The sequence below is a fragment of the Lithobates pipiens genome, unplaced genomic scaffold (genome assembly GCF_037356315.1).
Source record: "Lithobates pipiens isolate NorthernLeopardFrog02 unplaced genomic scaffold, aLitPip1_a1.2 Scaffold_1, whole genome shotgun sequence".
Lineage (NCBI taxonomy): Eukaryota > Metazoa > Chordata > Amphibia > Anura > Ranidae > Lithobates > Lithobates pipiens.
The window spans coordinates 96,286,609-96,358,697 of NW_027507685.1; the positions used below are offsets into that span (position 1 = coordinate 96,286,609).

The 72,089-nt window shown below is 47.0% G+C and overlaps 1 protein-coding gene across 1 annotated transcript; it reads left to right on the forward strand.

Moving 5' to 3' along the window:
• The first annotated feature begins 5,642 nt into the window (after window positions 1–5,642).
• On the forward strand, window positions 5,643–32,813 carry LOC143952317 (regulator of cell cycle RGCC-like). Its single transcript, XM_077465201.1, has 5 exons — window positions 5,643–5,811; window positions 15,541–15,684; window positions 23,491–23,583; window positions 23,672–23,734; window positions 32,304–32,813. Exons 1-5 carry the CDS (start codon window positions 5,799–5,801, stop codon window positions 32,309–32,311), a joined length of 321 nt encoding a protein of 106 aa, XP_077321327.1. The 5' UTR covers window positions 5,643–5,798; the 3' UTR covers window positions 32,312–32,813.
• The last annotated feature ends 39,276 nt before the right edge of the window (window positions 32,814–72,089 follow it).

Sequence of the window (72,089 nt, forward strand, 5' to 3'; positions counted from 1 at the left end):
CCTAGGACACCTTTGGGCGCTCCATGGAGAATAGTAATGTGGCTTGCATAGTGCCCGCTCACCCTCCTATCAGGCACTGTTCTGAGCTACATTACTGCCTGAATATTATGTCCAGGTTTCAAGTGGACTGAAACCTGGACACATGATTCAAAACCCAAACTGTCCGGGTGAATCCTGGACAGGTGGCAACCCTAGGACAGCGGTGACTTTGCTGGCTCCTGTGTCAAGTAAGTGACACATAATGGACTACTATGCGATGCATAGTAGTCCATTATGCTTTGCCTTGGCAGGGAATGAAAGAGGAAGTAAACTCATCAGGGTTTACTTCCTCTTTAATAGCCTTGTAATCTATTTCTCATGAAATAGTTTCTTACTGTGTTTTTCTGGCTCCTTGTATTGTCCTCCATGAGTTCCCGAACCTCTCCTTTTCACCCTTCACTTCTGTTTGTTTGGAATGAGTTGGGGTCATGTGCACTACAAATCCCATAGTCCATCCCATGGTCAATCCCATAGTCCATCCCATAATCCATCCCATAGTCCATCCCATAATCCATCCCATGGCCCATCCCATATTCCATCCCATAATCCATCCCATAGTCCATACCATAATCCATCCCATGGTCCATCCCATAGTCCATCCCATAATCCATACCATAGTCCATCTCATAATCCATCCCATAATCCATCCCATAGTCCATCCCATAATCCATCCCATGGTCCATCCCATAATCCATCCCATAGTCCATCCCATAATCCATCCCATGGTCCATCCCATAGTCCATCTAGGGAGCAAGCGAGAGAGAGAGAGCGTCTATGATCTTACTTCCATGGAACAATGAAGAATGAATGTAGTCATCTTCTAACAGGAAGTCACATCACAGCACCAAAAAAAGGGGATGTGGAGGACAATAGAAGGGACTTTTATGAGTTCGGAATACACACTTGGATAGAATTCTTTACTCAATGCAGAGATTGGTGTCACTTTCAAAATAAGAATATACAGTAGGGGTATTAACATTAAAATTGGTCTCTTCTGTTAAAAAAATGAAAACCTGTGATGGTCTACGGTCCCCTCTTCCATCACATTCCCGTCCCCCCTCCATTTACATCACAGGCCTGCCTTCACATCATGACCCCCCCCATTTACATCGCAGTTCCCCTTCACACCATGAACACCCCATTTACACCACAGTTCCCCCTTCACATCATGAACCCCCCCCCCATTTACATCACAGTTCCCCTTCACATCATGAACCCCCCCATTTATATCACAGTTCCTCCTTCACACCATGAACCCCACATTTACATCACAGTTTCCCCTTCACATCATGAACCCCCACCATTTACATCACAGTTCCCCTTTCACACCATGAACCCCACATTTATATCACAGTTCCCCCTTCACACCATAACCCCCCCCCCATTTACATAACAGTTCCCCCTTCACATCATGAACCCCCGCATTTACATCACAGTTCCCCCTTCACATCATGAACCCCCCCATTTACATCACAGTTCCTTTCACATCATGAACCCCCCATTTACATCCCAGTTCCCCTTCACATCACAACCCCCCATTACGTCACAGTCCTCCCTTCAGATCATTAACCCCCTTTTACATCACAGTTTCCCCTTCACATTATGAACCCCCTATTTACATCACAGTTCCCCCTTCGCACCATGAACCCCCACCCCCATTTATATCACAGTTTCCCCTTCACACCATGAACCCCCTCCCCCATTTACATCACAGTACCCCCTTCACATCACAACCCCCCCTCCATCATGTCACAGTCCTCCCTTCAGATCACAAACCCCCCATTTACATCACAGTCCCCCCTGCACAACATGAACCCCCCCATTTACACATTTACATCACAGCTCCCCCCTCACACCAAGAACCCCCCCCCCATTTATACCACAGTTCCCCTTCACATCATGAACCCCCCTATTTACGTCACAGTTCCCCCTTAACATCATAAACCAGCCCATTTACATCCCAGTTCCCCTTCACATCACAACCCCCCCCCCCCCATTACATCACAGTCCTCCCTTCAGATCATTAACCCCCCATTTAAATCACAGTTCCCCCTGCACATCATGAACGAACCCCCCCCATTTACATCACAGTTCCCCTTCGCATCAAGAACCCCTCGTTTACATCACAGTTCCCCCTTTTACCCCCCATTTACATCACAGTTCCCCCTTCACATCATGAACCCCTCCCCCCATTTACATCACAGTTCCCCCTTCACATCATAACCCCCCCCTATTTACATCCCAGTTCCCCTTCACATCCCAACCCCCCCCCCTATTACGTCACAGTCCTCCCTTCAGATCATTAACCCCCTTTTACATCACAGTTCCCCTTTGCATCAAGAACCCCCCATTTACATCACAGTTCCCCTTTCACATCATGAACCCCCCATTTTTCATTACAGTTCCCTCTTCACATAATGACCCCCCCCATTTACAACACAGTTCTCCCTTTTCATCATGAACCCCCCCCCCATTTACATCACAGTCCCCCTTCACATCATGAACCTCCCCATTTACATCACACTTCTCCCTTCCCATCATGAAACTCCCTCCCCCCATTTACGTCACAGTCCTCCTTTCACATCATAAACCCCCCATTTACATCACAGTTCCCCTTTCACTTCATGAACCCCCCCCCCACCCCCCATTTACATCACAGTTCCCCCTTCACTTCATGAACCCCCCCCCCATTTACACCACAGTTCCCCCTTCACAGCATGAACCCCCCATTTACATCACAGTTCCCCCTTCACATCATGAACCCCCTATTTACATCACAGTTCCCCCTTCACATCATAAACCCACACCCTTTTTACATCACAGTTTCCTCTTCACATGATCCCCCCCATTTACATCACAGTTCCTCCTTCATATCACAACCCCCCTTATTTACATCACAGTTCCCCGTTCACACCACGCCACCCCCCATTACATCTCAGTCCTCCCTGTGAAGTAAATGAAGCCTTTTACTATGATGCCTGAGGGCCAGGCCACAAGTTGGCAGTTCCCACAGAAGGAATCCTGTAAGCATAGATGACAACTGTCCTGGATTTGCTGGAACAGACCCACATCTTGAACCTCAGTCCCAATGATGCTGTGTCCCGGGCCATGTCCCCGGCTAACAGTGCCACCCCAATTTGAGTCACTGCCCATGCACAGTAACTCAATGAAACCCTTCACTATGGTGTCTGAGGGCCTCAAGTTGGCAGTTCCTATAGAAGGGGACCTGTAAGCATAAATGACAATTGTCCCGGATTTTTAAGGACATTCCTGCATCTTAGACCTCAGTCCTGATGATGCTGTGTTCTGGGCCATGGCCCCTGATCACAGTGCCACCCCAATTTGAGTCATTGCCCATGCACAGTATCTCAATAAAGCCATTCACTAGGGTGACTGAGGGACGCAAGTTGGTAGTTCCCACAGAAGAGGACCTGTAAGCATAGAAGACAACTGTCCTGGATTTGCTGGAAAAGACCCACATCTTGGACCTCAGTCCCAGTGATGCTGTGTCCTGGGCTACATCCCTGGTTTACAGTACCACCCCAATTTGAGTCACTGCCCATGCACAGTAATCAATTAAGCCCTTCACTATGGTGTCTGAGGGCCACAGGTTGGCAGTTTCCACAGAAGGGGACCCATAAGCATAGATGACAACTTTCCCAGATTTGCCAGAAAAGACCCACAACTTGGACCTCAGTCCCAATGATGCTGTGTCCTGGGCCATGGCCCCAGGTCTTAGCGCCATCCCTATTTGAGTTGCTGCTCATGCACAGTAACTAAAGTGTGTAAGGTATGGTGTCTTGGGGCACAAGTTGGTGGTCCCCACAGAAGGGATCCTGTAAGTAAAGATGACAACTGTCCCCGATTTGCTGGAACAATCCAGCATCTTGGACCTCAGTCCCTATGATGCTGGGTCTTGGGTCATGCCCAACAGATCACAGTGTCACCCTTATTCAAGTCACTGCCCATATGCGGTAACTCAATGAAGCATTTATTATGGTGTTTAGGGGCCACAAGTTGTTGGTCCCCACATAAACATAGATGACACCTGTCCCGAGTTTGCCAGAACAGTTCTGCATCTTGGCCCTCAGCCCCAATGATGCTATGTCCTGGTCCATGTCCTCAGATCAGTGTCACCCTTTTTTAAAATCAGTGTCTATGCACAGTAATTCAATGAGGCCTTCACTATGGTGTTTGGGGTTCACAAGTGGGCAGTCTCCACATAATCAGAGGTGGGGTTTGGGTAAGCTACTCCAGTAAATGACTGCCTGGTTACTGGATGTGCAAATAAAGGTGAAATTACTGCGCTAGACCACAATAATGTCAAATGAAAAAAACAATAAGCAGCTAACACTCAAAGTCCAAACAAAATCAAAAATATACAGTGTAGCGCTATAAGGAAGAAACATGTACAGTGATGTCCTATAGGTAGTGGTAGATAAACAAATGAAAAGTCCAATGTTCACTGAAGGGGATATGTCCATCCCATGCTTTGATAGCAAATCTTCAATTGGACACGGATAACACAAACAATGTGCAAATAACTGTGGCAGTTGTGAAGAAATCTTCTGTAAAAAAAAAAATAGGGTGGGTACTCTTACCAGATATGGTGGACCCGCTTACTGTTTGGTAGTGGGTCAATCGGGCTTATGTGGGCCAAGTGCCACAGGGTTACAGTTGGTTAGAAGAAGGTCACTCTATGAAGAATGGTTCCACTCCTCATCCATGGTGGTCCGGCTAGAGAATCCTGGTTTCTTATGGTTCTCCAACATGGTGAGGAACTTCCACCCGCAGGGGGGGGGGGGGGGGGGAGCCATCTGGAGGTTGTTATTGCACACAAAGGACTCAATTGGACCGGGATAAAAATAAAAGAAAATGGAGGGACTACATAATGGTAATAAGGTAAAAAAAAAACAGAAGGCAATTATTTTAAAAAGAACAGTACATCAAATCAATGAGTACAGGTACTGGTGATCACAAATATAAATAAAAACAGATAAAAAAACCAATGTGGGGAGCAAGCATAGCGAACCCAATGCGTTTCGTCCTCAAAGACTTCTACTGGGGCATGGTTACTGGATGGGCAGACTGTGGGCAAGATTAAATGTGCTCTGAAATGTTGGTAAATACCTGTAAGTGAAACTTCAAGTCATTCGTTTTGGTGTTTGGGGGGCCACAAGTTGGTGGCCCCCAAATAATTAAGATACTGAGTCAGCCTGGGCCACTCCAGTAGGTGGACGACTGCCTGGTTACTGGAAGGACTGTGGGCAGGCTAAGATCTGAAATGTTGGCAGACTGTATATGCTTGTAAGAGAAAGTGAAAATTCCTCAAAATAAGATCAAGACTCCTTCCCTAGTAGACAGGGCTGTGCTGTGTGATGGAGCTGTGTAAATCTCAGCACTGGATGGACTGCCTTAATAAGAGGGATTTGTTTTGTATTTATTAATTCTGTGTATTTGGCTGTTTGCCTGCAGTTCAAAAGAAAATGTTTGCCACATAAATAAATGTCTCATTGGATTTTCCTTGCATGCTTGTGTAACGTCTTCTTAGAACCTCGCTGTTCGTAGTAGGAAGTTCTATGATAAGCTCACTGCTGCGCGTTATTTCCATTCACAAACCACATCCAGCAGAAGACATCCTCGCACTGAGCTTCTCTGTAACTGGTCTACCAGGAATACAGGGCTGGGCTTGTATGCCAACAAGACTCTCTGTACTCGTATTGTCACAGTGATTCCCTGAGAGCGAGAAAGGAGCAACCATGGACAGGAAAGGTGAGACTAACATTCTAAAACTGATATATTTATAATTTATATATTCTATCAGAATGTGATGGAGGTCATCTTTACAACTGATGAACATGAACAATAATCTGTATGGTGCAACAAGTGGTCCAACAAGTCTTTTTTTATTCATATACAAAAAAATAAATATATATATATATATATATATATATATATATATATATATATATATATATATAAACGCAATTCGGACTGAAATTATTATCAAATTTTACATCGAACTTCAGTTTATATATATATATATATATATATATATATATATATATATTACATTTTTTTACTTCATATTGAGCTGTGTGTGCATATGTGGATATAGACATTTAATATTATTATTTTTTAATAATTTATTATTAATAATAATAATAATAATAATAATGTATTTTTATTTGTTTGTCTTTCAATTGTCTTCATCTTGTCTTCCACTTGACATTTGTTTATTCCAAGCATATTTATTTTGCAAGCAATATGCTGGGAATAAACAAATGTCAACTGGAAGACAGGATGAAGACAATTGAAAGACAAATAAAGAAATAAATAAAAATGCATTATTATTATTAATAAATAATTAATAATAATATTAAACATCTATATGCACATAGCTCAATATGAAGACAAAATGTAATTAATATATATATATATATATATATATATATATATATATATATATATATATATATATATATATATATATATTAGACGTGCGCTTCGTTTCCATATTTATTTTTGCAAGCAGATGAGTTGATTTGCTAAAAGTACATAGACTGCACACTTTTCAAAGTGCAGTTGCTCCAGGGCTCAGTAAATGAGGTGAAGCTTTACTTTGCAAAGAATGGCCAATCACACGCAAGAGAGAAAAAACAAAACAAAACAAAAAAACATTTTTGCTTGCAGATGATAAGATGGAAGCCAGCAGAGCTTCAGCTCATTTGCTAAGCTCTGGAGAAACTGCTCTTGCAGAGAGAAACTGCAATTCCAAAGTGCACAGTTTATTTGCTTTTAAAAAAATCAACCCCAGCATGTGTATGTTTGCTATGTACAGCAACAATATATTTAACCACTTCAATACTGGGCACTTATACCCCCCTCCTGCCCAGGCCAATTTTCAGTTTTTAGCACTGTCGCACTTTGAATGACAATTGGCCGGTCGTGCTACTCTGCACCCATATGACATTTTCTATCATTTTTTTCACACAAATGGAGCTCTCTTTTTTTGGTATTTAATCACCACTGGGGTTTTATTTTTTCCAAGAAAAAAAAAAAAGACTGAAAATAAATATAATTCTAAATAAGTAAGCTTTCTCCTTCACTAATGGGCCCTGATGAGGTGGCACTGATGAGGAGGCACTAATATGCCGCACTGATGGGTGGCACTGGGCACTGATAGGCAGCATTGATGGTCAGTAATAGGTGGCACTGATGGGCACTGATAGGTGGCACTGATTCTAAATAAGTAAGTTTTCTCTTTCACTGATGAGCGTTGATGAGGCGGCACTAATATGCGGCACTGATGAGCACTGATAGGTGGCACTGATAGGCAGCATTGATGGGCACAGAGAGGTGGCATGGCAAGGACACAGCGCACCTGCAACTGCCTCACCGCACGTCCGAGAAGTGACACTGTGCAACGTCATATGACGTTGTTCCAGAAAGAAAGGAGGTCCCACCCGCCGTCATTTTACTATATGGCGGGTGTGAGAAGGTTATTTAAGGTCTATCAGGTATGGCTTTTTTTTTTTTTTTTTTTTTACATTTTTGTTTTCCGTTTGAGCTTTAGTTAGCAGAGGGCATGTTGGACCTTTGTAAAGAGACTACTGCTTTTACATAGACATAAAAAGGCCTTCTCTGCAGCACCCTGGCAGGGCACAGGCTTTTCTACTTAGGCCCTGACTACTTTGGGAACACAATAAACTGCACGCTATCAAGATATTGAACGCCTTTTGTTTTGATTAACCTGGAATATATATAGCTTTTGGGTTCCTATATCTGAGACTCGATCAAAGCTAACCCCAAACTCGATCTTCAGCCAGCCAGGTGATGTTCCCTCCCACTGCTTGTAATGAAGTGGCTGCCCAGCTGCTCAGGTTGTTATTACAAGGGAGCCGACCATTGGCTTTAACCACTTGCCACATGCCATATAGCAATATGACGTCAGCAAAGTGGTTGCAATATCCTGACCAAACATCATATGACGTTGCCAGGATATCAAGCCGCTGCGCACCCCTGGGGGCGTGCATCGCAGTGATCATTGTTGCGGTGTGTCAGTCTGACAGAGACTCTTTACCACTCCGTGTCCAATCACGGCTGATCACAGTGTAAACAGGAAGAGCCGTTGATCGACTTTTCCTCACTCACGTCTGTCAGATGATTATCAGTGCAGCTGTCTGAGAATGCCCACACTGGACCACCAGGGACATCACCAGGACCACTAGGGATGTTACCACCGGGTATGCCACCCTAGACCACCAGGGATGCCAATCAGTGCCCACAATGGATGCCAATCAGTGCCCACAATGCGGATCACTGGCAGGCAATCCACGATCCACGCCTTTAACCGGAAGTGAAGCAAAGACGCGTTTCATCATCAAGACGTCATCTGGCGCGCAATGTGGCAATCTCAGCACACCCCAAACGCAATGCAATTACATAGTTACATAGTTACATAGTTACATAGTTACATAGTTAGCCAGGTTGAAAAAAGACACAAGTCCATCCAGTTCAACCTTAAAAACAAATAAATAAAATAAAAAATAATCGTACAATCCAGATACCCAATTTTATGCCCACAATTGATCCAGAGGAAGGCGAAAAAAAAACCCAGCAGAGCATGCTCCAATTTACTACAGCAGGGGAAAAAAATTCCTTCCTGATCCCCCAAGAGGCGATCGGATTTTCCCTGGATCAACTTTACCTATGTTAGTACCTAGTTATATTATGTACCATCAGGAAAGTATCCAAGCCTTTCTTAAAGCAATCTACTGAACTGGCCAGAACCACCTCTGGTGGGAGTCTATTCCACATTTTCACTGCTCTAACTGTGAAGAAACCTTTCCGTACTTGAAGCTGAAATCTCTTTTCCTCTAGACGTAAAGAGTGCCCCCGTGTCCTCTGGGTTGACCGTACAGAGAACAACTCAACACCAAGTTCACTATATGGACCCCTAATATATTTGAACATGTTAATCATATCCCCCCTTAATCTCCTCTTCTCAAGAGTGAATAAATTCAGTTCATCTCATCTTTCCTCATAGCTGAGTTCCTCCATGCCTCTTATCAGTTTGGTTGCCCTTCTCTGCACTTTCTCCAGTTCCCCGATATCCTTTTTGAGAACTGGTGCCCAAAACTGAACGGCATATTCCAGGTGAGGTCTTACTAATGATTTGAACAGGGGCAAAATTATATCTCTCTCTCTGGAGTCCATACCTCTCTTAATACAAGAAAGGACTTGGCTCGCTTTGCAAACAGCAGCTTGGCATTGCATGTTGTTATTGAGCTTATGGTCTACCAAAACCCCCAGATCCTTACCAAAACCCCCAGATCCTTGACCCCCAATTCTGTCGCAATGGATGCCTGACAGGTTCGCGCAACAAACTGTGCCTCTAAAAGACAAGTTGCCTGAAATCAGCTCCTGAAAACGCATATAGGGCAGTCCATTCAAGTGGAAAAAAATAAAAATCGCATAGCTGGAATGCTTGGAACACTTGTGGCATGCAATGAATGTAGTTGTGCACTAGTGTGGGGTTCAAAGGGTGAAGGCAGGTGGTAAGGGGGTGATGCAGCGCCTCTATTATCACCTGTCAGATGCTGTCTGAAGAGTGATCCCAACGTGGATCTCTCTTTAAGGACCAAAGTAAGTGTGAACAAGCCCATATAAAAAAAACTTGCACAACTGCATTTAGGTCTCATTTAGACATGCGGTTAAGGGGTGGTAAAAATCTGTGGTCGCACTGCGTTTTCTATGCCCCCACAACTGCCCTCCCTCCTTTTAAGCTGAAATGATAACAGATAGGGGTGTTCACATGCTACGGTCGTGATGCTTTGCTTCATGCCCACGGCAGAAAAACTATGCAATATGTCACAATCAGCAGGCTGCAGGTGTGACCCATTCAAGTGAAAACACCCTTGGAATCGCTTGCAAAGAACGAGGTAGTTCGGCAAAAATAGGGATTAAAAGGTTTGGATCACATTTTAGAGGCCATTGGCAGGTGGTTAGGAGGCAATGTGACCCCTTACTGCCCGTCAGTGGTCTCTGAAAGGTGATCCAAATGTGGATCGCTCTTCAGAGGACTGGCGGGTTTACACACAGGTCCAAACCTCGGTTAAAGGGGGGGGGGAAATTTACTCAACTTTGACATTTATATATTTATTTTTTTGTTACACTTTTGGGCTCATGCACATTGATGCATGCTGTTACACAACACCAGAATTCAGGGTATTTCTGCTGCCAAGAGTCACAGGTGTGGCATTGAACCACCTATGCAATTCAGCAGGCGGCAGCTGTATGCTCCTATCTGCACATGTTAAACGTGTACAGGGTTGGATGTGCACCCCTGGATGCTTCCCGGGGGTGCATCTCCATTCCTGTATTAATGTGACCGTTCATATGGGCAGATTCCAGCATACAGCCACAGCCTGTCACGGATTGGTTCAGGCAGCTGCATGCAAAAACTGTGACTCCCAGGTGTAGAAATACTCTGAATTCTGTCCATGTTCATCAGTGTGCGCTCACGTGCATGAGCCCCGAAATAATATTGTTTTTATTAGATTGGGTTTTTTTATGCTCTTTTTTGTATGAAGTCGCCCCCACCCCTGTCTTATATTGCCTTTCCTCTGCCTTTTGTTTGCTTTCATCTCCTTTCCTTCCTCTGCATCCTTTTGTTGTCATATGTCTAGAGCAGACCTCAAACCATATATGAGTGTTTATTATATACCGCTACATACAGATATGGATTGTACAGAAAGCAATTCAGCAAGCTGATTGAGCCCCACACTTACTAATCACTCCACAGCAACATTTGGCAAATAAAGGATTTGTTTTATGATTAATTCTAACAAAACTCTTTCTATAAAGTTATCTACATAAATAGAGCCTGCCCATTGAAATAGGGTTCCTATCAGAGCGCCCTACTTATATCAGGGTCCCTTCAGATCCCTCCCTTATATCAGGGTCCTCATCAGAGCAAACTCTTATATCAAGGTCCCAATCAGAGAACCCTTCTTATATCAGTGTCCTTTCCGATCCCTCCCTTATATCAAGGTCCCCATCAGAGCAACCTCTTATATCACTAAGCTCTAACGAGCAGGGCCCTCTGATCCCTCCTGTATTGATTTGTATTTTAAGTGTAATGTCTGCCCTCATCTTATAAAGCGCTGCGCAAACTGTTGGCGCTATATACATCCTGTATAATAATAATAATATCACGGTCCCAATCAAAGAACCCCCTTGCATTAGGTTCCTCATCAGAGTACCCCATTGCAACAGGTTCCCCATTAGAGTCCTTCCTTAAATCAGAATTCCCATCAAAGACCCCCTTAATATAAGGGTCCCAATCAGAGCCCCCTTACATATGGGTCCCCCCTTACATCAGGTTCCCCATCAGAGTGCCCCCTTTTATCAGGTTCCTCATCAGAGCACCCCCTTATATCAGGGTCCCCATCAGAGTACCCCCTTGCATCAGGTTCCTCATCAGAGTGCTCCCTTGCATCAGGTTCCTCATCAGAGAACCCCCTTATATCAGGGTCCCCATGGGAGCAACCTCTTATATCAAGTTCCCCATCAGAGAACCCTCTTGCATCAGGTTCCTCATCAGAGTGCCCCCTTACATCAGGTTCCTCATCAGAGTACCCCATTGCAACAGGTTTCCCATTAGAGTCCTTCCTTATATCAGAATTCCCATCAAAGACCCCCCCCTAATATCAGGGTCCCAATCAGAGCCCCCTTACATCAGGGTCTCCCCTTAAATCAGGTTCCCCATCAGAGTGCCCCCTTGCATCATGTTCCTCATCAGAGCACCCCCTTATATCAGGGTCCCCATCAGAGTACCCCCTTGCATCAAGTTCCTCATTAGAGTGCCCCCTTGCATCGGGTTGCTCATTAGAGTGCCCCCATGCATCGGTTTGCTCATTAGAGTGCCCCCTTGCATCAAGTTCCTCATTAGAGTGCCCCCTTGCATCGGGTTGCTCATTAGAGTGCCCCCATGCATCGGGTTGCTCATTAGAGTGCCCCCTTGCATCAAGTTCCTCAATAGAGTGCCCCCTTGCATCGGGTTGCTCATCAGAGTGCCCCCTTGCATCAGGTTCCCCATTGGTGTCCTCCTTACATCAAGGTCCCCATTAGAGTCCTCCCTTAGATCAGGATTCCCATCAAAGAGCCTCTAATATCAGGATCCCCATCAGAGTGCCCCCTTGCATCGGCTTCCTCATCAGAGTCCTCCTTACATCAGGGTCCCCATTAGAGTCCCCCCTTACATCATGTTCCCTATCAGAGTGCCCCCTTGCATCAGGTTTCCCATCAGAATGCATCCTTATATCAGGACCCCCCCCCCTTACTTTAGAGTACCCCATACATCAGAATCCCTGCTGCTTACATCAGGTTCCTCATCAGAATCCCACCTTAAATCAGGTTTCCCATCAGAGCCTCCCCTTAAATCAGGGTCCCCTCTTAAATCAGGATACTCATAAAAGACCCCCCCTTTACATCAGGGTCCCCATCAAAGTCCCTCTGTTACACCAGGGTCCCTATCAGAGTCACCAATTTAATCACATTCCCCATCAGAGTGTCCCCTTGAATTGGGGCCCCCTCTTAAACCAGGGTACCCATCAAAGCCCCCTTATATCAGGGCCCATATCAGAGTATCCTCTTACATCAGGGTCCCCATCAGAGCCCCTCCTTATATCAGAAGCAGAGACTCTAAGCAGCCTTTGCTGACCTTAATCCTCAATCAGCAAACACTGAGGATACACAGATGACCCTATCTGCAGGCCAGATAACGTCCTCAGTGGCGGCCCGCCCATAGGGGGCGCCCGGGCGCCGCCCCCCCCTCTCCCTAGGTGTAAAAAAAAAAAAAAAGTAAAAAAAAAAAAAAAGTAAAAAAAAAAAACGGGCCCTTTAAGACATTTAAAAAAAAAAAAAAAAAAATGTCATTTAACAATTTAACATAGTGTACTGTGGCGCCGGTCACAGTGCACTATGAGAAGCGCCACGTCCATGCAATCACAGGATTGCATTCATGGCGCTTCATTTGCGGGTTAAAAACCCGCCTTGTGGCGCACTGCAGAACGCCGACTAGCTTCCGCCCGTAAAATCACTGTGATTCTACGGGCGGGAGCATTGTCACTCTTAGACAGGCAGTCACTTCCGGCTTTCGGCTGCTTCACGAAACCCGGAAGTGACGTAGGCAGCTCCGTTCCTTAGCCCGAGCGGAGCTGCCAGACAGTGAGAGGTGAGTCACCGCATAAAGGCTTTCTAGCCTCTACTTTGTGGAGAATGTTCGTGCATTTAGCTGAATGAATGCAAAAAGCTTTCACAGCCAGAAAGGTTTCCCCAGGCCAGGCGACTTTTGCCGTGGCCAATCAGAGAATGAGCTCTGAAGGGGGAACTCCACGCCAAATTTCTGAAAAAAAATTTGACGTGGGTTCCCCCTCTGAGAGCATACCAGGCCCTTAGGTCTGGTATGGATTCCAAGGGAAACCCCCTACGCCGAAAAAACGGCGTGGGGGTCCCCCAGATCCACACCAGACCCTTATCCGAGCACGCTACCCGGCCGGCCAGGAAAGGGGGTGGGGACGAGCGGGCGGCCCCCCCCCTCCTGAGCCGTACCAGGCCGCGTGCCCTCAACATGGGGGGGTGCCTTGGGGGAGGGGGGGCGTGCAGCGGCGGCAGCAGAAGACCGGGCCACCGCCTGTAAAAGAGCTATAAGAAGGCGCGGTGGCCCGGCAGAAGAACCGAAGAGGGGGACAAGACCCCCGAAGTCGGGAGAAGAGGCCGGCGGCGAGGAAGAAAGCCGGGCTCCTCCGCTAGTAAAAGAGCTACAAGAAGATAGCGGAGGAGTCCGGCGAGAAGACCCCCGAAGACGGAAGACCCCCGGAGCTGTGCAATAAAATATTTTAACCCTGTGTTGTGTTTTTTTTTTTTACTTTTTTTCACAGGTGAATGGGTAGGGGTACATTGTACCCCATACTCATTCACATAGGGTGGGGGGCCGGTATCCGGGGGCCCCCTTATTAAAGGGGGCTCCCGGATTCCGATAAGCCCCCCGCCCGCAGACCCCGACAACCAACGGCCAGGGTTGTCGGGAAGAGGCCCTTGTCCTCATCAACATGGGGACAAGGTGCTTTGGGGTGGGGGGGCCGCACGCCCCCCTCCCCCAAGGCACCCCCCCCATGTTGAGGGCACGCGGCCTGGTACGGCTCAGGAGGGGGGGGCCGCCCGCTCGTCCCCACCCCCTTTCCTGGCTGGCCGGGTAGCGTGCTCGGATAAGGGTCTGGTGTGGATCTGGGGGGGAACCCCACGCCGTTTTTTCGGCGTAGGGGGTTCCCCTTGGAATCCATACCAGACCTAAGGGCCTGGTATGCTCTCGGAGGGGGAACCCACGTCAAATTTTTTTTCCGATTACATAAGGGGCGTGTTTTATGAGAAGTGGGAGGGGCCAAAATGGTGGGCGGGGTCATGATGGGCGGGGTCTGGCGCCCCACCATCCAAAAACTTCCCCAGCCGCCACTGCGTCCTATTGTGGGCCAAATGTGATCCCCTTGATGGACTATTCCAGCCTTTCTCAACTTTTGTACCTTGTAGTACAGAGGAACCCTTGAAATATTTTTATGTTGTGGGCAGTCCCTGCTAAAGTATTACTCCTCTAGCTCGTGGCACATTTGTATGGTCAATACATTGTAAATATAACAATACATAAAAAAAGAATGTAGTGCACCTGACACATTTCACATCCAGTGCAGATGTTTTTTTTTAACACTGCCTTCCTCTATAAGAAAATAATATTTCAGTAACAATCACGAAATGGAACAAATAATAGCCGCCAGAAAAGAAACACCAACAATGAAAATTGTAATGGTCAATGGAAAAGAGTCTTCTTATATTGCTAGTCGACTTACCAGTGGCCAATAGCAGAAGGGCCCCTTATATTAAGGCTCAGTGAGAGAAGGACACTCTTCATTGTTGACCAGTGGGAAAACTGCCCCCTTACACACAGCTAAAAATATAATTGTAGTTAATTATAAATGTAGTTAATAATGGGATTTTAAAACTCTTCATTGCTCAAGGAACCCCTAGTAACCTCTAGGGTACCTCAGGGTTCCATAAAAACCAGGTTGAAAAACCCTGGGACTGTCCTCTTCCCCTTATTTATTTGATGAACCTTTTGGAATATTTGTATATGTCCCCGACCTTTAATGCTATAGCTAGTTCATGAGTATCCTTGATGCCCATTGCATTTCCTGGGCCCTTTCATATGGGCTCCTTCTATAACACATGTAATGTCAATTGTCCTTCTCAGTATCATATCTTGGAGTCCACCAAAACCTTATTTTGCCTTATTCTATTGAAATCTATGGTGCTGAACTTTAATTTCTCAATTTGACAATTATATTATATTATATATTTCAAACCGGATATTATGATGTTATATTTATACCAACAAGTAAGCAAAACGGAAAGTATGACCCTGCACTAATGATCCTGTGTGATCAGCCTCTCTAGGTGAAGATTTAGCTTCCACCCTGATGGAATTTGATGACGCTTTGCAAGACTTTACAAGAGGACCTTGTGAATCTGAAGAACACCTCAAGAAACTTAAACAGCATCTAACTTCAATCAGTAGTCATAATTCAGAAGGTAAGTGACACATTGTGTGTATAAAAAATGAGCCCCACAGGAGAGGGAGCACACAGCATAGATGTAGCCAGACAAGTGGGAGAATTGTGTGCTCCCTCTCCTGGGGGGCTAATTTTCATTGTTCCATTGCCTTCCTGATAAGAGCATGATGATTTCCTCAGTGTTATAAGAAGCCCTCCCAAGTACCTGTGTGCCCCTTGTGGCTGTGCTTTACCCTATGCTGGCTTCACTGGTTGCTCACTGCTCTTTCCATCTGGAAGCTTCTGGATCGCTGTTGGGACATGGCTGTCTGGTTTTCACAAAATCACTCTGTGGCTGTGACATGTACTTGCATTTATTTTGGCAACATATAGAAATAAAATCGCTCTACACATCCCTGAAGGAGTTTCCTAAAACACGTCATATGTGGTCCATGCGACTTGCCGTGGCGACCCTATCACAGTATTCCCTGGATCTCTCTAGAGTTTTGCTCTTCTGTTTTTTGCCATATCTATGTAATTCAGATGTCTATAGCCACCTATTGATTCAAATTGTAATTGTTTATATTTCAATAAATTTTGTATACTCCTTTTACATACTCCTTATGTACTACTACTTGGGTCATTAAAGTCCCATAAGGGGGGGGGTTCCTTCTCCACTCTACCCTTATATTGGTGGGCAGTAAGAGAGGCTCACTCTTACACTGATTTCCAGTAAGAGAGGTTCCCTGTGTCAGAAGCCATGAAACAGACTGAGACAGAAGTATAATCAAATCACACTTGTTTATTAATAAAAATAAAAAGGTAAATAGAAAAAAGCGTAGTTAAGCATAGCCAGAGTCCTGTAGCCAGATCGGGTAGTCAGCCAGTCCAAAGTTAATTAACCAGATCGGGTAATCAGCCAGGCCGGAAGTCAGGGATCCAAGGAGAGCAACCGCAAGCAGGATAAGAAGCCAGGTGGGATGTCAGTAAGCCAGTCTTGAAACAAACAACAGGAGATGGTTCCCTGTGATGTGACCAACGTGAAGGGAAATGAAAAAGTGAGCAGGAAGGCTTTAAATAGGCAGGTCAGACGAGCATCATCAGGAACAGCTGGTAACTGTGGAAAGAGAAGAGAGCTGGCAATTAGCCGACAGCTGAGCGGCCAGCCCAGAGGAGGAAGGGCTAAGCCAGCCCTGACAGTACCCCCCCCCCCCCAATGACCCCTCTCCCTCGGAGGGCCACGGGCTTGAGGGGAAACCGTCTATGGAACTCACGAAGGAGAACAGGGGCATGTACGTCAGAGGATAAAACCCAGGAGCGTTCCTCCGGACCGTACCCCTTCCAATACACCAGGTACTGTATGCGCCCGCGGAACCTACAGGAGTCAACAATGGATTGTACCTCATACTCCTCATGGTTCTCAACCAGAATAGGGTGAGGACGTGGCACCGAGGTGGTAAATCGGTTACAGACCAACTGTTTCAATAAGGAGACATGAAACACATTAGAGATGCGCATACTAGGAGGAAGGTCCAACGCGTAAGCTACTGGGTTAATTCTGCGAAGGATACGGAATGGCCCAATGAACTGAGGTGCAAACTTCAGTGAGGTGACAGCCAGACCCTGTCCCCAACCTAGTAGGAAGGCGACGGCAGGCGTCTGCGGTCACCATGGAGTCTATACCTATCATTAGCATGACGCAAAGCCTCCTGGACTTGTACCCAAGTGGAACGAAGACCACAGAGATGCTCCTCTAACGCAGGAATACACTGCGGAACAAACGAGTCAGGTAACATGGAAGGTTGGAAACCATAATTCGCCATAAATGGAGACAATCGGGAGGCAGAATTCAAGGCACTGTTGTGAGCAAACTCTGCCCAAGTTAATAGGTCAGACCAGTTGATATGATGGTCAGAAATATAGCAATGTAGGAATTGCTCCAAGGACTGATTGGCTCGTTCTGCGGCCCCATTAGACTGCGGGTGATACGCAGAAGAGAACGCAAGCTGGATTCCCAACTGTGCACAGAAGGCTCGCCAGAACCGGGAGACAAACTGACCGCCCCTTTCCAAGACAATCACCTTGGGTAGCCCATGTAAGCGAAAGATCTCCCGAGCAAAAATGGAAGCCAGTTCCTTAGAGGTGGGCAACTTCTTAAGTAGAATACAATGACACATCTTTGAGAACCGGTCAACCACCATAAGGATAACAGTGTTGCCTTGGGAGTTGGGCAATTCCACAATGAAATCCATAGACAGGTGAGTCCAGGGCCTCTCTCCATTGGGTATGGGTTGTAGGAGGCCCACTGGAAGGTGTCGTGGAGTCTTACTCTGGGCACACATGGGACAGGCAGCTACGAAGGCAGTAGGGGTGCAACGGATCGTCACTGATCCGTGATCCGAAAGGGTCAACTCGCTCGGATCGGCACATGCCGCGATCTCGGCCTTAGGAAAGTCCGCGGCTTCGGCCTAGCTCCGAAGCGGCGGCCATCTTTCTACACCCGACGGAGCGATTACTTGTAAACAAACCGGCGTCATGTCATGACGCTGGTTTCTCTCTCCCCTCTCTGTACTAACCTGTACAGTGGAGGGGAGAGATCCTGAGATGGAAGCAGCCATCCCTCCATACCCTGCAGTACCCAGCAATACCCTGCCAATACTCTGCAGTACCCCAATACTCTAGCAATACTCTGCAATACCCCAATACTCTGCAATACCCTAATACTCTAGCAATACTCTGCAATACCCCAATACTCTGCAATACCCCAATACTCTAGCAATACCCCAATACTCTAGCAATACTCTGCGATACCCTGCCAATGCTCTAGCGATACCCTTCCAATGCTCTAGCAATACTCTGCGATACCCTGTCAATACTCTGTGATACCCTGCCAATACTCAGCAATACCCTGCCTGCCAATACTCAACAATACCCCGCCTGCCAATACTCAGCAATACCCTGCCTGCCAATACTCTGCGATAACCAGCCATACTCTGCGATACCCAGCCGTGCCCAGCCATACTCAGCCGTGCCCAGCCATACTCAGCCGTACCCAGCCATACTCAGCCATACCCAGCCATACTCAGCTATGCTCAGCCGTACCCAGCCATACTCAGCCAATATTACAGTGGGGGAGATTGTGGATATTACAGTGGGGACTATATGGTGGTGGAATTTTCACAGGTTTTTCCAAATTAAATTATTATTTGCTGATCCGAAAAATGATCCAATCCGTGACTCTGATCTGAGGAACGATCCGATCCGTGAGTTTTTTAATTTGTTGCACCCCTAGAAGGCAGTAACATCAGCCCGTAGACTAGGCCACCAGAATTGTTGGGAGATGGCCCAAATGAGTTGATTCTTCCCAGGATGGTCAGCTGCCTTGGGAGAATGTTAAGTCTGGAGCACTGCAGTACGGAGACTCTCTGGGACAAAGCTGCAGTCACAAGGTTTATCAGGAGGAGCATGGACCTGAGCAGCAAGAATATTGTCACCCAAAGGAGAAGTAAGACTGGTGCCAACCGTAGCCAAGATACGATCAGGAGGAATCATAGGAACCGGAACCGACTCCGACTTGGAAATGGAGGAAAATTGTCGTGACAAGGCATCAGCCCTTACATTCTTAGTACCGGGTAAGAATGAGACAATGTAATTAAAGCTCGACAAGAAAAGAGCCCATCACGCCCTTCTGGGAGAGAGTCGCTTAGCCTCAGACAAGAATGTAAGATTCTTATGGTCAGTAAAAATAAGAACGGGCACAGTGGTACCTTCAAGGAGATGTCTCCATTCTTTCAGGGCTAAAATGATCGCCAACAGCTCTCTGTCACCAATCTCATAATTGCACTCAGCGGTTGACAATTTTTTGGAAAAGTAGCCACACAGATGCATAGCGCTCTCAGAGTTAGGACGTTGAGACAGAAGGGTGCCAACTCCCGTCTCAGAAGCATCAACTTCTAGGATAAAAGGCAACGTAGGATCAGGATGTGCCAACACAGGAGCAGAAACGAAGGCAGCCTTGAGCGTCTCAAAGGCCTTAATGGACTCCGGAGACCAACTCTGTGGGTTACCGTCCTTTCAGGTCATATCAGTCAGAGGCTTGACCAGAGACGAGAAGTTACGAATAAACTTCCGATAGTAGTTGGCAAAGCCCAGGAAACGCTGCAGAGGACGTAAACCCACGGGTCGAGGCCACTGTAGGACTGCCAACAGTTTCTCTGGGTCCATCGAAAAACCAGCAGTGGAAATGAATGAATGTAACCTGTTCACGATGGAACTTGCACTTCTCCAGTTTACAATAGAGATTGTTCTCTCTTAGTTTCTGAAGTACACGACAGACATCTGTGTGGTGGCTCTCCAGGAACTTGGAAAATATGAGGATATCATCGAGATAAACCACCACACACAATTGCAACAAATCTCAGAGGACATCGTTAATAAATTCCTGGAAAACTGCCAGGGCATTACAAAGGCCAAAAGGCATTACCAGGTATTCATAATGGCCTGTTCTGGTATTAAATGCAGTTTTCCACTCGTTGCCCTCCTTAATGGACACGAGATTGTATGCCCCTCTCAGGTCAAGCTTTGTGAAAACCTTTGCTCCCTTGAGGCGGTCAAATAACTCCGTAATCAATGGAATCGGGTAGGCATTCTTAATCATGACACGATTGAGACCACTATAATCTATACAAGGTCTCAGTTCACCCCTCTTCTTTTTCACAAAGAAGAAACCAGCACCAGCAGGAGACGAGGACTTGCGGATGAAACCTCGAGAAAGTGCAACATACTCCTCCATGGCCTTATCCTCCAAGACCGACAAAGGGTAAACCCGGCCACGAGTAGGTATGGCACCAGGTTGAAGATCAATTGCGCAATCATAAGACCGGTGTGGAGGCAAACTACCAGCTTGACCTTTATCAAAGACATCGCCAAAATCATGGTACTCCTCCGGCAAGGAGGGTAGTGAAGAGGTGCACAGGACCTTGGATACCTTCAGGAAGCATGTCTCACTGCATTGTGGTGACCAGGAGAGAACCTCAGTACGGAGCCAATCAAAAGAGGGGTTGTGCCTCTGTAACCAAGGATAACCAATAACCAGCAGAAATCTGGGTGAGGAAATAACTTGGAATTGGATTATCTTATGGTGAAGAGCCCCTATGGCCATGGACAATGGAACCGTCTCATGAGTCACCTAGGCAGGCTGTAAAGGTCTACAGGCCTGCAGCCCCAGAGTCGATTATAGCCTGTATCTCGATGGACGACTCAGCCCAAGAAAGGGTGACCAAAACCAGGGGCTTATCCTTCTGGATAACTGGGGATGAAACAACGCCACCTAAGGTCTGTCCATGACAGGACCTCAAGGTTCGGGCATTCCCTGGACGGGTAGGACAAGACTTCAAAAAGTGACCTGCCTGGCCACAATAAAGGCACAATCTCTCCCTCCTCCTAAAGGCTCTCTCATCCGCAGAGAGACGCGTGAAGCCCAGGTGCATGGGTTCATCTTCACTGACCAACTCGGTACCAGGAGGCATGGGAGGTGAGGGAGGCATGGGTGGGACTACAAAGCTCGGAGGCAAACGTACAGGAGGCTTCCGCAAGCGCTCCTTAAGAGAAAGTCTCTCTCTGAGTCTGGAGTCAATGAGGATGGCAAATGAGATCAAGCTCTCCAGCTCAGTGGGTATATCTCGGGCTGCTATCTCATCCTTGATGGAATCCGAGAGACCATGAGAAAAAGCAGCCACGAGGGCCTCATTGTTCCAAGCAACCTCTGTTGCCAGAGTACGGAATTCAATGGCGTAGTCGGCAACAGTTCTCATACTCTGTTTGATGGACATGAGGCACTTAGCAGCAGAAGCGTAGCATGCGGGAACATCAAAAACCCTTTTAAAGGAGGCCACAAACTGAGGGTAACTCAAGACAACAGGTTTTTGCGTCTTCCATAGAGGGTTAGCCCAGGCCAAGGCTCTCTCAGAAAGCAAAAATATCACGAAACCTACTTTGCTTCTGTCTGTGGGAAACGCCTGGGGCAGCATTTAAAGTATATCTCAACCTGATTGAGAAACCCTCTGCATTGAACTGGATCACCCCCCAAATCGCTGGGGAAGTGGAGCAGAACCAGACATACCTCTTATAGAGGTAATACTCGAGGCGGGTGTCTGCACAGAGACTGGCGCAGCAGCAGGGACGGCCTGCGACTCAGGTTATACCAGAGCAGCCACCGTGGGGGATTCCAGGTGAGCCGTGTGATTCAGGGGCGTTTGTAACGCCAAGGCAAACTGATCCATGCGGTGATCTTGCTCATCCAATCTGGAAAAAATATTACCAACAAGTGGAATGACTGTATCTTCTGAATTCATGGCCTTCGCGTACGGTCAAAAACCATGAAACAGACTGAGACAGAAGTACAATCAAATCACACTTGTTTATTAATAAAAATAAAAAGGTAAATAGAAAAAAGAGTGTCAAGCATAGCCAGAGTCCTGTAGCCAGATTGGGTAGTCAGCCAGTCCAAAGTTCATTAACCAGATCGGGTAATCAGCCAGGCCGGAAGTCAGGGATCCAAGGAGAGCAACCGCAAGCAGGATAAGAAGCCAGGTGGGATGTCAGCAAGCCAGTCTTGAAACAAACAGCAGGAGATGGTTACCTGTGATGTGACCAACGCAAAGGCAAATGAAAAAGTGAGCAGGAAGGCTTTAAATAGGCAGGTCAGATTAGCATCATCGGGAACAGCTGGTAACTGTGGAAAGAGAAGAGAGCTGGCAATTAGCCGACAGCTGAGCGGCCAGCCCAGAGGAGGAAGGGCTAAGCCAGCCCTGACACCCTGTCAGAAAACATGAAATCAGACTGAGACAGAAGTACAGTTAAATCACACTTGTTTAATAATAAAAGTAAAAAGAACAAACGTAGTCAAAACTGCGCCAAAGTTCAGAAACCGGAACAGATAGTCAGAAGTCAGGGATCAATGTAGTGGAACAGCAAGCAGGATCTGGAGCCAGAAGGGATGTCAGCAAAGCCAGTCTTTAAACAGGAATGCAGGAGATGTTTCTTGTGATGTTGATCAAAGCGAAGGCAGAGATCCTCTGGACTGGGCGGCTTAAGTAGGCAGGACTGATGAGCAGGATCATCAACAGCTGAGTAACTGTGGAGAGAGATGGGAGCTGGCAATTAGCCAACAGCTGAGCGGCCAACTCCAGAGAAGTAGGGGCTGAACCAAGCCCTGACACTCCCTCTTAAATTGGTGGACAGTAAGAGAGGTTCCCCCTTACATTGGTGGACAGTAAGAGAGATTCCCCCTTAAATTGGTGGACAGTAAGAGAGGTTCCCCCTTAAATTGGTGGACAGTAAGAGAGGCTACACCTTAAATTGGTGGACAGTAAGAGAGGCTACCCCTTACACTGATAGTTAGTAGAAGAGGTGGTCTATTACAATGCCCTATTACACTGGTGATCAATATAGTGCTTCCTGCTCAGTGATGTTTGGAATCAAATTATGTAGGCACTTTTCAGTAGGTAATGAATTCACCTATTCTGACTCCGCACCAAACCCCTTGCCATTTCTGGAGAAACCTTAAGGAAACACACAACCTTGATTGCAAAAAGCTGCTTTGATCTATCTCTGCCATAGTGTTAGCCAAGAAAAATTGCAGGGGCATTTTATATATGAGAACACGGAGGTGTTTTTCTAGGCAGGCAATCAATTGAGCTAAATATTAACTTTCTATTTTATGATCTCTGTAGCAAACTATAGCTATAACCTAACTATTTAATATAGGAAATCCCCCCCCCCCCCATGTTTCCTTTTACAGAAAACATTTCTCCTATTCTGTCATTTAATTGATGTATCTTTGCAGATGTGAATTCATCTCCAAGAAGCACCACATATAACACAGAGGAAACTTTAAGTCATTCAGTTACCAGCATAACATCAAGGCACCAACCAAAAGGTAAGATCGTGAAATGTGATGCCGTAGATTATTTTTTCATTTTCATTATGATGTGACAGTTCAGCAGTTCTTTGCTTTATTTCTGTAGCAAAACTTGGTGATACAAAAGAACTTGAAAACTTCATTTCTGATCTGGATAACTTTCTCACTGGTAAGTGGAAGACAATTGTTATAAGCTACAATTCATATAACTGGGGCCAAAAAGGACCCAACACTAGCCAAGAACCCAACACCAGCCAAGAACCCAACACCAGCCAAAACATTCTTTGGACTCTTCCTTTGGCAACTGATTAACTTACTCCAAGGAAGTAGGTTGGGCTATTGAACACTGGCATTTCTTTTTAATATTTCAGCTTTTTTCAATTTCCTGTGTGGTTTCAGTTGAATCAGCACTACCCTATGATATAATAATCACATTATGTTTAGTAGACTGAACTTGAAAGAACTTGCTTGTCACCTTAGAGATCTTGGCATTGCTCAATCTATACAGTATAACCAAATCTATATGGACACTGCCAAGATGATGGCGTTCAGATGTTTCCAGTAAAGGGTACTGTTAATGCTATAGCATACAAAGACAGTTTAGGCAATTGTGCTCTTCAAACATTGTGGTAATAGTTTGGGGAAGGCCCTTTTCTGTTCCGGCATGACTGTCCCCTGTACACAGTCATCTCTATATATGACATGGTTTGACCAGTTTGGTTTGGAGGTACTTGAGTGTCTTATACAGAGCCCAGAACTCAACCCTACTGAACTAATTTCAGATGAATTGGAAAGATAGTTTTAAACTAGGTCTTCTCAACCAATATCAGTACCTGTCAGCACAAGTGGAAGTGCAACAGGTAGCACTTTGGTACAGGAGGAGCGTGAGTGCTTGAGGATGTTGTTTGAAAAAGTTTATACCAGTGAGGCCAACCAAGAGGAACCAGCAGGATGTGCAGGCAGGCACATTAGATGATCTGTCGGTAAGGCCAACAGGAAGTACCACCAGAAGTTAGGGAAGAGCTCTGGTTTGGCACTGGGTTCAGGACAGCATGGACCAGTTAAGACATCAGCATGCAGGCAGCAGGGACACTCACTCAAGTCCGCAGCTATATCTCCAAGTATACCTGATTAGGCACCCAAAGCAGTAGTGAAAGCAGGCCAAGGTCAGCAACGAGCAGGTATTTCAGTGCCTAATCATAGGCAGGATCAGAGTCAGAGACAAAGCTGAGGTTAGAAAGTGGATAGCCAAGAGTCCAAGCAGAGGGACAAAGAAGGGCTCAAAAGTAGGTCAGAAGTAAGCTGGGTTGGTAATGGAAAAGCAGGCGACAGAGCACAGGTTGGGTCACCAGGAACTTGCTGAAGACCAGTCAGCATTGACAATTAATCAGGATTTAAATAGGCATGACTAAGCTCCCCATGACTCAGCTCCAAGGGCAGAGTGAAACACATTGGGGGCATGGCCTGGCTGGAGTCTTCATGCGGGGCTTTGCAGAGATGTGCAACTTCCAGGACTTTTCCCTTTTCCATTAGATGTCTAATCCTGGGACGAACTCTGTCCTTGTCTGAACTCCAAGTGGTTGCTACATAAGAGGACCTGGTGGAGCCTTGAGCAGCCCCTGTCAATGGGGTTTGGTTCACAAGCTTTTAATAGGTGCCACTGCAGACACTGGATTTGCATGCATACTCGCGTATACACTGCATGAAAATCCTGCATGCAGGCACATGCCCAGCTACATCTTTATGTGCAGAGCCATGAAACAGAACACATGCAGGTACTATAGCCAGCTGGCTAAGATGTATTACCGGATAGTACTTGACCGCACAAATACTATTTTTGGCCGAATGGGCACAACTTCCCACAACACTACTCCAAAATCTTATAGAGAGCCTTCTCAGAAGAGTGGAGGCTGTTATAGCAACAAAGGGGGCAACTCAATATTAATGGCCATGATTTTGGAATGGGATGTCCACCAAGCTCACATAAGTAGCTGTCATAGGTGCGCACAAATTTTGGTAATATATTATATTTTGTTATGTTCACAGAATCTTTCTAAGGTGTTCTGATAAGCAGATGAAAGTTGCAATTTGCATAACTTCCTACACCTATTTATAAAGAATGGCAAATTACCTGCTCATTGTTTGGCTGCTTGTCTTGCTGCTAAAAAAAAATTCCAGGTTATCGTGGTGCCTTGTAACCTTTAAGTTAAGGTTTTTTTTTTTTGTTATAGTAAATTTCTGTATAGTCCTGTTCCCCTTGCCTTTCTGTATTTGCCAACGTGTCCACGCTGTCTTCTCTATAAGGTCCAATGCCCATTCTGTCTTCCCCATACCTTTCTCTATGTTCCCTCTGTCTTCTTTTTTTCCCCCCGCTCCCCAATCCCCTTTGGTTTCTTCTGTGCCCATGCCACCTCCGTATTCTCTTTATGGTTACAGTTAAGTGAACATGCACAAACCTGTAAAACCCCTAACTATTTTAATGTGATCCAAGAAAAAACAACATCTCAAAATAATCCTAAAACATACAAGTGCACAAATGATTTCAAATGATAATGTCTAATAAAGGCGTAAATCTAATAAAGGGTACAAATGATGCATAAATGCTCTATGGAAAGACAAATTGAAATAATGCCTAGTACACACTGGGCCAAATGTCAGTTGGCATCAGTCGGTTTAATAGAAACCGGCCAACATTCGGCCTGTGTGTACTGCAGCCAGTCCGACAGAAGCTAGCCGACTTCTGTCGAAGAGCCATGATCGAAAAGGGTCTGCCAAATGGCAACCAACCAACCAGTGTGTTCTGGAGGGAGGGCCGTCCCCCTGGCAGAACACAATAGCTCAGCAGGGGAGAGTGTTGTACTAACATTAAATTGTTAGTACAACGGCTCCTCTGGAGCTTTTCAGTTTTATTTTACGTTCAGCCACAAAACTACTAGTGTGTATCAGGCCTAAAACTGGCCATAGACTGAGCAAATTTCTTTCCTGCAACCACAGACAGTGTTGACGGGGGAATCCCTCCTGCTAGGTCATTGTGTTCTCCTGGCTAGTGGCTATAACAATGCAAAATCCACCAGGTTGGTTGTGCCCAAGTTGATTGATCAATCAACTTGGGTACATTCAACCTGCCCATACATGGTTTGAATCTCGGCTGGTTCCTGCTCAACTGGCCGAGATTCTAACCGTCTATGGCTGTTTTAAAAAAATGCCCTTGAAAGTGCAAATGTGTTAATTGCCTGAGGGAGGGAGTTGGGTGTGGGATTATGAGGTAACCTTGATGTGACGGTTAAGTAGAGTTAACAGGACCTACTGGTAACCCTCAGCTCAGTTGGCATATTTTTTGTACTTTTGGGAATAAGTAAGTTCAGTCCAGTAGAACCAAGAAAAACATCAATGGACACACTTAGATTCTACATAGAGCATGGTCTGAATCCCAACTCCAATCCAAGAAGTCTCCCTTCCTCTCCACAAGCAACAACTTTTAAAATATCATAGATAAACCCTTTTTTCTTGCAGTCTTCTGACATTTCCAATGATGTTATGTGTCTGTCCTCTTCTGCCCCAGCAGTGACAATGGGCAACCCTTATGCCCTGTACACACGACCGGTTTTCCCATCGGAATAAACTCTGAAGGTTTTTCCGACGGAATTCCGCTGAAACTGTCTTGCATACACACAATCACACGAAAATCCGATCATCAAGAACGCGGTGACGTACAACAAATAGGACAGGACTAGAAAAAGGAAGTTCAATAGCCAGTAGCCAATAGTTTCCGTCTTGTACTTGCTTCAGAGCAGGCGTCGTTTTTGGTCCCTCGGAACACCATACAGACGAGCGGTTTTCCCAATAGGAATTGGTTCCATCCTAAATATTTAGAACATGTTCTATTTCTAGGTTCGTCAGAATTTTCGGAAAAAAAAAAGTCAGATGAGGCATACACAGGATCGGAATATACGATGAAAAGCTTCCGTCAGACTTTTTCTGTCTGACATTTCGCTTGTGTGTATGCGACATTACTTCTGGAGAACAGAATGTGTGAGCTCCATGCAATCCATGAGCCCACGACGGCACGTTGATACACTCCGATGATGGCCTGAGCTTACAGGAACTGGGTTGTATAAGTCTCTAGGGGACAGCAATAAAACAGGAAAGTTGGGCTTTAAAACTGGCCAAAATTGGATTGTCCTGTACAATTTTTGGGACAATCAATCTCTGTATACTGTGGGGTTAATTTACTAAAACTGGAGAGTGAAACCAATCAGCTTCCAGGTTTTTTTTCTTTTTGTCAGAGGTTAAAGCGGAGGTCCACCTTAAAGTGGACCTTCCGCTCATCAGAACCCTCCCCCACTCCGGCGCCACAATTGGCACCTTTCAGGGGGGAGGGGGGTGCAGGTACCTGTACAGTACAGGTATCTGCACCCACTTCCGGGATAGCTCTCTGCGGAAAGGGGCGTAGATTTCCGAAAGTCCCCCTGCTGCCTGCTGGGAAACACACAGATCCCAGAGGCAGCGGGTCCATCCTTATTGCGCAGCGCGACTCGCGCATGCGCAGTAGGGAACCGGGAAATGAAGCCGAAAGGCTCCACTTCCTGATTCCCATACCCAAGATGGCGGCGGCAGCACCCGAGAGACGATCGAGAGATCGGCTTCGGGTGCCGACATTGCGGGCGCGCTGGACAGGTAAGTGTCAATATTTTAAAAGTCAGCAGCTGCAGTATTTGTAGCTGCTGGCTTAAAAAAAAAAAAAAAAAATGCGGAGTCCCGGCGGACTCCCGCTTTAATTGAACAAGCTGAAGTTAGAAGCTGATTGGCTACTATGCACAGCTGCACCAGATTTTGCACTTTCCAGTATTAGTAAATCAACCCCTTTATATGTAACATTTCAAGGTGGAGATCCATCCAAGAGGGGAAGCTCCATTTTTTTGCACCCTTCCCTCCTCCACTGCCACATTTGGCACTATTTTGGGTGGAGGGGGGAGCGGGTACCTGTTTTAGTTAGGTACCCGCTCCCACTTCCGACTCAAATCGCCGTGGCGAACTGAGCCAGAAGTTCGCCCCTTTCCTTCCCCTGCAGTCTTCTAGGATACATCACAGGTCCCAAAAGACTACTTGACCATTCACAAGGCACAGCGTGACTCGCACATGCCCAATAGGAACCCAGCTGTGAAGCCGCAAGGTTTCACTTCCTGTTTCCCTTACTAGAGATGTCGGTGCCTTCGCCTGAAGCCGATTAAAGAATTGGCTGGGGTGAGGACATTGTGGGATCCCTGGACAAGTAAGTGTTTTTATATTAAAAGCAGCTACAGTATTTGTAGCTGCTGACCTAAAAAAAATTCTAAAGGAGCCTGGAGCTCTTCTTTAACCACTTGCCAGCCAGCCGCCATCATTATACTGCAGCAGGTTGACACGTTCCCGCAAATCGTCATAGCTGTACGGTGGCTCCTTTAAGAGCCATAGCAGGCACGCGTGCGCACCCCGCTGCAGGCGGGGGACCCAATGCATGTGGCCGGCGGATGTGATGTCCGCCGGCCACCCACGATCATGGACATGAGAACCAGAATGGGGATTTGTGTATCTAAACACACAAATCCTTGTTCTGATAGGGGAGGAGAGACAGATCTTCTGTTCCTACTAAGTAGGAACAGTGATCTGTCTTCTCCTCTAGTCAGTCCCTTCCCCCCACAGTTAGAAACACACCTAGGGAACAGACATAACCCCTTGATCCCCCCCTAGTGTTAACCCCTTTCCTGCCAGTAACATTTACACAGTAATCAGTGCATTTTTATAACACTGATCAATGTATAAATGTCAATGGTCAAAAAAAAAGTGTCAAAAGTGTCTGATCAAAGCGGGGTGATGTTATACACATGTGGTATTCCTGCCCGAGGCTGGAGGGGTTTTGGTCTAGGGTTTTCGGTTTGCTGCAGACACTCTTCCATCTAACGGTCCGACAGGACGCCAGGCTTGCCCTATTACATTGTCTGATACCCGGCTTGCAAGGTCCTCAGCAGAAGCTGGCCACCTACCTCTTTATAGCTACTAAGTGGACCATTGCCCAGGCCTGGAAGACCCAGCGGGTAGATCTTCAAGGGGTGAAGACACGTATGACTGCTATGCTACTTCAGGAACGCATGTCCAGCATTGTGCATGATTCACACGCAAAATTTCTCAAGATCTGGGAGCCATGGATCTCTTTCGAGTTCTCTACACTCCAAGCAGCATGTCTAGGCCTGGTCTGACTCCCCTCGGTGGGACGTCCGTGTCCGAGTTTCCCTATCCCTTCCCTCCCTATTCTTTACTCTGACCTTCTTTCTCTTGTTTCTTAGCTCTTTTCACTTTTTTTAATAGCCTCTAACGTTCCTAGCAATCACGGCTGCCCCCCATAGAAGGGGGTAACAGGAGACGGGCTTCCCTTCCAGGGACGATGAAGGGGACAGGACACTTTGTACTGTAGCCTACCTCAATATCCTCCCCTAGCTACATTATGCTACCTGTTAATTGTGATGGTTTTCCCTGTGGATTACTTCTTATGTTTGTAGCCCCTGTGAGGGCGTTTAATGAGCACATTACACTTTCTTGTTCACTCAAATTTTCAAAAAAACATATTGAAATAGAAAAAAAAAAAAAAGTGTCTGATCTGTCCGTCTCAATGTCGTAGTCCCACTAAAAATCGCAGATCGCCACCATTACTACTAAAAAATAAATAAATAATATAAATGCCATAAATCTATTAACTATTTTGTACACGCTATAACTTTTGTACAAACCAATCAATATACACTTATTATATTTTATATTTTTATACCAAAAATATGTAGAAGAATACATATTGGCCTAAATTGATGAAGACATTTTTTTTTTTTTTACTTTTTTTGGGCATATTTATTATAGCAAAAAGTAAAAAAAAAGTTTTTTTCAAAATTGTCGCTCTTTCTTTTTGTTTATAGCGCAAACAATAAAAACCACACAGGTGATCAAATACTACTAAAAGAAAGCTGTATTTGTGGGGGAAAAAGGACATCAATTTTGTTTGGGTACAGCATGACCGCGCAACTGTCAGTTAAAGCGATGCAAAAAATGGTCTGGTCATTAAGGGGGCAAATCCTTCCGGTCCTTAACCAGTTCCCGACCGGCGCACACCAATGTACGTCGGCAGAATGGCATGGGCAGGCATATTGGCGTACAGGTATGTCCAATCTTCAATGCTGCCCTGCCACCGGGAGCGCGCCGCCGCCGGCGCGCTCGCGTATCGGTCGGGACCCCCGTGAGTCCGGTCGTGGGTCCTGCGGACTCGATTGCCACGGGCATACCCGCGATCGTCTCACGGGACGGCTGAATGGAGGAAATGCCTAGCAAAAAATAAAAACGCAGGGGTGATCAAATACCACCAAAAGAAAGCTCTATTTGTGGGAAAAAAAAGGACGTCAATTTAGTTTGGGAGCCACGTCGCACGACCGCGCAATTGTCAGTTAAAGCGACGCAGTGCCGAATCGCAAAAAGTGGTCTGGTCATTGACCAGCAAAATGGTCCGGTCTGTAAGTGGTTAAGTGGTTAAAGTGTTACAAAACCCACAACAGTAAAATCAGTCTGTATATGCAGTAAGGCATGCTTGTTATATTCACTGTGGAACCTAAGGGGTTGCATTGTGTAAAAAAAAAAAAAGGCTGTTTGACCCTGACTTCTCTGATCCTCCCCCTTCTTCCACTGTCTTGAATCCATCTCCTGATGGAAGAGAGGCTTGGGGACAAGCTGCACATGCTCAGTTTCTTGTGTCTTGCCAGAGAGTTTTTTCTTCTTGGGAGAGTGCATGTGATCAGCACAGGGCCAATCAGCACTGTCCAGACAAAGGGTCAGGGGTCCTGCAAACTCATAGGACAGTCAGAGGAGAATGAAAACTCCTCCTACAAGCTTTAATTAGACACTGATAGAAGTCTCAAGACTACTATATACTGCTGATGAGAAAGGGTATTTATCAGTTTATATTTACTAAAATAATTGCATTTCCATGTCCTGTGTATGGTTGGAGACCAGATATAGTGACTGCAGGGTCCTGGGTTTAGAAAGACTTTAACTCTGTGAATACATGTTTTAAAAATGAGTTGAGTTTAATGCTTAAAGTGGTGTTGCACAGAAAAAAATAAAATAATTAAAATTCCTAAAAAAAATAAAAATTGGAAAAAATAAAATGTTAACTCACCTCTAAATGCCTGTTGCTAGGGGGTCCCTCGTAGTCTGCCTCCTTCAGTGCCTGGGCTGGTGACATCACTTCCCCTCGGCGCAGAAAGGGCTCAGCTCTGCCCTCTCCTTCCTGTCAGTCATCTGAGACACGTGACAGGTTCCAGATGACTGTGCGGCCAACCACGCTGCACAGCGCCGGTCGCGCATGCACACTGTGTGCCCGGCTGTGAAGCCACAGCCAGGTGCCCACAGTTAGAATGCCGGCGCCGCCGAGCGGAGGGGGGAACGAGCAGGGCTTCATTCCCCCACATCGCTGGACCCTGGGACAGGTAAGTGTCCGATTATTAAAAGTCAGCAGCTGCAGTATTTGTAGCTGATGACTTTTAATTTTTTTTCTTTTTAAGGGGAACTCCTCTTTAATACTTTAAAATAGAATTGATGACCTATACAATTATAAAGTGCTTGTGGCATTATGAGAAGTGATGTTAAAATAGAGAAATGATTGCTTTTCCAGATAAAATTAGAAATGAGTTACAATTTCTCTTCTGTTTTATCTCCTGCAGATTTCTAAAAGAAGAAGTTGTCTGTGATCATAAAATGTCTGGTGAAATCTCCTACTTCCTGCTCAGCAGCTGACATTATTCTTTATTATATTTAAGTAACAAGGGTTACCAAGGGTATATTAGTCATTAAACTTAGACAATATGTCTTCTTTTTATGGATTTAAAGTTGAACTCCAGACAAACAGTAAAATACACAGATGATACACAGACAGAGTAGAATGATAGACGCAAGATTAAAGGGGTGCTACTGTGGACAGCATTCGCAAGGCAGAAAAAACTAAAAAACGAATTGAAAAGGAAACAAAAGAATAGGGTATATAGATGCAGATGATATATGTTGCATTAAAACAGTGTGACTGTATACATTATATTGGCAAAAGTATTGGGGCATCTGCCTGTGTGTGTATATATTTTTTTTTAAATAACAAAGCAATGTCACAGTTTCACTCTCACTTAGAGCTTTTCCGAATGTTTATACTGAAATATTAAAATAATATTATATTTATGGAATTATGCAAAATCTATGTTTTGGGAGGTTTTAAATTTTTTCCACAAAACAAACAAAATAATTCAAGTTTGTTTATCCGTGCCATTTTAAAGAGATAACAACGATATGCTCAAAATATATATTTATTAACGAAAAATTCAGTGTAAAGTAATATCAGGTATATATGGTGATTAGGGATGAGCTTCGTGTTCGAGTCGGCTGTTCGGGCGTTCGGCGAAATCCGAACTCTTGGTCCGTTCGCGTCAAAATTCGTATGGTGCGCGCGGACCACAATGCACTGCGATGGCGCAGTGCATTGCTGGCTCATGATTGGCCAAGCATGCACTGTGACCCCGCATGCTTGGCCAATCGCAGCGCCAGCAGCGAGGAGAGCCATGATTGGCCACAGGCATCCTGCCTGTGGCCAATCATAGCTCAGGCTGTGTAGTGCACGCCCCACACTATATAAGGCCGCCTTTGAGGTGGCCTCGTGTAGTGTGTTGGCATCTGAAGCAGTAGGTGTTCTGTGTACCTTCAACACAGTTACACACCAATCGTTTTTGGCTGATTTCCTATCTTGCTCTTGTGTAGTGGTTATTGTCTGTGCCCTGACCGCAGTATACACCACTACACTATATTCACCTCACCTATATAGCTAGCTAGTGATCTATCTTTAACCACTTAACAACCGCCCATTGCCGATTAACGGCTTCAGGGCGGTTGTTTAACTCTGAGAGGCCGTTAATTAACGGCCTCCCAGAATTCTGCTCTCGCGCGCCCCCTGGGGGCATCACGGATCACGGTAAACGGCCGCTCGTCGCGGCCGTTTACCACGGGATCGCTCCGTCAAATGACGGAGTGATCACTTGTAAACAAACCGGCGTCATGTTATGACGCCGGTTCCTCTCTCCCCTCTCTGTACCGATCGGTACAGCGGAGGGGAAAGAGATCGGTGTCAGCAGCGATGTGGGCTGCATCTGCAGTGCCCACATCGCTGCTCACCGAATTTAACCCCTCAATTCCCTGCCAATACTCTGCAATACCAGTGCATACTCTGCAGTACCCTGCCATTACTCTGCAGTACCCCCCATTACTCTGCAGTACCCTGCCTTTACTCTGCAGTACCCCCCATTACTCTGCAGTAACCCCCATTACTCTGCAGTACCCTGCCATTACTCTGCAGTACCCCCCAATACTCTGCAGTACCCGCCATTACTCTGCAGTACCCCGCCATTACTCTGCAGTGCAGTACCCTGCCATTACTCTGCAGTACCCCGCCATTACTCTGCAGTGCAGTACCCTGTCATTACTCTGCAGTACCCTGCCTTTACTCTGCAGTACCCTGCCATTACTCTGTAGTACTCCCCAATACTCTGCAGTACCCTGCTATTACTCTGTAGTACCCCGCCAATACCCCGCCAATACTCTGCAATACCAGTGCATACTCTGCAGTACCCTGCCATTACTCTGCAGTACCCCCCATTACTCTGCAGTACCCTCCATTACTCTGCAGTACCTTGCCTTTACTCTGCAGTACCCTGCCATTACTCTGTAGTACTCCCCAATACTCTGCAGTACCCTACTATTACTCTGTAGTACCCCGCCAATACCCCGCCAATACTCTGCAATACCAGTGCATACTCTGCAGTACCCTGCCATTACTCTGCAGTACCCCCCATTACTCTGCAGTACCCTGCCTTTACTCTGCAGTACCCTGCCATTACTCTGTAGTACTCCCCAATACTCTGCAGTACCCTGCTATTACTCTGTAGTACCCCGCCAATACCCCGCCAATACTCTGCAATACCCTGCCATAAATTGCCATACCCAGCCATACTCGGAGATACCCAGCCATACTCGGTGATACCCTGAAATACCCAGCCATAGACGCCCCCCACCCCTCACCGCCCCCCACCCCTCACCGCCCTCCGATGCTTCTACCAACTCGCCAGTACGATCAAAGCCAGAATCTTTTTTTTATTTTTTATTTCAGGCTTCCCAGCCTAGAGGTGAGATGTGGGGTCATATTGACCCCCAGATTTCACTGTAAAGAGGACCTGTCACCCCATATTCCTATTACAAGGGATGTTTACATTCCTTGTAATAGGAATAAAAGTGATCAAAAATATATTTTTGGGGAAAAAAATGTCAAACTAAAATAAATAAAGTAAAATGAACAATAAAAAAAAAAAAAAAAAAATTAAAGCGCCCATGTCCCCATGTGCTCGCATGCAGAAGCGAACGCATGCGTAAGCCCCGCCCACATATGAAAACGGTGTTCAAACCACACATGTGAGGTATCGCCGAGAACGTTAGAGCGAGAGCAATAATTCTAGTCCTAGACCTCCTCTGCAACTCAAAACATGTAACCAGTAAAAAAAAATTTATGAAGAAAAAATTACTAATCTGCTAAATTTTATAACAGAAACAAAGAAAAATTCATTTTTTCGCAGAATTTCCGGTCTTTTTTCTTTTATAGCACAAAAAATAAAAAAAACTGAGAGGTGATTAAATACCACCAAAAGAAAGCTCTATTTGTGTGAAAAAAAGGACAAACATTTCATATAGGTCCAGTGTTGCATGACTGAGTAATTGTCATTCAAAATGTGAGAGCACCAAAAGCTGAAAATTGGTCTGGTTATTAAGGATGTTTAAGTGCCCAGTGGTCAAGTGGTTAATAATAGAGCTTGCAGTCAGTAGTGTTAGGAGATAGTGCGTGCTGTCTGCGTGCTCTGTACCCAGTACATACCGCTATAATATAGGGCAGGCCCCTACTTTCAAACATCCAACTTACAAACATCTCCTACTTGCAAACGCAAGGAGACAGCAGCAAGTGAGATGAAAAAAGACGGATGGCAAAACAAATTATACAGGGGTGATAACCCTTCCCTATGTTTTCCAAAAAGCTTAAAAATCGTTTTTTTGACTGGAGCTACACTTTAAAAATGTACCAGTTGAAAATTACAGATTCAACTTAACACAACAAACCTACACAGTCTCTGTCTTGTTTGCACCGCCTGTATACTGCTGTTCTGAGTATATAGGGCCTGGGGGCCACACGCATTTCCTTTTTTAATATGGGTACAGGGTTCCCCTTAATATGCGTACAAGACCCATATAGGCTGGTAATGGGCAGGGAGGGCTACCCATGCCATTTTTCTGAATGATTTTCAACCATATTGCAGGAACCAGATATAACATTAAAACCGCAAGCAGTTTTAAATGGTGTTATTTCCGTTAAATGTCATTTTGTGCAGGGACTGTTCTAAACATGGGAAACACGTGGCACTTCACAGGCATACTACAGACACCCCCCAGGCACCATATTTAAAGGAATATTTCACTTTTTTTTTTTCACTTTAATCGTCATTACAATCAGTGCTCCCGCCAAAACGACCGTTTTTAAAACTTTTTTTGCATTGACCCATGTCCCCTGAGGCAGGAGTCAGGTCCCCAAACCCTTTTTAGGACAGTATCTTGCATATTAGCCGTTAAAATTAGCACTTTCCATTTCGAACGTTCGAGTCCCATAGACTTCAATGGGGTTCTAACGTTCGTAACGAACGTGGGGGCCGTTCGCAAGTTCTGGTGCGAACCGAACCGGGGGGTGTTCGGCTCATCCCTAATGGTGATAATACAAAAAGATATACTTTAAATATCAAAGATATATGATGATACAGATGATAATCACATTTCTACACAAGCTCTTATTACAAAATACCATATTTCAATACTTGAATGATAACTTGGTAAATTTAGACTTGGTAACTTGGTAATTAGCTTTCCGTAGCTCTACGGACTTATGTAAATAACTAGGTGTTAGCTTTGACTCTTGTGACTTCTTCTCAAAACAAATAGACCTTCAAACTTAGGCTACTTTCACACTGGAGCATTGCTGGTGGTAAAGCGGTGCTATATTTAGCGGTGCTTTACCATCGTTTTAGTGGTGTTATGCGGCCACTAGCGGGGCAGTTTTAACCCCTGCTAGCGGTTGAAAAAGGGTTAAAACCACCACAAAGCGGTGCTTTGCAGGCGGGTTTGCAGTGCTGTCCCATTGTTTTCTGTGGGAAGGGGCGCTTCAGGAGTGGTAAATACACTGCTCCTACAGTGCTCCAAAGATGTGGCTTGCAGGACTTTTTTGACCGTCCTGCAAGTGCACCGCTCCAGTGTGAAAGCCCTCAGTGCTTTCACACTGGAGAGACAGCAACGGCTGTTTCAGGGTGCTTTGCAGGCGCTATTTTTAGCGCTGCAGCGCCTGCAAAGAGCCCTAGTGTGAAAGGGGCCTTACTCTTTAAAAAAATGCATGGATAAACTGTTATACTGTGCACATAGCTTGATAATTTAATCAAGGGTTATTTTAAAATTTAGAATGAATCTATTTTTCACACATATCACGACAAAACCATTGTACAGACTTTGGTCTTAGCTTTGTAGAGACAGACAAAAACGTGTATGTCTCTTAATATTTGGAATATAATTATATCATGCTGCAGGTAGAAATAACACAACTCCAAAATGCTAGACCACAATATTAAATGGTTCTGCTTTGTATATGTCAAAACAATTAAATTACCAACGGGTAAAATAAACAGGCTAATACTTTTTAGGGCTTAAGAATTCTGTTGTTTTGAGAAGCATCGAGTAGGTGTCACGAAGGATCGCTTCCAACCTTCCTACATTTTTGCGCTATCAAGATCTTAACACCCTCTCTCATTCCAGGATTCTTTCAATCTCCCCCAAGCTTCCTCCAATCTTCTTTTTGAATTCCCTCCAATCTATGTGGAACCACTTTTACCCCACCCTAATATATGGGTTTGGAAATGGCTTTCACGTCATGAGTTACCTAAAACACACGTAATTTCCTGGATAATCCTTATAGGTGAAATTTTATTTTATTTTATTCACAATTTCAGGGAGCAGTGTTGTATTAGAATTGATCTTATTTAATAATTTAATGACCTTCTGACCAGGGGCGGACTGACCATTGGGCCACTCGGGCACTGCCCGAGGGCCCCATGCCACTAGGGGGCCCCATCAAGGTTGCCAGCCTCAGTAAAACCAGGGACAGTATGTAAACATTTGTGGGTTTTTTTTTTACATCTGTCTCTGAAATGTCCCTTACCGACATCCTTTTGGTCTAAAAATCCAGAGATTATAGCTGCCCCACCTCTCCAGTACCTTCTCAGCCAATAGAAACATGTCTGTGTATACTGTGTGATTGTATACTGCATGTGTGTGTTTGTGTATGCTGTGTGGCCCCATAATCTCTGATTGCCTGGGGGCCTCATAATCTCCTATTGCCCGGGGGCCCTATGAGTTGTCAGTCCGCCCCTGCTTGTGACCTTGCCTTAGCAGAAAAAATAAAATATCAAAAACTGTCTAAAATCTGTTATTCTCTCTAGCCATTGTGTCTACAACTTAGAAATATGGTCATGAGACTGTTTGGACAAGATCATTAACTTATCTTCTCGCATACCTTGAAAGTTAAAGAGGGATTCCACCAAAAAAAAAAAATATTAAAAGCCAGCAGCTATAAATACTACAGCTGCTGACTTTTAATAAATGGACACTCACCTGTCCCGGGTTCCAGCGATGCCGGCAGGCGAGGCCGATCGATCGCTCGGTTCTCGGCTGCTGTAGTCACCATTCTAGGTGAGGGAATCAGGAAGTGAAGCGAACCGGCTTCACTTCCCGGTTCCCTACTGCGCATGCGCGAGCCACGCCGCGCAATAGGAAATCTCCGCGCTGTCACTGGGACCCGTGTGTGTCCCAGCAGACAGCGCGGCAGGGCAGGAAATGGCGTAGACTCCCACAGGAGTCTATGCCCGGAAGTGGGTGAAAATACCTGTCTTTGACAGGTATCTCCACCCCCCTCCTCCCTGAAAGGTGTCAATTGTGACACCAGAGGGGGGGGGGGGGGATCCGATCAGTGGAGGTTCCACTTTAGGGTGGAATCCCGCTTTAAGTCATAGCATAAGAAAAATCTCCCGGGTATTCAAAATACAAGGATTTTACATCAGTATAATTTCTATGTAAACTTTTCATAGGATTATATATTTATAAACCCTTATCATTATAATACAGATGCATTAATGGTTTATGAATACCTAAACAATACATTATGAAAGAAAAATTATTAAAAAACATAAAGCAATACATGTAAAATTATTCGCTTAATTATGTATAGTATGTATAGTATGTATAGTACTTCAATATAAGGAACCTATATATGTATTGAGGATTATAATTATTGTTAATATGATTGTTATGCAATGCATAATACAAAATGTTTAATTTGTGAATAAGCCCTCTCTTGTTGCTCAATCCTGGAAACAAAAATGTAGGTCTGTGAGCTCATGGTTCCCTTATCTTGTGTAGTGTTCAAACCTCTAATTTACAATCTGGGATAAAAATACAACTAAAGCTCATACAGTCTCCTTGTGAGGCACTCTTGAAACATCATGCACTCAGTTTCAACTTTAGAGAGAGAAGAAAAAAAATTGAAAATGACTTCTCTCATGTTCACAAAAATAGGGGTAAAAATAATGATATTCATAGGCCTTCTATATTCTTTTAACCTCAATAGTTCTTACAAGCTCCCATCTTCCCCTCCCCGGAATGGGGTGGCAGCTGACTGACATCTCTCTGTCACTCTGCTCTTTCCCCCTATACATAAGCTTCCACCACCTCATTGGCTCTGTGAGGTGCTGCTCCCCTCCCCTGAGTTCTGCTGTAAAAGGATTGTAAGAGGGTGATACTAATGCCGCGTACACACGATCAGCCTATCCGGCGGACTTAGTCAGGCGGACAAACCGTACTTTTGAAATGAACGGACTTGCCCACACATGGAGGATGCTGGGACTGTGACATCATAATGGGTGGGGACATCACCCGTGACCCTGCATTTGTCCCTATATAAGTCGCCGCGCAACACGTCCCTGTCATTACAGCCAGAGACAGCGACGAGTCAACATCTCTAGGAAAACAAGAAGAGAAGAACAGAAGGCGGCGACGTCAGAAGACCGGGCCACCGCTAGCAAAAGAGCTGGAAGAAGGAGCGGAGGCCCGGAAAGAAGAACCGAAGAGGGGGGCAAGGCCCCCGAAGAGGGGGACAAGACCCCCGAAGTCGGAAGAAGACCCCCGGACGGCGGCGGCGCCGAAGAAGAAAGCCGGGCTCCTTTGCTAGTGAAAGAGCTAGCAAAAGAGCAGAAGATAGCGGAGGAGTCTGGCGAAAAGATCCCCCCAAAACGGAAAAAGACCACTGGAGCTGTGCAATAAATCATTTTAAAAACATGTGTTGTGTTTTATTTTTACACTTTTTTTTCACAGGTGAATGGGTAGGGGTACATTGTACCCCAATACTCATTCACATAGGGTGAGGGGCTGGGATCTGGGGGCCCCCTTATTAAAGGGGGCTCCCGGATTCTGATAAGCCCCCCGCCTGCAGACCCCGACAACCAATGGCCAGGGTTGTCAGGAAGAGGCCCTTGTCCTCATCAACATGGGGACAAGGAGCTTTGGGGAGGGGGGGCCCCAAAGCACCCCCCAATGTTGAGGGCACGCGGCTTGGTACGGCTTGGGGGGGGGGGGGGGGCGCTCGCTCGTCCCCACCCCCTTTCCTGACCGGCCGTGTAGCATGCTTAGATAAGGGTCTGATATGGACCTACCCCCACGCCGTTTTTCGGCATAGAGCTTCCCCTTTAAGTCCATACCAGGTGACGGAGCCAGCGACGTGTCAATCTTCTCGCCGGACTTTTCTCCGTGTGTGGGAAAGTTCGTTCATTTCAAAAGTACAGCGGACTAGCACACACATGGCCGGATTGACAATTTTTGAGTCAAAACTACTTTCTGGACCACCGGATAGTTTGATCGTGTGTACGCGGCATAAGTCAAATTTGGGTAAATTTGAATGATGCATTATTGAAAACAGAGTTGCATTATTTTTTCTGTCTCCTATATCGGCCTGAAGTTTAGCTTTAATCTTTGGACAATGTAAAAAGCCTTTAATGTATATATTGTATTATAAAATGGAATATTTTTTTTCTTATGTGTATCTAATTTACAAAATACACATTACATCTGAATATTCTTGTTTTATTTTAACCAGTTCCGGACCAGCTGCCGCAGTTATACTTTGGCAGGTGGGCGAAGCGTCGTAGCTGTACAATGGCCGCGACGTATTCGCTTCAGAACCGATCAGTCCTCAGACCCAGGCCAGGACCTAGCGATCGGTTCTGGTGAATGAAATCCTCCGCTGCCTGTGTAAGTGTATACACAGGTAGGGGAAGTGATGTCATCTCCCCTCATGGAACTCTTTTCAGTTCCAGAGAGAGGAGAGAAGACATCTCAGAGTAAGTTGCACCAACACTACACTGACACAGTACACATAGGCACACTTGTCACACCCCATTAACCCCTTTACTCCCTGTCACACAGTGCAGTGTTCATATTTTTTGTTTATCACTGTACTGGTGTCATTTGTGACAATAATTAGTGTTAGGGTACTTAGTGGTTGGCCCAGATAGGTCTAGGGACCCCCCCCCCATAAAGGTTAAACCCCTTGATCACCCCCCTGTCACCAGTGATCATCATATTAGTGTCACGGGTGATGCTGGTTAGCTAGTTATTCTTTTATAGCGTCAGAGCACCCGCTGTATATTAGCTAAATAAAGGTTTAACCCCCTGATCACCTGGCGATATTACCCCCTGATCACCTGGTGATATTAGTTTTTAGCGTCAGTCAGGGGTTACCCCAGGCAGATTAGTGCCAGTAGCGCAAACACCCAAGAACGCACCACAGACCTCCCTTAGTAGTATAGTATATTAGTAGTATAGTGTCTGAACGGATCAATATCTGATCAGATTTATACTAGCGTCCCCAATAGTTTAGGGTTACCAAAAATGCAGCGTTAGCAGGTTCAGTCCAGATACCTGCTGACACCTGCGTTTAGCCCCTCCGCCCAGCCCCACCCAAGTGCAGTATCAATCGATCACTGTCACTTACAAAATACTAAACACATAAGTGCAGCATTCGCAGAGTCAGACCTGATCCCTGTGAATGCTAACAATTTTTTTTTGGGTAGTGTTTGAAACAGTTGCTGACAGTCATGTGCTCTTTTTTCCTTTGAGTCTCACTAGTGTACCAGTAAATTTAGAGATCAAAATGTACACTATTGAAGAGGCCTACACATTTCTGAGCATGACAGATAGTGAAGAGTAAGTCACTCATCTGTCAGATTCTGGCTCAGAATACGATCCTGCAGACAGCAGCAGCACCCTGGCAGATAGCACTGACGACGGAGTAGTGGTCCCTGCCAAAGTCAGGTGTACCCAACCCCGTTCTTCTGCTGTTGTTGTCTGCTGTTGTTGAGGTGCAAGAACCGCAGGGCTCTCGTATGGAACAGAGAGCCAGTACTAATGGCGCTCATCCTTCTGGTGAACTGGCAAGCACCAGCGGCCTAGTACACCCTGGTCCTACATCTAGCACTGCAGTAACACTTGGTGACGTGGTGAGTCCCATAAGTGCCGTTCAAGCTAGTTGGGTGGCTAGCACAAGTAGTGTCCCGCAGCCACCAAGAAGAAGACAAGCACAGACCCGTCAAGCCCATAGTGCCTGCTGCATTTGCCAATCCGAATTGGGAGCCCAATACTCGTGCAGCACCCGTTCGCAATTCAGGTGGAAACAGTTGATTTTACGTCACTTGATTTTTTTTCGCTTTTTTTCACGGAAGATCTCTATAGATCTATTGTGGACCAAAACAATGCAAGCCTATGCTGGTCAATTCATAGCCACTAATCCCCAGTTGACCATTGGCAGAGATTGGAAACCTATTATGGTTTCTGAATTTAAGACCTTCCTGGGCCTAGCCCTCCTCACGGGCATAGTTAAAAAAAGTGAGTAGTGGTCATATTGGTCCACTGACCCAATTCACCATATGCCCGTGTTCTCTGTCTCCATGACCAGGACATGATACAAGCAGATCTTGCGGTTCATGCATTTCAATGACAATGAACTCTGTCATATTTGCAGCCACAAAATAATTACTAGCTGTGCACACATAGTCCCACCACATGGCCAATGACATAACACATGTATGAGATGAATCTGGGATCGACAACTACAAGCATTCTTTTTTTATATGTGAAATTCTGAAAATTCAGGAATCTTGAGACAATGGAGGCGAGGGAAGGTGAGGGTAGGCAAAGAAGAGGGTGCAGGAGATGATGATCATCACCAGCACCGTGATATAGAGCACTGACACCTGCACCGTGATGGAGTGATCTCACACCAGCACCATGACCTAACACATGTATGAGGTGAATCTGGGATCGATAACTACAAGCATTCTTTTTTTATATGTGAAATTCTGAAAATTCAGGAATCTTGAGACAATGGAGGCGAGGGAAGGTGAGGGTAGGCAAAGAAGAGGGTGCAGGAGATAATCACCAGCACCGTGATATAGAGCACTGACACCTGCACCGTGATAGAGTGATCTGAAACCAGCACCGTGACATAACACATGTATGAGGTGAATCTGGGATCGACAACTACAAGCATTCTTTTTTTATATGTGAAATTCTGAAAATTCAGGAATCTTGAGACAATGGAGGCGAGGGAAGGTGAGGGTAGGCAAAGAAGAGGGTGCAGGAGATGATCACCAGCACCGTGATATAGAGCACTGACACCTGCACCGTAATAGAGTGCACTGACACCAGCACCGAGATAGAGAGCACTGATACCAACAACTTGCTGCTGGGCCCCAAAAATATGACACCGCTCAACCTCTTCAAACAGGAGGGTACGGGCATATAGTACGGTGTGCTTTTTAGGTTGTGATTAGCAGACTGTACCTCACTCAACCCTATATACTGTAGTACGCTATACCTTACCAGTCCTTATAAGGACCTTTGTGGAACTAGTAGGTTGTGATTAGCAGACTGTACCTCAGTCCCTATACTGATGAAGGACTGCTGCAGAATTGGGCAGCAGTCAGCAGTAGTGCACCTCAACCCTATATATTGTGGACCTATACCAGTCCTTAAGGATTGGCAGACTGTACCTCACTCAACCCTATATACTGTAGTACGCTATACCTTACCAGTCCTTAGAAGGACCTTTGTGCAAATAGTAGGTTGTGATTAGCAGACTGTACCTCAGTCCCTATACTGATAAAGGACTGCTGCAGAATAGGGCAGCAGTCAGCAGTAGTGCACCTCAACCCTATATATTGTGGACCTATAACAGTCCTTAAGGATTAGCAGACTGTACCTCACACAACCCTATATACTGTAGTACGCTATACCTTACCAGCCCTTATAAGGACCTTTGTGGAACTAGTAGGTTGTGATTAGCAGACTGTACCTCAGTCCCTATACTCATAAAGGACTACTGCAGCAGAAGGGCAGCAGTCAAGTATAATATTCTTTCTATATTTGGAAGAAAGAATATTATACGTGTACAAGCCTATTACCATACCAGTCCTGAAAAGAACCTTTGTGGACCTAATAGTAACAGCTACTAATTAAACTACTGTCCCTCACTGCCACACACAGCTTCCTGCCTGTCCCTATTTAAACTGACAAAGCACAGGCTCCTGCAACAAGAACTTGAATAGCACTCAAAACTATATCCTGTACTACTTTACCATACCAGGCCTGAAAAGGACTTTTGTGGACCTAATAGTAACAGCTAATGATTAAACTGACTGTCCCTGCTGCACACAGCGTCATGTCCCTCTCTCAGCCCTGACAATCTGCAGCAACAATGACTTGAATATCAGTGCCTCAAACCTATATCCTGAACTACACCTAACACCTATACCATACCAGTCCTTAAAATAACTTTTGTGGACCTAATAGCTAGCGATTTGGGTCACTGCAGTCTCTCCCTGCTCCACACAGCAACCTCTACCTATAGTGACAGAAGAAAGAATGTAAAATGGCCGCCGCATCGGGTCTATTTATAAGTTAGGGGGAATGTCCAAGTGTCCATGTGCTGTAATGTCTCAATTGGCTGTCCTGTACCACATGATGGACGTGTCATCATAGGTCAAAGTTCTTTTACACAGTAAAAACACGGAAGTCTGCCGGGCGAACAGCGGCAATAGTCCGCCGATCGGGCTGACCGCGAACAGCCGAAATTCGCCGCGAACCGACCGCCAGGCGAACCGTTCGGCCATCCTTAATGGCTTGTAGGAGGCCCACAGGAAGGTGTCGTTAAGTCTTACTTTAAGTACACATGGAACAGGCAGCTACGAAGGCGGTTACAACAGCACATAGACTAGGCCACCAGAAATGTTGGGAAATGGCCCAAAAGAGTTGATTCTTCCCAAGGTGGCCAGCAGCCTTGGGAGAATGGTAAATCTGGAGCAGAGCAGTATGGAGACTCTCTGGGACAAAGCAGTGGTCACAGGGTTTCTCAGGAGGAGCATGGACCTGAGCAGCAAGAATTTTGTTACCCAAAGAAGAAGTGAGACTGGTGTGAACCGTAGCCAAAATACGATCAGGAGGAATCACAGGAACCAGAACCGACTCCATCTTAGAAGTGAAGGAAAATTGTCGTAAAAAAAGGTAAACAGAGTAAACGTAGTCAAAACATAGCCAGAGTACAGGGACCAGAAAGGATAGTCAGACAAGCCAAAACATCAGGAAGCCAGAGATAAGCGTAGTAGAACAGCACGCAGGATCTGTAGCAAGAAGGAATGTCAGCCAAGCAAGTCTTTAACAGGAACATAGGAGAACAGACTAGACGGCTTAAGTAGGCAGGACTGACGAGCAGGTTTTCATCAACAGGTGAATCACTGTAGAGAGATAGGAGCTGGCATTTAGCCGACAGCTGAGTGGCCAGCTTTGAGAAGAAAGGGCTGAGCCCAGCCCTGACACACTTATCTTTCACACACACATAAAAAAGCTTACTGCTTCTTCCACTCACAAGGCAGTGTTTGGATCTGGTGATTGGCTAGTTAGACCCAAGCACTGCATCATGGGAGAAAGGGGAGGAGGAGGTCAATTGGTCCCCATCTCTGAAGCATTGGGTATTTTCATAGGGCTTGACAGAGCAACAGGGTAGTGCTACACAATCCAATATCAGTTCTTGGGCAGGGCAGAGGTGATGTTTTTATCGTGTTGCCATAAATTGACCAAAACCTAGCCAACTAAATACCTTTAAAATATGGTCTAATTCAGGGATGTCAAACCCAAATTCATCATGAGCCGCATTAGTAGTATGGTAGCCCGTAAAGGGCCAGTTGTATCTGGGGTGTGCTACGTACAGAGTTCAGGGTTCAGAATTACGCTACATACAGAGTGCAGGGTTCCGAATTTTGCTACATCTCTAAAATATAGTCTAATTCAGGGGTGTCCAACTCAATTTCATCATGGGCCGCATCATCAGTATGATTGCCCTCAAAGGTCCAGTTGTATCTGAGCTGTGCCACGTACAGAGTGCAGGGTTCAGAATTATATTACTTACAGAGTGTAGGGTTCAGAACTACGCTACGTACAGAGTGCAGGGTTCAGAATTACACTACATACAGAGTGTAGGGTTCAGAATTGTGCTACATACAGAGTGCAGAGTTCAAGAGTGCATTATGTACCAGAGTGCAGGGTTAAGGGATGCAATACGTACAGGGTGCAGAGATCATGAGTGCAGCGTTCAGGAGGGCGTTATGTACAGAGTACAGGGGTATGCTATATACAGAGTGCAATACATACAGACTGCAGAGTTCAGGGCTGTGCTACGTACAGACTGCAGATTTCAGAGGTGTGCTATGTACAGACTTCAGAATTCAGGGGTGTGCTACGTACAGACTACAGAATTCAGGGGTGTGCTACATACACACTGAAGAGTTCAGAGGTGTGTAACATGCAAAGTTCATGAGTACGTTATGTACCAGAGTGCAGGGTCAAGGGATGCGCTACGTACAGGGTGCAGAGATTATGGGTGCACTGTTTACAGAGTGCAGGGTTCAGGAGTTCATTAAGTACAGAGTGCAGAGTTCAGGGGTATGCTATATGCAGAGTACACTACGTACAGACTGCAGAGTTCAGGGGTGCGCTACATACAGACCGCAGAGTTCAGAGGTGTGCTACAAGGCCTTGTTTTTGATATACATGGTCTAATAGATAAAAAGTGGTTGCATAGTCCAAAATAAGTATTTACATGAGTACATTTGAAAACAAATAAAATAATATCTGTGAACTAGCCAGTCTGGCAACCAGGGTGGATTTGATTTAAATGAAGTCCATTTAAATCGACTTAATTTAAATCATAATTTTTAAAGAGCACCTGTCATCTCTGTCCCGAAGCAGCTCCTCCTCTGACCCCCCCGCTGTTGACCCACCGACAGTCCCATTCACTTTAATGGGACGGCTGGTGATGCGGCGGTGACATAGCAAAGTGAGGGACGTGGCGCAGCAGGTAAATGGATGCCCGCTAACAGGCGCTGCCATGATGGATCTGAAATGACAGGTGCTCTTTAAATGTTAGGCCTTATTCTTGCTGGTAGTTAGAATCTTTAATATTTGCAAACAAAATGAAGGTTTCCTATTTAGAATAATACGCTGTCAGCTTAGTGAAACAGAGATATCAGAACTGATTCGATCATACAGTTTGTAGTGTGCATAGATTTGCAAAACAAGGGGATAAAGGAATATTCCTGAATTTTTTTTATCTCATAGTTACTGTAAAATTGTGTGAATGCATCAATACAGTGCACGTTATCTCAGCTTGCATTCATTAAATGAGTTTACCAAAAATGTAAATATTACAGAATATACAGCCTCATGCTACATAACTAAGCTCCATTTCATGCTGAATAAACTGAATTATTAATGTATCTTAAATAGAAAACTATCTGTGGATAGATTTTTATTCCAAAAGCATTTTATTTAAAAAAATGATATACAAACAAAAAAAAATCTGATTTAAATAAAAAAAAAAAAAAATCAGATTTTTTCGATAAAAAAAAAAATCATTGATTTATATCCACCCTGCTGGCAACCCTGATCTCCTAATTTTTAGAATGCGTAATTTTCAGTGATGTTTGGTGGGATCTCTGTATTGGCACTACATGCTTTACAGATTTGAGTTAAACAATACGTTTCATTTACTTGAACAAGAGGAAATCTATTTTTTGAAACATGCTAAATGGAATGTCCAAATATGCCTTCCTCAGACACAGCTGTTTAATATAGTAAAAGAGAAAACACATAGCAGAGGGAATCTTGAATGCCTTTGTGACAGCAGCAGATGGGCTTAGACAATGACAGAATGATGGAGGAATGGCCCCCACACCCTTCACCTTCCTGTCGTCTCATCACTGTTACTTCCATGCATTGTCTGGGGGAGTCCTGTTATATGTTTATGGGAGCAGTTATTGTAAACTTATCCTGGGTTTTAACGAGTTGGGTTTATTCATTCTTGTTGATATTGATCTATCAAGTTCAAGTTCCCTGGTCTTGAATAAAGAGTAGACGTATACATCCCACTGAGACAATAAACAAGGAAAGGTCTCATGGACTTACAAAAAGGATGTTATTATGTACTACTGTTGCCTGCTGACACACCAAGGAACTCATTGCCCTGGACAAGCAAGCAAACCTCTACACTATACCTCTACACTATATAACCAAAAGTATGTGGAATCATTCCAAACTACTGAGTTAAAGGAGTTTCCAGTGAAAGTTACTGTTAATGCTACTTCATACATACCTTTCAGACAATTGTGCACTTCCAATGTTGAGGTAACAGTCTAGGGAAAGCCATTTTCTGTCCCTCTATGACTGCCCCTGTGCTCAAAGTCAGATCATTAAAGACATGGGTTGACCAGTTTACTGTAGAGAAACAAAAGTTCCATGAAGATGTGTCACCATTTTGATGTGGAGGAACTCAAGTTCCAAAAAAGATGTGGCTTGACCAGTTTGATGCGGAGGAACACAAAGTCCACAAAGACATGGTTTGCCCAGTTTGGTGTGGAAGAACTCAACTTTCATATAGACATAGTTTTACCAGTTTGGTGTGGAGAGCTCAAATTCCATAAAGATGTGGTTTGACTAGTTTGATGTGGAGCAACACAAAGTCCATGAAGGCATGGTTTGACCAATTTAGTGCGGAGGAACTCCAGTTCCATAAAGATGTGGTTTGATGTTTGTGTGGAGGAACACAAAGTCCACGAAGACTTGGCTTGACCAGTTTGGTGTGGAGCAACTCAAGTTTCATATAGACATGACTGGTCTCCTGTGCACAAAGCCAGATCATTAAAGACTATATATAGAATATATAGAATATAACAGAATATGTAAAAAGGAAATCAAGGACGCAAAAATTCTAAATGAACGGCAGATTGCAAAAGATAGTAGGACAAACTGTCTGAGCATGTAGGCTCTTTTACAAAATAATCTAGAGTAAGTGACAGGGGACAAAGAGAAGGCAAATTTATTAAATACAGTCCTCAGTTCTCTGTATGCAAAGGAGTACGGGGGAGCTCATGTCCATAATGGGAGTGGTAGTGACACAGCCCCAAATGATCCACAATGGCTCAAAAGTCATATGGTCCAGAAATATTTAGACAGAATAAAGGTGGATAGAGCATCTGGACCAGATGGCATCCACCCACAGATCCTAAAAGAATTGCGCTTTGTCACTCATTTCAAAGCCATTGAATCTAATTTTGAGGGACTCATTCATGACAGGAATGGTACCACTGGATTGGCATAGGGCCAATGTGGTGCCTATATTTAACCACTTCAGCCATGGAAGATTTGGTTGCTGAATGACCATTTCAGTGTTTGCAGATGACACCAAGCTATGCAGTGGAATAACGTCCTTACAGGATGTCTCCAATTTACAAGCCGACCTCAATACACTGTCTGAATGGGTGACTATGTGGCAGATGAGGTTTAATGTTGATAAATGTAAAGTTATGCACTTGGGGGCTAAGAATATGCATGAATCATGCATACGAGGGGACTACAACTGGGGGAATCCATAGTGGAGAAGGATCTGGGGATTTGGTAGATCATAAGCTTAATAATAGCATGCAATGCCAATTTCCAAAGTGAGCAAAGTCCTTTCTTGTATAAGAGAGGTATTGACTCCAGAGAGAGAGATATAATTTTGCCCCTGTGCCTCATCTGGAACATGCATTTCAGTTTTGGGCACCAGTTCTCAAAAATGATATTGTGGAACTGGAGAAAGTGCAGAGAAGGGCAACCAAACTGATAAGAGGCATGGAGGACCTCAGCTATGAGGAAAGATTAGAAGAACTGAATTTATTCTCTCTTGAGAAGAAGAGATTAAGGGGGGATATGATCAACATGTAAACATACATAAGGGGTCCATATACTGAACTTAGTGTTGAGTTACTCTACGGTCAACACAGAGGACAAGGGGGCACTCTTTATGCCTAGAGGAAAAGAGATTTAATCTCCAAATACGGAAAAGTTTCTTCATAGTAATGCCGCATACACACGACCGGACTTTTTGAGGGACTAGGTCCAACGGACTTTCGGCGGAGTTCTGATGGAGTTCTGATGGACTTTCCGAATGAACGGACTTGGCCACACACAATCACATCAAAGTCCAATGGATTTGAACGTGATGACATACGACCGGACTAGAATAAGGAAGTTCATAGCCAGTAGCCAATAGCTGCCCTCGCGTCGGTTTTTGTCCGTCGGACTAGCATACACACGAGCGGATTTCTCGGTAGGAACTGGATCCAGCGGAGTTCTGGCGGAAAAATTTGAAACATTTTCCATTTCTAAAGTCTGTCGGATTTTTGCAAATCAAAAGTCTGCTGCAGCCCACACACGATCGAATCGTCCACCGGAATCGTTCTGTCGGACCTTTGATGTTGAAAAGTCCGGTCGTGTGTACGCGGCATTAGAGCTGTAAAAATTCGGAATAGACTCCCTCCAGAGGTGGTTCTGGCCAGCTCAGTATATCGCTTTAAGAAAGGCCTGGGCACTAACATTTATAGGTAAAGTTGATCTAGGGTAAATGCAAATGCCTCTCTGGGATCAGGAAGGAATTTTTTCCCCTGCTATAGCAAATTGGATCATCCTTTGCTGGGGTTTTTCGCCTTCCTCTGGATCAACTGTGGGTATAGGATTGTGTATATGGGATTGTATGAAATTATGTTTTATTTATTACATTTTATGGTTGAACTAGATGGACTTGTGCCTTTTTTCAACCTGACTAACTATGTAAAAGACCTGGTCTGACCAGTTTACTGTGGAGGAACACATGTTCCACAATGGCATGGTTTGACTAGTTTGGTGGGGAGGGACTTGAGGTTCATATAGACATGGTGTAGAGAAACACAAAGTCCATGAAGACATGGTTTGGCAAGTTTAGTATGGGGGAACACACAAGTTCCATAAAGATATGGTTTGACCAGTTTGGTGTAGAGGAATTAGAATTCCATAAAGATATTGTGACGGAACTTTTCCCCCACACTCCGATTGAGTGTTTCCATCTATATACCGCTTCCTAAGTCCTGGAACACGAGTCCAAGGGATCTGGCTATAGGAACCCCCAAGAACTAGACAACACCAGTCTTGGAGGACATCAGGAATGACCTTTATTTGAGATCTCACACAAAATATATACAGCGGGGTGACTAAAACCTAACCTAATTAGCATGAGCAAATTATCTAATCAACACTGGACTCCTTCATTCAATTGCAGGTTAATTAGCACAAAAAACAAAACAACAATAGGTGAAATACTCTTTAGAATCTGTGTCAAGCCAGACTAGACTCATTTACATTATACAAGACACAGACAGGTGGCTGGAGGTGATGATATTAGCATCTAAGAGTTTGTGTCCCAATAGTGTGATTCAGTCTATTGCTAACATGGCATTTACATATCCAGAGTCTGTATGTCTTGGGGGGGGGGGGCACCGACCTGAATCCAAGTAACACCACCTCAGAGGTCCCCAGGCATACAGCTCACAAAGAGCACCATTCCCCCAAATGCGAGGGCCCATAATCACAAGGCAAGAGGCTCCCCTCTCGGTCCCAGCTAGGTCTGTCACAGATATGCTTTGACCAATTTGGTGTGGAGCAACACCATAAAGACATGGTTTGATGAATGTGGTCTAGGGGAACTCAAGTGTCTTGTACACAATCCTGACCTCAACTGCACTGAACACCTTTGTAATGATTTTGGGCACCAATTAAAAGGCAGGTCTTCTCATCCAGCACCATATACCAATGATATCTCCACCATTACACTGTGAGAGCAGGGTGCCATGCAAATGGTCCTTTGGTTGTGGGTCCTTGATGCGCTGCACCTACAGGATGCCCATGTCATTGAACCTGGAAGACTGAAGACATCTCCTGACCAATTTCAAATACTGCAAGGAAACAGTGCCATAGAGCATTTCTCGCACTGTGTTGTTGGCGGGCACTAAACCTGACAAACGTCACAGGGCATATAATTCCCACTGCAGCCATGTGTACACGCTTACTGCCCAGAGCCCCCTAAAATAGTGACATGAAGTTCACAGAGTTTTATATGCTGTTCTGGCCATTTCAGTATCTTGTAAGGCACTCAAATCAGGAGAGTGCAGAGGACACTTTCAGTGCACCACAGAGCTCTTCTGTCTTGCGGTTTCTGCGGGCACCGCTCTGGCTAGCAGGGTTTTGAGGCGGAGTGCAGTAGATATGACTCCGCCTTATACTGCAGCTGGAACTACAGAAGAGGCACCAGTTGATGCGGCCACTTTCTCAATCTGTGACTGCCTTCTCCCTCTGCGGCCAGCTCCTTCTTAGCTGCAAACGACAGAAGTAGTCCCACTGTGTTTGATGCTGTTGGGACAGCGTGGACTACCAGTCACCTGTCCGAGGTCAATTGGTAGATAGAGACTGACCTAAACACTTTCAATTTGTATGCAATCAGGCCGGCCCTTGCACTACATAGTTGAAGGTAAATCTAAAGAAAATGGAACAAAAGTTGTATTGTGTGTGCCCAGCTTAACCCTTTAAAGTCCACATTTTTCAATGAGTTAGCGTGACTCAAAATGTGCTCCACTAAACGGTGGAGCAGAACGTCAAAGGGTTATTAGGGGACTTTTTTTTTGCCTTCCTCTAGATCAGCTGTGGGTATAGGATTCTGTATATGAAGGTTTTCTATTTATTTGTTCTATTTATCAGTTGTTATTTTTTTAATTGGTTGAATTGCATGACATTGTGTCTTTTCTCAACCTAACTATGATAACCTCCAGAGGGAGCACAACCAATGACTGGGTGAGCCTTAGTGATGCAGGTGTCAGAAACCATGAATCAGACTGAGACAGAAGTGCAATTAAATTACACTTGTTTATTAATAAAAATAAAAAGGTAAATAGAAAAAGCGTAGTCAAGCATAGCCAGAGTCCAGTAACCAGTTTGGGTGAATCAGTGTTTGTTCAACCTGTGCTACAGGCATGGTCAGATCTCCTGCATTTAGCTAAGCCACAACATTCCAGCCCTGTCATTAATCACCTGCCTTCCCAAGTATCTATCTTCTCATTGCCTATTGCAACCTCAGCTACAGCACAGTTTACTCCACTTCCTACCAAATGCTACTATCCTGTCACCAAGTGTAGCACCTATCCTGCCTTTAATCCACCTGCCTCTTCTTCGCCACCTGTAACAATGCCACAAAACCCTCCTCCTGCCACTGTTCCTTGGTCTTCCTTTTGCCCAGATACTTTCTTTTCTTACAGCCCTGCACTTACATACAAAGCTGCAGTGGCTAAGTCAAAAAATTAACAAAAGTTCTTTCCGACCCGCACAATCCTGCCAGTAACCCAACCCGCCTCCGCACCAACCAACCCGGTCCAGCCTGCATGCCAGTTGTACCCGGTGGCCCACCTAAGCCTGACGTCCCAGCTACCCAGCCTGACGTCCCAGTTCCAGCTACCCAGCCTGACGTCCCAGTTCCAGCTACCCAGCCTGATGTTCCAGTTCCAGCTACCCAGCCGGACGTCCCAGTTCCAGCTACCCAGCCAGACGTCCCAGTTCCAGCTACCCAGCAGGACGTCCTAGTGCCTGCCTTCCAGTCCAAAGTGCCAGCCTGCCAGTCTGATGTCCTGCTGCCTACCTTCCAGTCCAACCTGCCAGCCTTCCAGTCTGATGTCCTGTTGCCTGCCTTCCAGTCCAACGTGCCAGCCTTCCAGTCTGATGTCCTGTTGCCTGCCTTCCAGTCCAACGTGCCAACTTTCCAGTCTGATGTCCTGCTGCCTGCCTTCCAGTCCAACGTGCTAGCCTTCTAGTCTGATGTCCTGCTGCCTGCCTTCCAGTCCGAAGTGCCAGCCTTCCAGTCTGATGTCCTGCTGCCTGCCTTCCAGTTGAACGTGCCAGCCTTCCAGTCTGATGTCCTGCTGCCTGCCTTCCAGTCCGACGTGCCAGCCTTTCAGTCTGATGTCCTGCTGCCTGCCTTCCTGTCCGATGTGTCGGCTTCCCAGTCTGCTGTACCAGCTTCCCAGCCTGATGTGCCAGATTTCCAGATTGATGTCTCTGCTTCCCAGCCTGATGTTCCGGCTTCCCAGTTTGATGTTCCAGCTTCCCAGTCTGATGTGCCGGCTTCCCAGTCTGATGTTACGGCTTCCCAGATTGATGTCTCTGCTTCCCAGCCTGATATGCCAGCCTTCCAGTTCGATGTCTCTGCCTCCCAGTCTGATGTGCCGGATTTCCAGTCTGATGTGCCAGCTTCCCAGTCTGATGTGCCAGCTTCCCAGCCTGATGTGCCAGCTTCCCAGTCTGATGTGCCAGCTTCCCAGCCTGATGTGCCAGCTTCCCAGATTGATGTCTCTACTTCCCAGCCTGATGTGCCAGCCTTACAGTTTGATGTTCCGGCTTACCAGCCTGATCTTCCAGCTTCCCAGCCTGATGTGCCAGCTTCCCAGATTGATGTCTCTGCTTCACAGTCTGATGTTCCAGCTTGCCAGTCTGATGTTCCGGCTTGGCAGTCTAATGTTCCGGCTTGCCAGCCTGATGTGCCAGCTTCCCAGTCTGTGCCAGCCTTCCAGTTCAATGTCTCTGCTTCCCAGTCTAATGTGCCAGCCTTCCAGTTCGATGTCTCTGCCTCCCAGTCTGATGTGCCAGATTTCCAGTCTGATGTGCCAGCTTCCCAGCCTGATGTTGGGATATTTGTGTTCCAGTCTGAAGTGCCTGTGTCTCAGCCTGAAGTTTCGGTGCCCGTGTCTCAGCCTGAAGTTTCGGTGCCCGTGTCTCAGCCTGAAGTTTCGGTGCCCGTTACCCAGTCTGCGGAGTCGGTGCCCGTTACCCAGTCTGCGGAGTCGGTGTCTGTTACCCAGTCTGCGGAGCCAGTGCCCGTTACCCAGTCTGCGGAGCCGATGCCCGCTACCCAGTCCTCTGAACCAGTGTCCATTGCCTGGCCTGTTAAGCTGGTGCCCGTTATTCGGCTTGCCGGACCAGTGCCTTGTGTCCAGCTCGCTGAGCCGGGGCCCATCACCCAGCCCGCTGGGCCGGGGCCCATTACTCAGCTTGCTGAGCCAGTGTCTGTGATCCAGCTTGCCCTTACAGTACCTGCCCAGCTCGACGACCCGGAGATTGCTGCCCAGCTCGACGACCCGAAGATTGCTGCCCAGCTCGACGACCCGGTGATTGCTGCCCAGCTTGATGACCCGGTGATTTCTGCCCAGCTCGATGACTCGGTGATTGCTGCCCAGCTCGACGTCCCAGAGCCCGCTGTCTGCCCTGATGTGCCCGCTGTCTGCCCTGATATGCCCGCTGTCTGCCCTGATGTGTCCGCTGTCCGGTTTGAAGTATCCGCTGCCCAGCTTGAAGTACCCGGTACCCAGCTTGACGTGCCCTCATCCGTTGTGCGGTTTGAGGCCATTAACTTTGGACAATTACACCTAGTTGGAGCGTCCGGAGGCCGCTCCTTTGAGGGTGGGTATTGTCATGAAAAGGTCCACCCGTTGGTGGCACTGTTGGTCTCTTGGATTGCAGTGCCAGTGTCCACCAGTGGGTGTCTTCTAACACCCAGGGCCTGTAATAAGAGGACCTACCTCCTGGTGGCACTGTTGGATCCTTGGGCTGTAGTACCGTTGCCCACCAGCGGGTGTACTCCGGCAGTGTGGAGCAGACAGCACCTTCTGCGCTCAGCTGTTATGTGAGGTTAATCATTGGTAGTCTTATAAATACCCGGCAAGCCCTCACATGCTTGCCTTGGTATCGCTCTCTCCATGTGCCCTGACCTTGTTGCCTGAACTTGGACCTTGAGCCTGTAACTACCTGACCTGATCCCTCCTGATCCTGAGCCCATCCTGGACCTGTCCCTCTTGTCTCCTGTTACCTAGATCCCTGCTCTGCAGCCCATCCATCCGTCCTCTCCCTCTCCTGCTGGTTCCCCTTCCTTACCCATCTACTGATTCCCCAGTGTATGACCTTGGCCTGGCTTTTGTCGACGACTCTGGTATTTCCCATTTATTTTTATATATTACTTGTTGTTTGTGGTTGGTAGTGCACTGTTTGTTTTCACTTTCTTGTCATTTATAATAAACACTTTTGTTATTTCACCTACATGCGTTTTGGGTTTCCTCTGTGCAGTCCACAATGTCTGGTCTAATAATTCCCTGATAGGATGTCAGCAAGCCAGTCTTTAAACAAACCGCAGGAGATGGTTTCTAGTTTATGTGACCAAGGCGAAGGCAGAGGTGAAGTGAGCTGGAAGGCTTTAAGTAGGCAGGTCAGACGAGCATCATCAGGAACAGCTGGTAACTGTGGAGAGAGAAGAGAGCTGGCAATTAGCCGACAGCTGAGCGGCCAGCCCAGAGAAGGAAGGGCTAAGCCAGCCCTGACAGTACCCCCTCCTCAATGACCCCTCTCCCTCGGAGGGCCACCGGGCTTGAGGGGAAACCATCTATGGAACTCGCGGAGGAGGACAGGGGCATGTACATCAGAGGATGAAACCCAGGAGTGTTCCTCCGGACCGAAACCCCTTTCAATGCACCAGGTACTGTATGCGCCCACGGATCCTACAGGAGTCAACAATGGATTGTACCTCATACTCCTCATGGTTGTCAACCTGAATAGGGTGAGGACGTGGCACCGAGGTGGTAAATCAGTTACAGACCAAAGGTTTCAATAAGGAGACATGAAACACATTTGAGTTGCGCATACTAGGAGGAAGATCCAACGCGTAAGCCACTGGGTTAATCCTGCGAAGGATACGGAAAGGCCCAATAAACTGAGGATGAGACCCAATAGCATTCCTTCAGACCATACCCTTTACAATGCACCAGGTACTGTATGCGCCCACGGAACCTACGGAAGTCAACAATGGACTGTACTTCATACTTTTTTTTTTTAACATAAATTTTTATTTAACCATAAAAACACAATTAATACAATCCAGAATCAGTACAGTTTAGCCAGACATTGTAGCACAATCAGTAACCCTGTTCCTTATCAAATACATACATAACCAACCGGAGTAATACTGTGGGGCATAGCCCACTCTCAGCGCTTGCAACCCGTGGGCATCTAGCGTGCAAAAAGAAAGAAAAAATAAATAAAAATATAAAAAATTGAAAATTGAAATGCACCACCAGAGGGGGGGGAGGGGGGGGGGGAGAGGGGCACAAGCCCTCCACGTCCCCCCCGCCCCCAACGACCGTCACCCAACAGCCCCAGGCTCACATCAGGCCCGGTTAATCCGGAGAAGAGCACCCGGCTACCCAATAGTCAGTTGTTTAGCCTCTACCCAATCCGCCCATATTCTATCAAACTTCCCTGGGCAATTCCTCCCCATGTAAGTTAATTTATATAAAGGCAGCGCATTATTAATAAGTTGCAGCCAGAGCTGCTTGGTGGGGGGTTGAGCTTGATTCCATTTCAAAAGAATAGCCTTTCTAGCATACATAGAGGTGTAAAAGACAAATAGCTTTTTCCGCTGGGGAGCCTCGATGAAGGAGCATATACCCAGGAGGAGGGGGATTGGACTGTTGGGTACATTCAATTGCCCTGTAGAATTGATGTCATCCAGGACCTCCAACCAGAACTCTCTGATCGGCGGACATGACCAAACCGTGTGGAAGAAATCTGCCTCCCCCACTCCGCATTTGGGGCACGCCGCCGATCTGTCTGGATATATTTTGGCCAACCTCAGCGGGGAAAAGTAGGCCCGGTGAAGGAACTTGAGTTGGCCAAATCTATCCCTCGAGGATATAGCCAAGGTCAGGTACTGCTGAATCCCTTCCTCCCACTCCTCCCCCGTCAGGTCCGATATGTCCCGTCTCCAAGTCTCATACAACTGAGAGACCTTAGAGGTGTCTAGTAGAGTCAGCATGTTGTAAATGGACGAGAGTGTTGAGTCGACATCTGTAGGGTGATCGGTTGGGGAAATTGGGATCTATATGCGTGGCGCACCTGTAAGTACCTAAAAAACATCCGGTTCGGAAGACCCCTAAGGGCCTTCAGAGCATCAAACGTAATGAGCTGTCCCTGGGACACTATATCCCCCAAAGTGACAATCCCATACCTTGTCCATACCACTGGGTCCGGGATCGAGTGAAAGTGGGGGAGTCTCGGGTTACCCCATAACGGTGTCTCCGGGGACCATGTGTTAGGTTTCCCCAACTTCCTGGCCACCGTGTCTCATACCTGAACAGTCGTCCTCATAGGTGTCGTCACCCCCGGATTAGCTCTCGGCCCAGTAAATATTAGATTCCGGAGTGCCTCGCCCGACCCCAGTAGCGTCGCCTCCACCGCCGATGCCGGGTTCACACATTCCCGGGCTAACCACCACTTGATTGTCACTAGAACCGCCGCCCAGTAATATTTAAGGAAGCACGGGAGGGCAAGACCCCCCAACGTGACTGGTAGTTGTAACGTAGTTTTCGCCATCCTAGGTGCTCTCCCATTCCAAATAAAGGACACCATCACACTGTCCAATCTCCTAAAGAAGAACATAGGTATGTTGACAGGGGTCTGCCTAAAGAGATAGAGGAGACGGGGTAGGATGGACATTTTAATTAAATTGACTCTACCCACCGGGGAAAGGGGGAGAGATCTCCACACCGCTCATCGCTGGGCAACCCGAGACACCACTGGGGCGAGGTTGAGAACAAGGAAGTTCCCAAGATCACCATCAATCTCCACTCCCAGGTATCTAAACCGGGAAACCCGCCTGAGCTGTCCGTCTAAATCTACTGGGTCCACCTTTGAATGATGAGGAAATAATACTGACTTGCCCCAGTTTATACAGACCCCCGAGTATCTCCCAAATCCATCAATAACTTCAAGGGCCCGTTGCAAGGAGGAACCATCGTCTCTAAGATACAACAGAGTGTCGTCTGCATAGAGCGACACCTTTTCCTGCTGGGGACCTATATCTATACCCTTACTTGAGTCTCAGATCTGAGAAGGATAGCCATAGGTTCTATCGCCAAGGCGAACAACCCCGGCGACAGAGGGCAACCCTGTCTCGTCCCCCTCCGCAGGGGGAAGGGTGGAGAAAGGACCGTCCCCGTGCGCACCCTAGCAGTCTGAGATCTGTACACAGCCTCAACCCAGGAGACGAAGATGGGACCAAAGGCCGCGTACACACGGGCGGACTGTCCGCCCAACTTTGTCCGCTGAACAGTGTTTCAGCGGACAGTCCGCTCGTGTGTGGGCTTCAGCGGACAGTTTCAGCGGACTGTTTGACGAACAAAGTCTTACGGAATTTCCGTAAAACTGTTCGCTGAAACTTGGTTTCAGCGGACAGTCCGCCCGTGTGTGGGCCAGTCCGCTGTACTTTCGAAATGAGCGGACTGTTCCCACCCGGAGAAGTCTGCTCATTTCGAGCGCGTCTCCAGGTAGGCGGGGCCCGCGACGGAGACGTCGCTGGCTCCACCGCCTGGTATGGACTTAAAGGGGAACTCCAACGGCGAAAAAAATCGGCGTGGGGGTTCCCCCAAAGTCCACAACAGACCCTTGTCCGAGCACGCTACCCGGCCGGCCAGGAAAGGGGGGCGAGCGCGCCCCCCCTCCTGAGCCGTACCAGGCCGCGTGCCCTCAACATGGGGGGGTGCCTTGGGGAAGGGGGGCCGCGCGCCCCCCCCCCACCCCAAAGCACCTTGTCCCCATGTTGATGAGGACAAGGGCCTCTTCCCGACAACCCTGGCCGTTGGTTGTCGGGGTCTGCGGGCGGGGGGCTTATCGGAATCCGGGAGCCCCCTTTAATAAGGGGGGCCCCGGATACCGGCCCCCCACCCTATGTGAATGAGTATGGGGTACAATGTACCCCTACCCATTCACCTGTAAAATAAAAGTACCCAAAAAAAAACACAACACACGAGATAAAATATTTTATTGCACAGCTCCGGGGGTCTTCCGTCTTCGGGGGTCTTCTCGCCGGACTCCTCCGCTATCTTCTTGTAGCTCTTTTGCTAGCGGAGGAGTCCGGCTTTCTTCCTCCCCGCCGCCGGCCTCTTCTCCCGACTTCGGGGGTCTTGTCCCCCTCTTCGGTTCTTCTGCCGGGCCACCGCGCCTTCTTATAGCTCTTTTGCAGGCGGTGGCCCGGTCTTCTGTCGCCGCTGTCGCCGTCGCCTTCCGTTCTTCTTCTTCTTCTTCTCCAGGAGATGTTGACACGTCGCTCTCTCCGGCCGGAATGCCAGAGCCGCGCTGCGCGGCCACTTATATAGTGACAATGGGGCGGTGTCACATGGTATATGTCACATGGGTTGGTCACATGGGTTGATGTCACATGGGGACTATGACATCGTAAGGGGCCAGGGTCACCATGTGACCTACCCATGTGACATATACCATGTGACACCGCCCCATTGTCACTATATAAGTGGCCGCGCAGCGCGGCTCTGGCATTCCGGCCGGAGAGAGCGACGTGTCAACATCTCCTGGAGAAGAAGAAGAAGAAGAAGAAGAACGTAAGGCGACGGCGACAGCGGCGACAGAAGACCGGGCCACCGCCTGCAAAAGAGCTATAAGAAGGCGCGGTGGCCCGGCAGAAGAACCGAAGAGGGGGACAAGACCCCCGAAGTCGGGAGAAGAGGCCGGCGGCGGGGAGGAAGAAAGCCGGACTCCTCCGCTAGCAAAAGAGCTACAAGAAGATAGCGGAGGAGTCCGGCGAGAAGACCCCCGAAGCCGGAAGACCCCCGGAGCTGTGCAATAAAATATTTTATCTCGTGTGTTGTGTTTTTTTTGGGTACTTTTATTTTACAGGTGAATGGGTAGGGGTACATTGTACCCCATACTCATTCACATAGGGTGGGGGGCCGGTATCCGGGGGCCCACCCTTATTAAAGGGGGCTCCCGGATTCCGATAAGCCTCCCGCCCGCAGACCCCGACAACCAACGGCCAGGGTTGTCGGGAAGAGGCCCTTGTCCTCATCAACATGGGGACAAGGTGCTTTGGGGTGGGGGGGCCGCGCGGCCCCCCCTTCCCCAAGGCACCCCCCATGTTGAGGGCACGCGGCCTGGTACGGCTCAGGAGGGGGTGCGCGCTCGCTCGCCCCCCTTTCCTGGCCGGCCGGGTAGCGTGCTCGGACAAGGGTCTGTTGTGGACTTTGGGGGAACCTCCACGCCGATTTTTTTCGGCGTTGGAGTTACCCTTTAAGTCCATTCCAGGCGGGGGAGCCAGCGACGTCTCCGTCGCGGGCCCCGCCTACCTTGACACGCGCTCGAAATGAGCGGACTGTCCTCGTGTGTGGGCGAGTCCGTTCATTTCAAAAGTTGCGCGGACTTAGTACGACTAACTTAGTCCGCTCAAAAAGTGCCGTGTGTGGGCAAGTTCGTTCATTCAAAAGTTTGAGCGGACTGTTTGACGAACTTAGTTTCGGCAGACAGTCCGCCCGTGTGTACGCGGCCAAAGCCAAACCTGCGGAGGACCTCCCATAGATAGATCCATTCCACTGAATCAAAGGCCTTTTCCGCATCAAGGGAGGCCACCACCGCTTCGTCAATGTCCCCGACCCCCGAGGACAAGACCGCATACAGTCTCCGAAGATTGATGTCCGTCCCCTTCCCAGGCATAAAGCCCGACTGATCTTCATGGATTAGGGTAAGTATCACCTCGTTGAGACGCCTGGCCAGGATTTTAGTCAAAACCTTTGCGTCAGAATTAAGAAGGGAGATAGGCCTATAGGAGGAGCAGAGCTGGGGGTCCTTCCCTGGCTTAGGTATGACCACAATAATAGCTTGATCCATAGAGTGGGGAAGCTCACCGTCAGACAACGTCTTTGTAAACATGTCATGAAGTCTGGGCGCCAAATCTTCTACGTAATGTTTAAAGAATTCAGGTGGAAGCCCATCCGTACCTGGGGTCTTACCCGACTGAAGAGAGCCCAGCGCCACCCGCACCTCAATTGTAATGGGGCCATCTAGGGCCCGCTGAGCCTCAGGGGACAGGGTTGGAAACTGTACTCCATCTAAAAAATCGTGCAACTGTTCAGTAGAGTAGGCAACCCTAGAGGAGTACAGCCTAGTGTAAAAGTCCTTAAAGCACTTATTAATGCCTGCTGGGTCTGTAATAACGGTCCCATCGTCAGACTGTATCCTAGGTATAGTGGAGAGGGGGGACTGTTCCCGAGCTTACCAGGCCAGCATTCTCCCAGTCTTTTCCCCCTGCTCAAAAATTCTTTGTGTCTGGGCCAGTTGCCTCTTGTGCACCTTAGCTACCCTCAGGAGCATTACCTCCCTGTAAGCCACCTTCATGTCCTGTCCCGTAACCGGATTGGCCGTAGTGGCAAACCTAGATTCCAAGGACAGGGCTCTGGCCTTGGCCTCCTCAAGGGTAACCTGATCATTCTTGCGTTCCCTCGCAATAGCTGAGAGGTAACACCCCCGTACGTACTCTTTGAAGGCGTCCCACACACTACCTACCGAGGCTGTACCTACATTCAACCGCTAATACTGCTGTATCAGCGCAGCCATTTCAAAGTCTATAGTGGGATGCTTAACCCAAAACCTGGAGAGACGCCAGATTCTATCTGATGGGGCGGTAGATGTTTGTATACTACAGAGCAGGGGGGAGTGGTCCGAGATACCCCTAGGGAGAGTGGTAACCTCCCCAATCCTAGGAAGCAGGGCAGCACTAGCATAGGCAAGATCAATGCGTGACAGTGAATTATGAGGGAGGGAGTGGCAAGTATAGGAACGCTCCGAGGGGTTCTTCCATCGCCACACATCCTCCAGGCCAAACAAACCCGCCCATTTAGATAAGTTAGACTCGGTTGAGGAACCCGGGGCAGCTCTATCCAAGGATGGATTCGGGGCAATGTTAAAGTCCCCCGCCAATAGGATATTATCCGTGGTGTATTGAGCCAGGATGGGGACCATACTATAGAGCAGGGACAGGTCCGCCGGGGGGGGCAGGTACAGGCCCACCACCACCATCTCCACTGCGTCAATGAGAGCGTGAAGTATGACATAGCGACCCCCGGGGTCCAGCTTAACATCCAGCAATTCAAAATTAAGATGTTTATGTATTAAAACGCTGACCCCCGGGAGTACGCCGTGTGGGTAGCATGGAAGTGCCTCCCCACCCACGGACGTTTGAGACTGAGAATTTTGCTACCCACCAAGTGCGTTTCCTGCAAGATACAAATATGGGGGCTATACTTTTTAAGAAACTCAAATACAAGGGAACGTTTAATTTTGCTATTAAGCCCCCTAACGTTCCATGAGAGAAATTTTAACTGGGCCATAGCCTGTATAGAATTGGATAACTCACAGGGAATGGTAGATTAGGCAGGACCCGGGGAGGCGGCCCCCCACCCAAGACAATATCAGCTCCTGCCCAGTTTCCACAGTAGGGGTGCAGCCCAGAGGCAGCCCCCAGGCGTATTAACCACATACATTTGTTACCACTTAACTGTCTGGCATATAATAAAACCACAGAAAAAATCTGCAAACTAAGAACAGAACATAACGAAAACATAAACACCCAACCCCTCCCTCCCCACACCCCACCTGACATAGCAGAGGGTGTTTGCATACCCAAACCAACCAAAAGTCTTAATTAGGAATGTCTCCTAGTGGGGGAATGTGGCACAGACAGCACACCATGGAAAGAAAGAAAAAATAAAAAAGGAAAAGAAAGGAGAACCAAATGGGGGGGTGGGAGCCAGGGAGCCCCACACCGCATCACATAAAAAAAGTGTCTGCATGAATAGAACGTAGCAGTCCCGTACACTCAGGAGAACATGTGCAGTTACCATCCTCCAACAGTCACCCAGGCTCTTAACTTGTGTCCCAACCGCCGGTCCCCAGCTCCACCAACCTCAACAGGAGAAGTCATACGGGGGACAAGGAGCAGAGACGTGCCCCACCAGAGTGGAAAACAAGGAAAAGTCAGATAGCTGCCCTGCACCAGTCCAGAGATAGGCAGCCGTGACTCCAACATGACTCAGCCCCAGGGCCGATGTGTTTCAAAGGCAGCGACCCGCCAGAGCTCAGCGCCCCGTACAGCCCCGCCGCAGCCAGTAGCCTAGGTGCAGGAGGCTCCGGTCGGGGGGGAGGAAGCAAGGGGGTTCTACTGAGCGGGCAGCCACCGGAGACACACATGGAGAGGTAGGCACAGGATGTCAGGGCGCAGAGCAGATGGCAGGGACACACAGGGGACAGGCGGGCAGGAACAACACTGACCTCAGGGGAGAAAAAAAATGGTCTAACGATCCCGGGGCAGCGACTCCAGCCAGTGGGACACATCCTCTGGGGCAGTAAAGAATTTCGATGACTCTCCGTCCACAACTCGCAGTTTAGCCGGGAACATCATATTGTACTTCAGACCTCTTGCACGGAGTTGCCCCTTCACATGGTCGAACGTGCGACGAAGGCGCTGGGTCTCGGTTGAGTTGTCCGGGAAGATCATAATCCTGACGTTCTCATACCGCAGCTCCTCGATCTTCCTCGCCTCCCGCAACACAAGGTCCCGATCACGAAAGTTCAGAAGCCTGAAGATAAAGGTCCTCGGCGGCGTCCCAGGCGGACCCTTCACCGACGGCATCCTATACGCCCGCTCAACTGCAAAGTGCGGGGAGAAGGTTGTTTGGGGTAGGAGGGTACGCAGGAGTTGTTCAGCAAAAGTAGCCGGGTCGCGGCCCTCTGCCCCCTCCGGGAGGCCCACCAGGCAGAGATTATTCCTCCGGTTCCTGTTCTCCTGGTCTTCCGCACGGGACTCCAGCACCTTCATCTTCACCTGCAGGGTCCGGATAGATTCACCATGCCTATGAACGGTATCCTCTGTGTCTCCCACACGCCGTTCAGCTTCAGTCAGGCGATCTCTGTATTTATCCATATCCCTGCGAATTAGACCCATCTCCAACTGCATGTGATCAATCTTGGCTGTCAGCGTGGTCTGACACCCCGCAATGGCCTGCATAAGAGCTGTGAATTGCTCACTCCCCAGTGCAGCCGTCGCCTCCGGGTTATCAGTCTGGGACGCCATGTTTGAGGAGTATGCACGTGCGTCCCTGTCAGCCGGCGGGGTCTTTAGGTTCTGCTGCCGCTTCCTCTGCGAGCCGGGGTTGCCTCTTCGCATTCCCGGAGCCAACTGTACGGGAGTATAAGGGTGATTAAAAGTCTCTCTAGGCGGATAATTTGGCCAATGCAGTGCGGAGCTCCCGTCACACACGTCCGCTCAGGTCGCCATCTTGCCACGCCCCTCCTGTACTTCATACTTCTCATGGTTCTCAACCTGTACAGGGTAAGGATGAGGCACCAAGGTGGTAAAGCGGCTACAGACCAAAGGTTTTAATAAGAAGACATGAAATACATTCGAGATACGTATATTAGAATAAAGGTCTAATGCGTAAGTCCTTGGGTTAATCCTGCGAAGAATATGGAAAAGCCAAATAAACTGAGGTGCAAACTTCAGTGAGGGAATACGAAACCGGAGGTTGCAAGATGACAGCCAGACCCTGCTCCCAACCTGGTAGGAAGGCGCAGGCAGGCGTCTGCAGTCAACATGGAGTCTGTACCTATCATTAGCATGACGTAATACCTCCTGGACTTGTACCCAAGTGGAACGAAGGCCACGGAGATGCTCCTCTAACGCAGGAATACTCTGCGGAACAAACGAGTCAGGCAACATGGAAGGTTGTAAACCATAATTCGCCAAAAATGGAGACAAACGGGAGGCAGAATTCAAGGCACTGTTGTGAGCAAACTCTGCCCAAGGTAATAGGTCAGACCAGTTGTTATGATGGTCAGAAATATAGCAACGTAGGAATTGCTCCAAGGACTGATTGGCTCGTTCTGCGACCCCATTAGACTGCAGGTGATACGCAGAAGAGAACGCAAGCTGGATTCCCAACTGTGCACAAAAAGCTCGCCAGAACCGGGAGACAAACTGACTGCCCCTGTCCGAGACAATCACCTTGGGTAGCCCATGTAAGCGAAAGATCTCCTGAGCAAAAATGGAAGCCAGTTCCTTAGAGGTGGGCAACTTCTTAAGTGGAATATGTTGGAATCAGACAGGAATTATTATTATACATCTACACAGCTGTTTGTACAGCCGAACTCAGCCATAGTGATGCCAGGCAGTTTCATATGTGTGAAAGCAAGGAATGTGACACAATTTGAATAGCAGAATGAGTTTCTATTCAGCCCACCTGGAATGTACTGAACTTCAAAGATGATATGGCGCCGGCTTGTCTGCAAGAACAGGGGGACAGCTGGTGGGGCGTCCGAGATCAAGCCACGAGATAGCAATCCAGTCGGAGCAGTGCAATTCATGGGCAAACACTGCCCCCAGAGGCCAAGTATGGCAGGACTGTTAGCCTGGGGGAGGAGACGCCCCAGAGACGCTGATTGGTCTACGGGAAAGAGTAGGATGGGCTATGGGGTGTGGTATGGCTGAGGTATGTTTAACAAAAAGGTTTCGCAACCATGAGGTCTCTCTCTGTCCCTCTTTATTCCATCATGAGGTGTGGCTGCGAAGGTTGGATAAGTATGGCTTAGATTGCACTGTGATTGTATGCTATGTATTATTGTAACTTCTATTGATACCTTGTGCACGCTGTATTATTTCCATGGGAAATAAATAAGATTTAATTGACCTTAGACCGTGTATTGATTTCATAGCCAAGGGTGGTAGCATTGTGGTATTAACAATAACATGTGCTGGGCGTAATAGATTGATAGATTAGCTGAACTATAGGGACTAGACAAAGGAATACATAACTGATAATAATAAGACTAGATTGAATTGATCAGTTACTTCAAATACAATGAGACATCTTTGAGAACCGGTCTACCACCATAAGGATAACAGTGTTGCCTTGGGAGTTGGGCAACTCCACAATGAAATCCATAGACAGGGGAGTCCAGGGCCTTTCTCCATTGGGTATGGGTTGTAGCAGGCCCACTGGAAGGTGTCGTGGAGTCTTACTCTGAGCACACACGGGACAGGCAGCTACAAAGGCAGTAACATCAGCCTGTAGACTAGGCCACCAGAATTGTTGGGAAACGGCCCAAATGAGTTGATTCTTCCCAGGATGGCCAGCTGCCTTGGGAGAATGGTAAGTCTGGAGCACAGCAGTACGGAGACTCTCTGGGACAAAGTAGCAGTCACAAGGTTTATCAGGAGGAGCATGGACCTGAGCAGCAAGAATTTTGTCACCCAAAGGTGAAATAAGACTGGTGCGAACTGTAGCCAAGATACGATCAGGAGGAATCATAGGAACCGGAACCGACTCCAACTTGGAAGTGGAGGTAAATTGTCGTGACAAGGCATCAGCCCTTACATTCTTAGTACCAGGTAAGAATGAGACAATGTAATTAAAGCTTGACAAGAAAAGAGCCCATCACGCCCTTCTGGGAGAGAGTCGCTTAGCCTCAGACAAGAATGTAAGTTTCTTATGGTCAGTAAGAATAAGAACAGGCACAGTGGTACTTTCAAGGAGATGTCTCCATTCTTTCAGGGCTAAAATGATCACCAACAGCTCTCTGTCACTAATCTCATAATTGCACTCAGCAGGTGACAATTTCTTGGAAAAGTAGCCACACAGATGCATAGCTCTCTCAGAGTTAGGACGTTGAGACAGAAGGGCGCCAACTCCAGTCTCAAAAGCATCAACTTCTAGCATAAAAGGCAACGTAGGATCAGGATGTGCCAACACAGGAGCAGAAACAAAGGCAGCCTTGAGAGTCTCAAAGGCCTTAATGGACTCCGGAGACCAACTCTGTGGGTTACCATCCTTCCTGGTCATATCAGTCAGGGGCTTCACCAGAGACGAGAAGTTCCGAATAAACTTATGATAGTAGTTGGCAAAGCCCAGGAAACACTGCAGAGGACGTAAACCCACGGGTCGAGGCCACTGTAGGACTGCCGAAAGTTTATCTGGGTCCATCGAAAAACCAGCAGTGGAAATGACATAGCCCAGGAATGTAACCTGTTCACAATGGAACTCGCACTTCTCCAGTTTACAATAGAGATTGTTCTCTCTTAGTTTCTGAAGCACATGACAGACATCTGTGTGATGGCTCTCCAGGGACTTGGAAAATATGAGGATATCATTGAGATAAACCACCACACACAACTGCAACAAATCTCAGAGGACATTGTTAATAAATTCCTGGAAAACTGCCGGGGCTTTACAAAGGCCAAAAGGCATTACCAGGTATTCATAATGGCCTGTTCTGGTATTAAACGCAGTTTTCCACTTGTCGCCCTCCTTAATGCGCATGGGATTATATGCCCCTCTCAAGTCAAGCTTCGTGAAAACCGTTGCTCCCTTGAGGCGGTCAAATAACTCTGTAATCAATGGAATCCGGTTCACCGCTCTTCTTTTTCACAAAGAAGAAACCAGCACCAGCAGCAGACGAGGATTTGCGGATGAAACCTCAAGAAAGTGTGTCAGCAACATACTCCTCCATGGCCTTATCCTCCAAGACCGACAAAGGGTAAACCCGGCCACAAGGAGGTATGGCACCAGGTTGAAGGTCAATTGCGCAATCATAAGACCGGTGTGGAGGCAAACTACTGGCTTGACCTCTATCAAATACATTGCTAAAATCACGGTACTCCTGCGGCAGGGAGGGGAGTGAAGAGGTGCACAGGACCTTGGATACCTTCAGGAAGCATGTCTCACTGCATTGTGGTGACCAGGAGAGAACCTCAGCACGGAGCCAATCAAAAGAGGGGTTGTGCCTCTGTAACCAAGGATAACCAATAACCAGCAAAAACCTGGGTGAGGAAATTGGATTATCTCATGCTGAAGAGCCCCTATGGCCATGGACAACGGAACCATCTCATGAGTCACATGGGCAGGCTGTAAAGGTCTCCCATCAAGAGCCTCAATGGCAAGTGGAGTGTCACGCAGCTGCAGTGGAAATTGAGTGCTGCGAAACAAATGCAGCATCAATGAACAGGCCTGCAGCCCCAGAGTTGATTAGAGCCTGTATCTCAATGGACGACTCACCCCAAGAAAGGGTGACCAAAATCAGGGGCTTATCCTTCTGGATAACCAGGACCTCAAGGTTCGGGTGTTCCCTGGATGGGTAGGACAAGACTTCAAAAAGTGACTTGCCTGGCCACAAAAAAGGCACAGTCTCTCCCTCCTCCTAAAGGCTCTCTCATCCACAGAGAGACGCGTGAAGCCCAGGTGCATGGGTTCATCTTCAACTACCAACTGGGGTACCAGGAGGCATGGGAGGTGAGGGAGGCATGGGTGGGACTACAAAGCTCGGAGGCAAATGTACAGGAGGCGCTCCTTAAGAGAAAGTCTCTCTCTGAGTCTGGAGTCAATGAGGATGGCAAATGAGATCAAGCTCTCCAGCTTAGTGGGTATATCTCGGGCTGCTATCTCATCCTTGATGGAATCCGAGAGACCAAAAAGCAGCCACCAGGGCCTCATTGTTTCAAGCAACCTCTGCTGCCAGAGTACGTAATTCAATGGCATAGTCGGCAACAGTTCTCGTACTCTGTTTCATGGACATGAGGCAATTGGCAGCAGAAGCGGAGCATGCAGGAACGTCAGATACCCTTTTAAAGGAGGCCACAAACTGAGAGTAACTCATGACAACAGGTTTTTACGTCTCCCATAGAGGGTTAGCCCAGGCCAAGGCTCTCTCAGAAAGCAAAGAAATCACAAAACCTACTCTGCTTCTGTCTGTGGGAAACGCCTGGAGCAGCATCTCGAGGTATATCTCAACCTGATTGAGAGACCCTCTGCATTGAACTGGATTGCCCCCAAATCGCTGGGGAAGCGGAGCAAAACCAGACATACCTCTTATCGAGGTAATACACAAGGCGGGTGCCTGCACAGAGACTGGCGCAGCAGCAGGGACAGCCTGCGGCTCAGGTTGTACCGGAGCAGCCACCGTGGGGGATTCCAGGTGAGCCGTGCGATTCAGGAGCGTTTGTAAAGCTATGGCAAACTGATCCATGCAGTGATCTTGTTCATCCAATCTGGAAGAAATATTACCAACAAGTGGATTGACTGTATCTTCTGAATTCATGGCCTTCGCCTACTATCAGAAACCATGAAACAGACTGAGACAGAAGTACAATTAAATCACACTTGTTTATTAATAAAAATAAAAAGGTAAATAGAAAAAGCGTAGTCAAGCATAGCCAGAGTCCAGTAACCAGATCGGGTAGTCAGCCAGGCCAGAAGTCAGGGATCCAAGTAGAGCAACAGCAAGCAGGATAAGGAGCCAGAAGGGATGTTAGCAAGCCAGTCTTAAAACAAACCGCAGGAGATGGTTTCTAGTGATGTGACCAAGGCAAAGGCAGAGGTGAAGTGAGCTGGAAGGCTTTAAGTAGGCAGGTCAGACGAGCATCATCAGGAACAGCTGGTAACTGTGGAGAGAGATGAGAGCTGGCAATTAGCCAACAGCTAAGCGGCCAGCCCAGAGAAGGAAGGGCTAAGCCAGCCCTGACAGCAGGGAATGGTGCTAAATTGCTGACATCAGCTCCGCTAGCTCCAATATTAGGTCTGTTTGAGACAGGCTTCGGCTTGTATGAGAGCAATGTGAACAGCAAACTTTTATGAAGCCTTTAGCAAGCTTTGAGCAGCTTTCTCTAAGCCTTTAAAGCGCCCTTCAGCTCTTGTAAATGTTACACTAAAATGGGATTGTGCTGTTTTAAATACCATTTTACAGCCATCTTCAGGCCGATCACGTGACTACTTCAATCCCCGGGCTACAGTGGGAGGGGCCGAGATCTCCCTCTGATGTCAGCTGAGGAGGTCACATGGCCACTCGGCCCCTCCCGATGTGGCCCTGAATCGGAGTAGGAGAACAGCCAGGAGTCGTGTGAAGATAGCTGTAAAAAGGTGTTTATAAGCTTTGTTTTAATAAAACACTTATACAGTGTGGTATGCATAGATATAATAGAGGGAGCTGGCAATGCCAATTTGTAATATTTTATTTTCTACTAATAGAGGTAGGAGTAGGGTTGCCATCTTTTCTTTAAGCCAAACTTGAACACTTTAGCGGCACACAGCAATTTTTTTTAAAGGGTAAACACGGTGGTGTAAAGGGGGACTTTGATGTAAGGGAGTTTCTGCTCACCAAAGCTCCCACTTACATCAGAGTTCCCAGCATTCCCCCTTAAATTAGGATTCCCAAAGCCCCTCTTACATCAGAGTCCACAGGACACCTCTTACATCTGAGTCCCCCTTACTTTAGTGTAGACACTCGCTTGGAGGCAAGAGAGAGAAGGGCGGGAGGAGGAGACTTCAGTCACAGAAGATAGTGAGCTCACTCACCTGAGGATGGAGGCTCAGGCATCAATACCTCTCATCCACAATGTATCTGCTGGTTGCTGTGCTTCAATCTTCCAGCCCACATATCCCTTTCCTAAGGTACAGAACCCTGGGAATTGGAGTGTGGGCAGACATAGGGGAATGGGGCGGGGGGAGGAGGAGCAGCAGATCAAGCCCTCTTTCCTCTCCTGTCTGTGTATGGGGCCCGTGTGCACACCTATGCCCTCTGTAGTTGTGGTACTTGGAAAACCATAGTCCTGTCTAATTATTGTGTCCAGGTTTCAGGTGGCAACCCTAGGCGGGGGGGGGGGGGGGGGGGGGTTGAAACAGAGACAACGACATGGAGCTAACAGGCAGGGAGGGAGGGGTGATGGAGACAGAGGAGAGCTGCGGATGACGGAGGGATGTAAACTGACCACGGTAGTCAGGGTGTAATGACATATTCGCCGATCCATCACAGTGTGCTACTGAAGTGACGTTCCATCGCCACAATCTTGCTACACCCAATACCCATCCACAGTGAGGATACACTAAGAAAGGGGAAAGTGGATATCTTGTTACAGCCACCGGAGTTTTGCATTTTAGATGTATTTATAACAGTAAAGTGAGTTTCCATAGTGAAAT

What these genes read in the sequence shown, in the direction of transcription:
- LOC143952317 (XM_077465201.1), top strand. An exon ending in CAGTAGTCATAATTCAGAAG is followed by an intron (nt 15,685 to 23,490) that starts GTAAGTGACACA and finishes GTATCTTTGCAG; the next exon opens with ATGTGAATTCATCTCCAAGA. An exon ending in ATCAAGGCACCAACCAAAAG is followed by an intron (nt 23,584 to 23,671) that starts GTAAGATCGTGA and finishes TTATTTCTGTAG; the next exon opens with CAAAACTTGGTGATACAAAA.